The sequence below is a fragment of the Pinus tabuliformis genome, chromosome 6 (genome assembly GCF_031772625.1).
Source record: "Pinus tabuliformis cultivar Carrire ecotype Pingquan chromosome 6, CPIR1, whole genome shotgun sequence".
NCBI classification, from domain to species: domain Eukaryota; kingdom Viridiplantae; phylum Streptophyta; class Pinopsida; order Pinales; family Pinaceae; genus Pinus; species Pinus tabuliformis.
Window position 1 is genome coordinate 1,633,397,355 of NC_142292.1, and position 72,089 is coordinate 1,633,469,443.

General features: G+C 37.6%; 1 pseudogene; it reads left to right on the plus strand.

Annotated features, from left to right (window-relative positions):
- The first annotated feature begins 45,906 nt into the window (after positions 1-45,906).
- LOC149265182 (uncharacterized) lies at positions 45,907-46,399 on the plus strand (annotated as a pseudogene).
- Positions 46,400-72,089: the final 25,690 nt, after the last annotated feature.

Below are 72,089 nucleotides of genomic sequence, written 5' to 3' on the forward strand. Positions count from 1 at the left end.
GAACAGAAATAAGATGGACTATACCTTTCTAGCTACCTTCTTTCTCGAACTAATCTTCTCACAACCGGAGTTTGTGGCTCTTCATTTTCTGATTCCTCTTCTGCTGTAGAGTCTGATTCTTTCTTCTTGCTCAAGCTCTATATTCTTAGGTTCCCTTGGCTGGACTTCATGTTTAATAACATCTTTCACCTGCCTAAACACCACATCTCGATTGTACACAACCTTCCTTGTCACTAGGTTCCAAAGATTATATCCTTTTAAACCATCCGTATACCCAATAAAGATGCACTTTGCATATTTACTATCCAACTTTATTCTTTTCTCCTTTGGAACATGTACATATGCATCACATCCAAATACCCTCAGATGTGAAAGAGAGGGTTTCTTACCAATCCATAACTCTTGTGGAGTCTTATCCTCCAACACTGATGAAGGTGGTCTATTGACCAGGTAACATGCAGTCTCCACTGCCTCTACCCAGAATTCCTATCCTAACCCAACACCATTGAGCATGCTTCTTGCCCTTCCCATCAACGTCTTGTTCATTATTTCTACAACTCCATTTTGCTCAAGTGTGTATGGAGTAGTCTTCTACCATGCCATACCACACTTCTTACAGAATTCTTCAAATTCATTTTTGCAAAACTCTCCACCATTATCTGTCCTCAACACCTTTATCTTCTTCTCTGTCTGGTTTTCCACCAGAACCTTAAATTATTTAAACTTATCAAAGACTTCAGATTTCTTCTTGAGGAAATATATCCATTTATTCCTTGAGAAATCATCTATAATTGATACATAGTACAAAGACTTACTCAGTGATGGAACCTTCATAGGTCCAAACACATCATTGTGCACAAGCTTTAATATTTGTTTCGCCCTCTTACCACCAGAGGGGAAATTCACTTGATTTTGCTTCCCATATACAAAATTTTCATAGAAATCAAAATCCAAAGAGCTATTAGTCATACCTTCTACCATACCTTTATGACGAAGTATTCGAAGGCCCTTCTCTCCAATATATCCAAGCCTTTGATGCCATAGCAAGGTCTTTTCTCGAGAGACCACTAGATTTTCTACTCCACTTTCAGGAACTACAGAACTGTTGCACCCATCAATAACAATGCTACCTTGCAGCTTGTACAGAGTTCCAATCTGAACTCCCCGCATCAATACCAGTGTTCCTTGAACCATCTTGTAGGTATCTTTCTTGAACACTGTTTTTACACCTGCATCATCCAGCTTGCTTACACAAATCAAATTTCTAGCCAATGTGGGAATATGTAGAACACCCCGAAGTGTTCTAATCCTTCCACCTTGCAACTTCAACTTTACTTTTACACGACCAATGATTCTAGACTTCCTATCATCGCCTAAGAAGACATCACCACCATCATATTTCTCATACTCGGAGAACCACTCTCTATGGGGAGTGAAGTGAAAGGATGCACCGAGTCAATCAACCATGCCTCATGATCTACATGTGTACTTGAAGAAGAAGCAAAGTACACATCCCCACCTTCATCTGAGGTGGTTTTCACCTCTACAGAAGGAGCATCATCAGATCCATTTCCTTTCTCAGGAGCTTTAGATTTACAGTCCCTTTTGTAGTGGCCTTCCTTTCCGCATTTCCAGCACACCTTTACAAATTTTCCTGGAGATTTAGATCTCCCTCTAGATTTATATTTCCCACTCGATGACTTATTTTTGTTTCTGTTCTGGGACCGTTCTTTTACAGACAAGGCATCACCATTCTGGCGCTCCATATTTTTCCGTCTCATCTCCTTCATCAGCAAGGATGAGACTATTTCATCAAACTGCAAGGCAATTGCATTGCTACCTATTGCAATAACCAGACTATCCCACAAATCTGGTAGAGAATACAACAAACTAATGCACTTATCTTCATCTAAAATTTTAATATCAATAGACAATAACTGGATTACCATAGTATTAAATGCATTCAGATGCTCTATCACCAAGTCTCCATCTTCCATCATCAGGTTATACAAATTTTTCTGTAGGAACATTTTATTCACCAACGACTTAGATTGGTACAAAGTCCCTAACTTGTCCCAAAATCCTTCGTAGTAGCCTCCCCTGATACATTCAACAATACTTAATCTAAGACACACAATCTTATTGTGATTTTTGCCTTCTAATCCAACTTCTTCCATTCTTCATCGGACACTCCTATTGGTTTAGTAACCGGATCTACTGCAATCCAATGATCTTTATGCACCAACAAATCCTCCATCTTGAGTTTCCACAACTCAAAACTTTGACCAATTTCTTGATCTCTGTCTTTCCACTGCTTGCCATCTTCTTTCACGACCAGAATCAATCCCGTAAATCTCCCACTGAACAAGGTCTACCATAGGCCTGAGTCAAACCCCTCAGCAACAAAGGCGTCCACTTGAAGCCAAAACAACTCTGATTCCAAATGCAGGTATTAACCCCATACATAAATTACCCACATAGGAATTCTAAAATAGAAAATAAACAAAGGTGAGAGCATAACACAATCCAACATTATTGATGTCACATGCATGACATTGTTTTTGCACGGACAGTCATTGTTGCGGCGAATCACTTCACACACATGCATGCTTTTCCATTTTTTGAATCCTGCACTTGATTTTTTCATGTATAATCATTCACTCTTGTTTGCACTCATCTCATCATGCATTCAGACTTCTCATTTTTTCAGTCGCTCGTCGATTGGTCTAGGATGCCTTGGCCAGGACCATGCCTTGCCTAGCTAGCACTGTGCATTTCTGGAAGAGAAGGCTCTGCGTTCCCTACAGAAATTGTGCAAGTCTAGCCCAACACTGTCCTCCAGGCTTGCATTGTGCAATTCTTGGAGGAAGTGTCTTGCTGGCCCTAGAAACTACGCAATGCAGTTCATTGATTGCATGCCACTGCTGACTGAAATTGCGCACTGCACAGTTTCAGTCCTCACCATGCCAAGCTGAACTGTGAATTATGCAGTTCTAGCAGTTAGTTAGCCTCCTGACAACTCGAACTGGGCCTTGCGTAGTTTTGCCAGTCAGTCTCCTGACCTCCGGGCGGAAATTGCGCAACGTTCATGATTAATCACATAGGTATGTTGCAAGTCAGTCCTCAAGTTTTTTTTTTGTTTCTGACTGGCAGATTGCTTTCCATGAGTTTTTCTATGTCTCCAAGAATCACAGGTGTTCATCTATCCCTTAGCAGCGCAAGTACAATGACTTCCAGGAGAGCAGAGTCAAAAGCACTGTTAGGAGCATAACTAAGGATGTAGTCGATCAAGTATTTATGAACTTGCCTATCCACAAAGACATCAAGTTGTTCATGGAAAAGGATATCAAGATCAATGGCAACGACATCACAGCGAGCAGCACCATCAGCATCAACAAAAGGCAGCACACTTGCATGCGATAAAGAAAAGAGGAAGGTTGTTGACAACATAGAGGTAGAGAAAAGCTGCAAGTTCAATGGAGATCCACTCATGAAGAAAGTAGCTTTGGAGATTGAGGTTATGAGGTGAAAACACGAGATGAAGATCATGCAAAGGTAAAGAACGAAACTGAGAAGGAGTTACATGTTTTGAAGCAGCAACTCAAGGAAGAACAGGAGGTGCATAAATGAGAGAATGAGTTGCATCAAGAACAGGTATAGCGAGGGGCGCAACATGCACAAATGGATGAAACTACGCCCATACAAGTTATAGATCCATCCCATCAGCTGGCACGGAGTAGACAAGGTGAGTAGTGTTGTTGATCGCATTCAAGGGAATTCAGCAACACGCATGTCATTATGCACATGCATGAAATCCCACCCATCTGGCACACTCACCGAGGCAAAGACAAGGAGCAAGTTCGGCTAGAGATGAGCATGTATTTTGACAAGTTGATGCGTATGGTCACTAGCACACACTTGGAGATTGACACAGACACTATGCATCAGTATGTTGTTGGTCCAGCTGCACTCAAGAAAACCATGTGCATACTATCAAATGAGTTGGATAGAGGGGCCATATCAGTATACTCGGATGCAAAAGAGGCAAGAGTTCGCTTTCAACAGGATGTCACCATTGAGTGCACAGACACCATCGCAGACGACCAAGCTTGGCATTAGTTTGCCACCATTGACCATCACAAGGATGTCAAAGAGTTGGTCTCACCACAACAGTCTGAGTGTTAGTGATGCCTTGCATGGCTTGCTCAAGCCATCTTGTCTCGCATGGGTACATGTGCAGATTGTATGTACGTCTTGTCAAGTGGAAGTTCAAGTGTCAATAGTTGAATGTAACAGTTATAGAGTAGTTGTAGAGTCATGAGGATAGATGAACGGTCATAAAGGGGAATGTCAAGGGTCACCCCACCCTTTGTTATAAATAGTCCCTCATAACTCATTGTAGAGGCTTTTGGTCGGCCAAGCTTCCAATAGGAGTATCTTAGAGAAAGCTTGGATAGTATTGTAACAAGCCTTGGCTTCTCCACTGTGTAGAGCTAGTATATCTCTTTGGAGGAGAATGCGGCAGTGACTGTAACTTTCCACTGTCAAAACTAGTGGTTGGTCATGGTTGTATTGTATGACTCGAACTTACACTTCTTGTTTACTCTAAATGATATATGTATCTATTTTCTTACGCATGCATGTGTAGCTATTTTCTGTGTATGTATGTGTGAATCTTGCTTAAATGTGTTGTTGGTTTAACCATCACTTTGGACTGCTAGATAACTTGCCTTCCATGTTGTGATGCATCTTTTCTCGTGTGTTCCCTTCTTATCTTCGTGCTATCATAGGTTTCCAACGGGCACACTCACCTCACCCTCCATGTGTTAGAACCTCTCATGCACCTTCCTTGACTTGCTACAATTGTCACACCCTTGCTACCAACAAGGACATCTTACTTGCCTCTGTGTGAAACTGCGATCAAGGCGATACCATATGACCCACTGTTGGGACTCCTACACCAAATGGTCTGAGGTCTAGTTGGGACTTCTTACTAGGGAGATCACCTAATATGTTGGCGGGTCTAGCACCGTCAACATGTAGCCAACCTATTTAGCCGATTGCAATTTCCACATTGGGGTATCTAAATATTTCCATGGAAGCTAAATTGGCATCTAACTGAGTGGATAACATGTTTGTATTCTTCAATCATCCATCTTGGAATGTTTCCTTAGTTGCTCCAAATATAGCAATTAATCTATAGGATATTTATTTCCATTGGCTACCCATGCAAAATATGGATAAGCGTAAACAAAATAGAAGGATTTTGAATAGGAGATGAAGCATAAAAGAGGCTTCATCACGCTTTCTACAATGCCATCCCTAAACCTTGATAAAGAAGGAGTTGATAAGGATTTAAGGGCATCCATAGATAGAATTGTAGTCACATTAATCCTTTTACTAACATTCCAATTCACAAGTGAACTATGAATGTTCTGCAAAGCAGGAATCAACTTAGACCATCTATCCTGATTATTGTATTCCATGAGGATTTCTTTTCCAACATTTATGGAATTAATACTTGTTGCACAATTAGTGTGCTAAAAAACTGTGTTTAACCCACTGATCAACATTTAATATGTTGGAATCAATGATCGAAACCTCCTCATTAGTGACTACAACCACCCTCAAAAATATTTCCTTGGCTTCGTTTTGGATCCTCCCTACCAACCTTTCACAGCAGCATGTCTTGCTTTGTCAAGTACACAAGCTTTAGTGATTTTCTTGCAGAATGACAACCTGTCCATCAGAGCTTGTTGCATCCCCCTCACAAGTTGTTCCTCTAGACTTGGTCTAGCTAAAGGCTAAGCAGCTCTCTCAAGAAATTGCACAATTCTGGAGGGAAAGTAGCCTTCCCTCCAGAAATTGTTAGGCTTCATCCAGAAAATTGCGCAATTCTTCCCAGCATGGCTGCTCAGCCTAGAATTTGTGCAATCATAGGCAACAGTCATCTACTCTACCCAGAAATTGAGCAAATCTTTAGGGTAGCCAACCCAGCTCCCTTCTAGAAATGCGCATTTTCTCCTAGCAGTTGAGGACCCTCTTGCATGTGCAGTTGAGTTGATCGGTTCCCTCTGGGACTGAGAAAAACTGATTTTCATGCATGGGATTCTTCTCCCAAGGGAGCATGCAAAGGCATCCCTTGATTCAGGGATCTACTTTTAGAATATGGAGGTCACATGCAAGGATCATTTCAGAAACCTCCCACCAAGTGTCGCTCTTCCTAGATTTGTGGAATGCGCATCACATCTTTGATTTTATAAAAACTCATGAAATGGACACTTCAGAGCTCATTCCTCACATCGACCTTACAACTCTGACATCCCACATTGCATCTAAGAATCGTCAACGCATTCAACTCAGTGGTTTTTGGGTAAGCCTGCTTTTCATGTCTTGTGTTGCATTTTTGGCACTTTTTTTGTTTGGCTTCGTATGAATGTTGTCTACTTGATTTTAGTGAGCAGTTGCATACTAGCTTATACTAGCACCGTTTCAATTTTCATTAACATCTCAATGTTTTCGCATGCATGAAATTGTTTTTCACGAACAGTCTCTGATTCGGCGACTCGCCTAACCCAAATGCATGTTGTTCCATTTTCTAAATCTTTCATCCACTGTTTGCATGCATGATCATTCACTTATGTTTACACTCAGTATCACCATGCATTCACATTCACATTCACTTTCAATTGCCTGTCGACAGGTCTGGGCAACCTTGGCCTGGACTCTACCTCACCAAGACAACATTGTGCAATACTAAGAGGGAAGCTCTATCTTCTCCACAAGAAATGCACATTTCTGCCTAGTGACTATCTTCCAGTCTTGCATTGTGCAATTCTGAGAGACAGTGACTGCTGGCCCATAAAATTGTGCATTGCAGTCACTGAGCCTACAACCATTGCCAGCTGATATTGCACATTGCGCAATTCCAGCAGTCAGCAGCTAGGCTAGACTAGGCATTGCTCAGTTCTAGTAGTCAGTCAACCTCCTCATAGCCCAGATTGTGCCTTACACATTCTTGGCAGCCAGTCACCTGACCTCCCGGTAGAAATTGTGCAACCTTCATGATCAATCACATAGGTATGTTGCAAGTTAGTTCTCAAGTTCATTTCAGTTTTCGACTGACAGATTTCTTGCCATGAGTGTTTCCAAGTCTCTAGGTATTGCAGGTGTTCATTTGCCTCTCAGCAATATAGATATAATGGTTTCCAGGAGAGCAGAGTCAAATACACCATTCAGAGCACACTTGGGGATGCAGTCGATCAAGTGTCTATGGACTTGCCTACCCATGAAGACATCAAGTTGTTCATAGACAAGGACATCAAGATATGACGACAACAACATCACAACAAGTAGCACCATGAACAACAGCTGAAGGCAACATACCAGATGCAACAAACGCAAGAGGAAGGTTGTTGACAACATAGAGGTGGAACAAAGTTGCAAGCTCAAGCATATCCACTTGTGATGAAAGCAACTTTGGAGACGCAGGCTATGAGGTGACGGTGCAACATGAATATCGCGTGAAGATAGAGAAAGGAACATAGAAGGAGTTTCATGTGCTGAAGCAACAACTCAAGGAAGAACAGGAGCTGTATAAATGAGAGAATGAGTTGCAGTAGGAACAGGTACAACAGTGGGTGTAGCATGCACTCACAGATGAAACTGCGCACGTACAAGTTAAAGATCCATCCCAACAACTGACACGGAGTAGAGATGGTGAGCAGTGTTGTTGATCACATGCAAGGGAATTCAGCAGCATGCATGTCATTGTGCACACGCATGCAATCCCACCCATTCAGCACACTCATCGAGGAAAATACAAGAAGCAAGTCCAACTGGAGCTAAACATGTAGTTGACAGTTGATGCGCATGACCACCAGCACACAATAGAAGATTAACACAAACACTATGCATCAATCTATTTCCGGTTCATCCGCACGCAAGAAGACCATGTGCATGCTAACAGACGAGTTGGATGGAGGAGCCATACTAATGCACCTGGATGCAATGGAGGCAAGAGTTTGCTTCAACAAGATGTCACCATGGAGCGCATGCACACCATCACGAATGACCAAGCTTGGCATCAACTCACCACCTTCACCATCACAAGCATGTCAAAGAGTTGGTCTCACCACAACGAACCGAGTGTCAGTGATGTCTTGCATGGCTTTCTCAAGCCATTTTGTCTCACATGGGCACATGTGCATTGTAATGTAACATCTTTTCAAGTGGAAGTTCAAGTGTTGATAGTTGGATGTAACAGTCATAGAGTAGATGAAGAGTCATGAGGATAGATGAACTATCACAAAGGGGGATGTCAAGGGTCACCCCAACCTTTTCTATAAATAGAACCTCATAACTCATTGTAAAGACTTTTGGTCAGCCAAGCTTCCAATAAGACTATCTTGGAGAGATCTTGGACAATATTGTAACAAGCCTTGGCTTCTCCACTACGCAAAGCTAGTATATCTCTTTAGAGGAGTAGGTGGTTGTGGTTGTAACATTCTGCTGTCAAAACTAGTGGTTAGACATGGATGTATTGTATGACTGGAACTTACACTTCTTAATATAACAAATCCAACACGTTTCATGCATATGTTGTATTGTATTCTATGCTATCTAGTTTACTCTAAATGATATATGTATTTGTTTGCTTACACATGCATGTATGGACTATTTTGTATCAGTATATATGAATATTTCTGAAATGTGCTGTTGATTTAACCATCACTTTGGATTGCTATCTAGCTTGCCTTCCATGTTGTGATGCATCTTTGCTCGTGTGTTCCCTTCTTAACTCCGTTCTATCACAAGTTTGCAAGGGGTGCACTCATCTCAACCCCTGTGTGTTAGAACCTCTCATGCACCTTCCTTGGCTTGCTATAGCTATCACACCCTTGCTACCAACAGAGACATCTTACTTTCCTCTGCACAAAATTGGTCAAGGCATTACCATACAAACCACTGTTGGGACTCCTACACCAAATGGTCTGAGGTCTAATTGAGACTTCCTACTGGGGAGATCACCTTTCATGTTGGCAAGTCCAACACCATCAACACCTTCATAAAATCTAGAAATCCATTAGTGGTGGAAATGGCAATTTCAACCATGTTAGGAGATTCGCGAACCTTCATTTTGAGATTTATTACTCCAATAAATATTCTCACCTAGTTATCCCTTTTCTAAGAAATATGTTGGGCCTTATAATTTAGTGAACACCAGTCAAAATCCATGGCTAATCTATGCGTAATGTGGCCACAACAGATCCATTTAGAAGAGAGGTATGGTCAATGACAAGAGTCGAATAGAAACAAAAACCCCAACACCATTTTTGCACACCATATCAAATTTCATAGATTGAAGCCACAGTTGGGATCTTGTATTTTGCAAGGAGAAAGAATATGTCAGCCTTGTGGTTCATGGGAAATTGAGAGAAAAAATCTATTATTGAGATGTCATGTATACAATAGAATCCAAGAAAAAAAATTAATCCAGACATAAACAAAAAGAAATTTTCCCATAAGATGTTGGTTCGCTAGTGAGAATGACATGGTATTAAGCCATATACCAGGGTTCCACTCTTATGGTGGCTTGGCCTACCCAATTATGGGTTTCAAAGAGATGAAAAATAGTGATTTTGGTGGAATAGATACCCTCAGATCTAACTTCTAAACCATAAGAGATCTAGTCTATGGGAAGGGAAAGAAACCTAGAACATTGAGGCAAGGATTGTTTTTCATAGATCCATTCATATCTCCAGTTAAGGCAAATTTGGTTAGACTTTTATTTAGAATAGGTATGTATTAAAATGGATTATTTTGCATTGTCCTAGAAGCATTGGATGAGACAATATTGTCCAAATCTTGTGGGTTGGTATGTTGTTTCATTAGCTTTTAGTCTTGCTTTATGTATGTTCATAAGTGAATCTCACAGGTCTCAAAATTATTTCATGTGGAAGCTTATATTTATCTTTTTTCTCACATTATCTTCATTGTGGAATTTGACTCTTCTAAGGACAATACAACCCTTCATTGAGGGCCTTGATTTGCAGGACACACAAGCTTATGCATCAAACCTTGGTCCCCACTTTTTTACTCCTCTTCTGACATGTTAACTTCAATGACAATGTGGTTTAGGATCCCCAATCTACCTCTGCATTTTTAGGGATATGAGTTCTTGGCCTCCATTGAAAATACACTAAGGAAGTTCCATTTCTACTCCTCAAAAACCAACAACAGATAGATATGTCCCTATATATGGGATTTGAAATATGGTAAAATATGTTAAGAAAGGGTATTTTCTTAGTTTCATCTTGATGTATTTTTCCCAACACATATATCTTAGTTTCATCCTTCTCTATATTGCCCATTGGGTATAGATTAGTTTTATCTTACTGTAAAAAGTGTTAGGATATTCCGACACATAGGGAATAGTTAAATATAACTTGGTCTAATGTAGAGTTAGGTAAAGTGTGTTTCTTTACTATGTACATTTGTAACTTAGAATCCGATGGTCACGATATGTTCTAGACGTTAAGTGATCCAACGGTTCATTCTCTCATCGGTATTATCAACACTTGATTCATGGCTTAACGCCCGATTGGTCCATGAGCTCTATTTAAAGAGAATGGAGGGTAATTTGTAGGGTGACCATTCATGAGAGAATATTATGTAAATTTTCTTTCTTTTATTAATAAATTGCCTGAAGTGGCCGCATTAGCTCAGGCCGTGGACTGTTTCCCTCTTTGAGGGTTTTAACCACGTCAAGAATACTAGTGTATTGATCTATGATCTGTTTGTGAGCAGTGTACTTTGGTATTTTATCTGAGGAATTCATACATGGAGCATCTGTTCCAGTGAGGAACCCCTTTCGTTTCATGCAAAAAGGTTTCTGGTAGCCCTAGCTACATCTTTTTTAAGATCTTGAGGTATGCAATTTTTTTGCAGTTCTAGTTATTCATCTCTCTGTTTATTTTGGTTTATTTAGCTCTCTGTTTTTTATTACTGGATATATACCTTTCATTTCTGCATATGCTCTTTTCCCTGCGACTCTGTGCGATCTAGGAAAATCAGAAACAAAAAGAAAGGATTTTTCTCATGCGTATTCTCTTTTCCGTCACGCCTTAGTGTGATCTCGGAAAATCAGAAACATTGAGGAAAATATTTAGTTTCCGGTGAAAGCTAACTTCAAGCCATAAGGTTTGGTTTTTTTTGCATGTCCGTGTTGGGTTGTGTGGTTTTTTGTTTTGCAGGAAAAAAGAGCTTTTTCAAGTAAGCATGCACCCCAAAGCTTCAGTGATTAACAAAAAAAAAAAAAAAAATTCCACTTTTCCAAAAATTACTAACTTTTTAAACTAGTTGACTTGGTCCAAAGTTGCTTTATGAGAATAGAGGTCTTGGGCTCAAATCTTTCTTTTTGTTGAGTTACTTTTTCATAAAGCACTTGTAACTTATGTTTTAAAGTTACTTTATGTAAAAATGTTCTCACCCATTATAAAAAGTGAGTCACTTATAATTCTAAAGTCTCTTTATCTTTTATTTAAGTTACAATTTAGTGAGTAGCTTATAAAGTACCATTGTAAAAGTGACTTTCACTTATTTATAAAAGTGGGTCGCATAAAATATTTTTTTAAAGTGCGCTAATTAGATTAAGTTTGGAAAGGTGGGGATTTTTTTAAAATATAACATTATCATTCACTTTGGCACATTCACGCACTTCGTCGGCATCTTCAACAACGTTTCTTCAAAAAGCCATAACTTCTTCATACGCAAGTCGTTTGCCGTTTTTTTTTAAATTAGCCTAATTTTTCGAGTTCTTTCCATTGGAATACTTAGTTTCAGCATCTACAACTTCAATTTCTATTAAAATGGAAATTCCATGCCAAGTTATTCTTGACAGCACCAACTACTTCCAATGGTGGTCCTACATTGTGGATTTACTTAGAAGTAAAGGTATTTATAGAATAGCCTCAGGCCAATAAACTAAACCTAAACATGAAGATAGCGTAGCCAAATGGGAAAATAGGCAAGATCAAGCACGTGGGTTGATATGGATGTCTATTTCTCTAGACCTTAGATTCCATATCGCAGAACTTGATACCCCTAATGAAGCAATGAAACAACTCACTAAAGTTTTTGGAATTAAAAATGAAATTAGAGCCCATCAGCTCGAAAATGAGTTGCTTACATTGGACCTGAATAATTTTTCTTCCATTGAATATTTTTGGTCCAAGTTCAAAACCCTTAGACTTCTCTTGGAAGGTGTTAAGGTTAAGAAAGAAGATGGTAGCCTTATCTATTCCATTCTTACTAAGTTGGGACCAGCCTACTCTGTGTTTGTTTCCACCTTCCATTCTACTGGAGAAGCATTTATTTTTCAAGGACAAGACTACAAGTCCCCCTCTTTTGATTCCTTTTGTGATTCCTTAATAAGAGAACAAGAAAAACTCTTATATCTTGCTATTCTTAATCTTAGAAACTCTTTTAAGAAAGCCTTAGCTGCCCAACAACAACCAAATTCAAAGAATCCTAAGAAGCAGTGTCCTAAAAAGAATGGTCCTAAACCAAACAAGGGTCCTAAGCAATTTCAGCCTCAAAATGATAAGGCAAATAAAAACAAAGGGAAGAAGACTGATAGACATTGCCACTTTTGTAATCGAGATGGCCACTTAGAATCCAAATGCTTTAAGAAGATGGAAGCCTTGGAAGCAGCAATGAAGAAGCATAACATCCATTTGGGGCACTCTTCAACTTCAACTTCATCTTCAGGAATAGCACTTTATGCATGTGGTTATCAAGCATCTCGGTTTGGTTATGCACTAAATGTGTCTTCTTCTTCTCATTCTCATAAGTGGCTCATTGATTTTGGAGCTTCTTATCACATGGCCAAAAACAAAGCCATGTTTTCTTCTTTAAATGATTGTAACACCAAAAATATATATGTTGGTGATGATAGATCTCTTAGTGTTGTAGGGACTGGAACTATTCATCTAGACAATGGTCAATTTAATGATGTATTATGTGTTCTAACCTTATCCTGAAACCTTCTATCTGTATATTAGATAACTCATTCAGGTGAAGGTAAAATCATTGAATTTTCACCTCACGATGTTGTAATTAAGGACCTATGATATCCTAAACAAATTTTAGCTACTGGCATTGCTAATGATTCTACAAGGTTGTATAAGTTTAACAACTTTGGGTCATCAACTCTTCCCTCAGTATTTGTTGCTCATAATGATGAAGTGAGCAAATTTTGGCATGAGCGATTTGGTCACTTAAACTATCGATCCCTTCCAAATCTATGTAAATAAAATATGGTGACAAGTCTTCCTATGGTATCTTGCAGAGATGGTGTTTGTTCCAGATGTGTACTCAGAAAACATCATTGTGATAGTTTTGAAAAACGTGCCTCTTGGTATGCCTCAGCCCCTTTACAGCTTGTGCATAGTGATTTATGCGGTCCACTTCCAGTTGTTTCATTCTCTGGCTACAAGTATTTCTTAACGTTCATTGATGATTTCTCCAGACGCACTTGGGTATACTTCTTAAAACTCAAGAGTGAAGTGTTTAACATGTTCTTGGCCTTTAAGGCTTTTGTTGAAAAACAATCTGAACATCAAATTCTTAAGCTAAGATCTAATAATGGAGGAGAATATGTTAACAACAAATTCATCAACTTTTGCACTGAGAATGGAATTCAAATGCAACATACTATTCCATATACTCCACAACAAAATGGTGTAGCTAAAAGGAAGAATCGCACCTTAAAGGAAATGGCTAATTGTATGCTTCAATCTAAAGGACTCAATCTTAATTTTTGGGCAGAAGCAATTAATTGTGCCAATTACATAGTAAATCACACTCCTACTAAGGTTTTAAAGAATATCACTCCAAAAGAAGCATGGAGCTGAATTAAACCATATGTAAGTCACTTTCATGTTTTTGGAAGTGAAGCATGGGCCCATATTCCAGATGAAAAACATAAAGCTTTAGAACCTAAGAGTGAAAAATGTATTTTTGTTGGATATTCTGAAGATGTCAATGGATATAGACTTATTCCACTTAAGTCCAAAAATGTTATCATTAGAAGATATGTAAAGTTTACTAAAAATATATCAGCCTACGAGCCTAATTTGGCGGATGTGCCACCTCTCTCTATCTCTTCTACTTTTGAAAATATTTCTTCTTTAGATGATGAAAGCAAGGATGACAATCCTCCCCCACCTTCTCAGGATCCTCCTTCAGCTCCTCAGCTTCCAAAATGGGTCCGTGCTACTCGAGATGCAGCAGGTGCTCTTGCAGGTGATCCTACAAATCAACGACATACACGTTCTTAGTTTGATAGAGCCTCTTCTTTACTAGATCAAGCTTCAACGAATTATGATACTGACACCTTTGCAGAAGCTTCAGGCCATCCAGATTAGGATGCAGCTATGAATGAAGAATATCATTCATTATTGGCAAATGATACATGGGACCTTGTTCCTCTTCCAAAGGGACAGAAACTTGTTAGATGCAAATGGGTTTACAGAACCAAGTATGGACCAGATGGAAAAGTTGATAAACATAAAGCTTGTCTTGTTGCTAAGGGTTTTTCACAAGTTGAAGGCATTGACTATACTAGAACCTTCTCCCTTGTTGCCAAAATGAACTCTATCTGCCTTTTTCTTTCCCTTGCTACCTCTTTCAAATGGGAAGTCCATCATATGGATGTTAAATCTACCTTCTTGCATGGGGACTTGCATGAAGAAATCTATATGGAACAACCTACTCGCTTTATACAAACGTAATACAGCCTTGTATGTCGACTTAAGAAATCCCTTTAAGGTCTCAAGCCCCTTCTCTCTTTCAGTCTGGAGCCAAAATTTCAGTCACTTGTACTTCCCCTGAAGTTGATGCTACCTTATACCATCATCTTCTAGGAAAACTTTTGTATCTGACCCATACTCATCCTGACCTTTCCTTTGATGTTGGCCTTATTGCTCGGTTTATGCAAAAACCACATGAAAGTCATTGGAAAGCAGCTAAAATAATACTCCATTATGTTTGAGGTACAGTTTAGTTTGGGATTCACTACAGTGCAGAAGCATCTCCTCTATTGGTTGGTTTCACTGATTCCGATTGGGCTGGTGACCTTGATGATCGGATGTCCACTGCAGGTTATGTGTTCACTCTTGGTTCTGGACCTATTACATGGGCTTGTAAGAAACAAAGTGTCATTTCCCTTTCTTCATCAGAGGTAGAGTATCGTGGTTCTGTAGAAGCTAGTAAGGAAGCCATGTGGCTTCGTTAGATCCTATCAGAGTTTGGCTTTCAGTAGCAGCATCCGACTACACTTTGGTGTGATAATCAAAGTGCCATTCAACTATGAAAAGATCCAGTCCAACATCAGCGCAGCAAACACATTCAACTACACATGAACTTCATCAGAAAGCTCATTCATGACCATGTTCTTGAAGTGCAATATTGTTCAATCGATGATCAAGTTGCAGACATCTTTACAAAGGCTCTCACAGAGGCAAAGTTTACTAAACCTCAATTTGTGGTTGGATTTTAGGAAGTTGTCACTAAGGGGGGATAGGTTCTAATGCCTCCTTCCTTATCCTATTGTGTCATATTTGTACATCCTTCAACCCTATCCCAAGTTGTTCTTAAGGGGGGATGTTAGGATATTTCGACACATAGGAAATAGTTAAGTATAACTTGGTCTAGTGTTGAGTTAGGTAAAGTGTGTTTCTTTACTATGTAAATTTGTAACTTACAATCTGATATGTTCTAGACATGAAGTGATCTAACGGTTCATTCTCTCCTCGGTATTACTGACACTTGATCTGTGGCTTAACACCCGATTGGTCCATAATCTCTATTTAAAGAGCATGGAGGGTCATTTGTAGGGTGACCTTTCATGAGAGAAGTTTATGTAAATTTTCTTTCTTTTATTAATAAATTGCCTGAAGTGACTGCGTTGGCTCAGGCCGTGGACTGTTTTCCTCTTTGAGGGTTTCAACCATGTCAAGAATATTGGTTTATTGATTTGTGATCTGTTTGTGAGAGGTGTCCTTTGGTCTTCTATCTGAGGAACTTACTCTGTAAATTCCTACAAAAAGAACCATTTCTTCTATTTCTAGCTAGAAAAAATAGTCGTTATGGATTTATTTCAAGATTAATTTGTTTACATTTGACCAAATGCCAATAGAACACATTATGATGGACATTGGTTTTATAATTTCAACCCTGGTTTCGATGTTTCACAAGAAAATTTCATTCGTCTTGCAATACCAAAACTATTAATTTAATTCAGAAAAATAAATTCAAGAAAGAAGAATCAACCTAATGGTCTCTAATGGCACATCATCTTTCCCATAGACGAGGATCCTACAACTAAATGTATCCACACCATGGGGCCTCCTAAAATCTAGGATTAGACAATTCACTTGAGAAGACTCGAACCATCAATCTATATCGAAGATCGTTAACCCTAACCTAGACCCCTTTCAACATATTTACACACATCCTTCAACTGCCTAACCAAATCCTGTAGTTGTTCAGTCGTGCAGATAATTTCAAGATTATCCCCCAATGGTGTGGTGGAATTCAAAATTTAAGTTCCAGAAAATAGAGAAATCATTTGCAATCCTTATCTTTCGACGCAAATATGAAGTAATTGAGTCTCCAATTAACAACTATAAGCCACACTAGGGAATAATGGTTAGTAGTCCGAGATAAAAGTTTTCATAGTTCTTGCTTGTTTCCAGGAATAAGTCACCAAGAGGCTTTGATGCAAGGTCCAATAAGGTGCATCGGTGAGATATAAGAGGAATTAGTGGCAAGATAGATATTTGTGAGTGGCCTCCAAATATATATAGACAAGCGCTAAATAGGTTTTGTTAATGAGGTTTACCAAGATTTCATGGGATGGGGGGAAGAAAAAGAAGATTCTTCTGTTTGGGGTTGGATCTAGCAACAACTCTCAAATTTTGGGGAGTTGCTCTCGAATTACCATTGCCATCGCCATTGGAAGAGGAAAAGGATGGTTAGAGAGAATTTGGAACATATTCTTTAATCTCCATGGCTCTCCACCATACATTATCATGCCATTTCTCAATATGGATATATAATGGCAATTTCCATGCCCCTTTTAACCCTTGTCAGTTTTTTTTTAATTTCAAGAGATCATGGATAGAGTTGTTGGCCCCTCGCTTAGAGAGTAGTGATGACGATGTGGGAGTTTGAGTAGTGAACTATATTCATTATATAATGAATTATTTATTGTAACATAGTTTCTTAATTATAAAGTATAAACATATCAATTTACCAAACTTGAATTTGGATAGGTAGGATAAAAACTATCTTACTAAAGTATTTCGATGGGGATAACAATTATTCTACCCATTACTATGATGATGGGGACAATATCATTATAAACATCCATTCAAGTTAGATGTATAAGTTTTTAGATTTTTTTTCTTTTTATATTAAGATGATACTAAGAGTTTTTTTTTCCAATTCTTAAGTGATATGGAAAAATGGAGGGGTGGCAAAGGGCATAGGATATTTTAATGATCTCTATGGAATAATAGTAGCAACATATATATTATCTCTAGAAAAAATAATATATGTATCACATTTTGAGATGGTACACTAAATCTGCTTCACATGTATGGCATGATATTCTAATATGTGCAACATCTAATGTTCGGATAATATCAAAATCCCGATAGGATTCAAACTAGATAAGAGTTTAGTATTGTTATGTCCATAATGCACATTCAAACTAGATAAATAGCTTGATATCAAGTTAAAAAATAGTATCCTAATTTCAATGGATATAATGACCTTGATAATAAAAAATGTACGTAGAATTTTCCTGTAGACTCACAAGCTCATGTAATTTACTAAAGCACAGGGCAAGAATCTACTTCTACTTTCAACCAAAGGAAGCCAAGAGATCGATGAAAAAAATATGGACAAGAAGAAAAAAAAATCAATGGCACATAACACAATACGTTTTCCTGAGGAAAGCCACAACTCAAAATCCCACCTATTTGTATTGCATTAAATCAGAAATATGAGTGAAGATACAAGCCTTGTTCTCACAAGAATAATTCCGCACAAGTATGCTCAACTCTCTACTTCACAAGCCTGATATTAGCCAACATTTAGCCAATTTCCATTGCCTGCCAAGACCTTATTTCCTTGAGCAATTCCTAGGATTAATAGCCCGTATTTAAAGGGAATTCATACTTCCAAAACTGCACAATCCAAACATAGGTCCTTCTCTGATTGCATGCATGATATTTACAAGTCAATAAATCATAAAACTGATAGTACATTGTGCCTACACTCTAGTCTCAACAGGGTCTTTCTCAGAACTAACATGCCTGAGTTTCTGATGAGTGAATCTTCAGTTATCTGGAGTAGCACATGTGGATGCACTAGTGCACTAACTGACTGTTAATCCTCTACTATTTCAACAAATAGTTAGAACTAATTTAACTGACCATAACTTAATAAACTCAGTTATCTAATTACAACTTAATTTAAACTCATACTTGATCCCTAAAATTTAGGATGAACACTTACATCACTTCCAAAAGACTTCCAACTCAAAATTCCTAAGCTAATTAAGTTAATTAAACTTAATTAACTATTTACAAGTTGTTATGAGAATATAATTCGATTTTAATTCAAAGTTTAATTCAAGGACAAATTAAATTAGAATTTCTTGTTTTCATTTCTCAACAATGTAGATATGCATGAAAAGTTAATTCTTCAACTAAAAGAAATGTGTGTGCTACTAATTAGCCAACACTTTTCCTTGCATGTATTGTTCATAATGTATTTGACCTAGTTGTAATCCCACTCCCATTTTGGACAATTCTTCAGTGTTTGAATTTAATTCCCTGTTAACTATATGATCAAAGGATATATAACCCTAAAGATTCTAATCAACTTCATAGTTGTAATCATTGACTGATCCAATAAAGAACTATTTAACGAACTATAGCTTTTTAGCCAATCTATAACAAACTTCGAATCCCTTATCACTTGTAATTTTAGATTTTTGAAGTGACATGATTAAAATGACTAACATAAATGACTGATTTGTATTATCGTAGTAGTTGTTAGGTAGTCGTATATTTGTTCCTGGACTAAATTAGTAATTCACGTTAGTCATTTTTATTTTTATTACTTATTAACTAGTCGTATATTTTAACCTGAGACTAAATTAGTTGTTTATGTTAGTCATTTTTAGTTGGTTCACTTAATATTACTCATTTTTGTTAGTATTTCACTTGGAAAAGCTATGGTGACTAAGTTTTGTAGTCACCTACTCACTAATTTCATATTTTCTACTAGTTCCAAAGCTCAATGAAGAATGAATCCAATCACACCATGGCTATTGAGGAAATGGCAAGGCAAGGCTGAAACCATTGTTAATCTAGGAAAAGCCTATGCCAATGATAGAAAATGAACCAACTAAACAAATGCACGTACCATGCATTCACATCCCAATAAGGAAATTACCCATGCAACATGTTACTTGCAAAATCTTCCTGTTGTAACTGTTGATCCAACTTCCTCCTTGCACTCGTTTGATTTTACTTTCTTGCCCTTTATTTTCTTGCTTTCTCTCTCCTCTTGGAGCTCTGTCTCTCTCTATCTTTCTAGAATTGATACAAATCCAAAACTCACAAAAGTTGTAAACTATTTCTCTGATTCTTTTTTATCATTGATGTCTAGTCTCTTCCTTTCCTTTTCCATTTTTTCTTCATTTTCTCTTTAATTTCCCTTGCATGCATATATGTGTCTCTTCACCTTACTTTTCTTCTAATTTCCTTTATTTCTCATAATTAAATGCCATTTATTGCCTCTTTTCCCTTTCTAATTTCAATATCCATTACTAAACCACAAGCGACGTGCACTATAATGTTTTCCCACCATTCAGGTTGGAATACATGTCCCATGACCTTGGTTTTGTTTTATTTACATGGAAAATAAACCAGAGGCTATTACTCCTCTACTTCTTGGTCATCCAAGATATAATAGTGGAGCCCAAGTTGAAGCATACTATGAAGGTACTTTTCTTATCCTCAACATTTCCAGCCCAATCTACATTGATGTATCCCAAAAGGTGTACATCCCTATTTGCAACATATCTCAAGCCATAATTCATAATACCACGAAGGTATCTCAAAATGTGCTTTTTTGCAATCCAGTGCTCATGGCTTGGTTCAATCTGGAACTGACTCAACGTGTTCACAACAAAGCATATGTTCGGCTTAGTGTTAACCAAATACATCAACAAACTAATTAACTATCGATATATAGATGGATCTACCAATGTAGAGTTAGATCATCTTAACTTCTTCAAGCCAGTTACCATGGGTGTTGTCATGGATTTGTAGTCCATCATACGAAATCTATGAAGGATATCCAACACATACTTTCCTTAACCAAGGAATACTTTGCTAAGTTTCTGCCATACTTCCATTCATAATTAATAGTGCATCAACCCAATATCCTTCATATTGAACTCAGAAGTTAACTACTTCTTGCGTTGTATAATAAGAATCCCAACACCTGTAAGAAACAATTCATCAACATATATTAATTAGATCATAGGTGAGTTCTTCACAACCTTAAAGTATAGTTTCAAATTAACATCACTCTTGGTAAATCCCAGTAAATCCCATTCTCATTAGAAAATTATCAATGCATGCATACGAAGCTCTAAGAGCTTGCTTGAGTCCATACAAGGCCTTTTTCAATCTGCAAACATGAGACTCCTTTCCATGTACCTCAAATCCTTGAGGTTTTCTCTATGTGCACTTATTCCTCAATCACGCCATTGAGGAAAGCCGTATTTACATCTATCTGGTGTAAGTTCCATCTGATTGAAGCAATAAGACAAATGATGGATCTCATGGAGGTGTACTTAGAATCTAGAGCAAGCGTCTCATCATAGTCTTCACCCTCTTTTTGGGAGAACCCTCTAGCTATGAATCATACCTTGTATTTGTCAATACTCCAATCTACAACATACATGATCTTATATATCCGTTTAGAATTCACCATTGACTTCCATTTAGGCCTTGGCACAATCTCCTAGAAATCGTTCTTCATAATCAATTGGTACTCTTCATGCATCGCTTCCTCGCATACCTATTGGTTGGCTTCTTCTTCATATGTGCAAGGTCTTGCATTAATAATATTTTTCATGAGGGTTACATATATTGAAAACTTCTTGGATTTCTTTACTTGTCTATATGTGCCATTAGGAGTTACATGCCCTTCTTCCTCTTCCAATGTATATCTAATCCATGATGGCCTCTTATTGATCTTTGGGATTATGACTAGTCCCACTGGATCTTGAGGCCCTTTTGGCCTTCTATTACATTCTGTAGAACTCGAATGATCCTCTTTTGAGGCTTCCTGCTTCACTTCATCCAAGGAATCCATGGATACTTCCTTAGACTTCTAATATGCCACTTTCATATCAAGGATGACATCTCTAATTACCTGAATCCATCGATGTTATGGAATGTATATTCTATAGGCCTTTTATGATTCGTTGTAACCTACAAATATCCCTTTCTTTCCTAAAGGCTCAAGCATGTTCCTCTTATCCTTAAGAAAATGAATGTATACAAGACAACCAAATATTATCATATGTCTAACCTCTAGCTTCCTTTTAGAGAATTATTCTTCAGGATTCATACCTTCTATAACTTTATGAGAACTTTTATTTTTAATGTACACAGTTGTACGTGATGCTTAACCCCATAAGAACAATGGAAAGTCAAAATCATGCATCATGGCCCTGAAATACTTTTCAGTGGACCTATTATTTCATTTTTCTACACCATTATGTTGTGGATTATAGGGAACAATTAGCTCCCTCTTAATCCCAACCTGCTTGCAGAAAGCGACAAGCTCCATTGAGGTGTATTCTCCTCCATTGTCAGATCTCAATATCTTGATCTTCTTTCCTGTCAAGTTTTCCACTTTAGCTTTGAATTCCTAGAACTTGTCAAATACTTCATATTTAGTATTTAAGATATATATCGATGTCTTATGGGAGAATTCATAAATAAATTTCAAATAGTACAACGAACCACCAAGTGATTTTACCGACATCGGTCCACACACATCAGAGTGAATCAGATCCAAGGTTTCCTTAGATCTATTATCACTATTTGGAAATGGTTTCTTAATTCTATTTCCAAGAACAAAACCTTTACATACACCATCCTTATTCATCTATAATTCAGGAACCCCTGAAACTATTTGACTCAACTCAGGTAATTCTTTATAATGAATATGTCTATGACTTTTGTGCCATATCTCACTTGGATTATTTTCATAATGTACTAGTTCTTGAGTTTTTTGACTTATAGTTATATATAGTCTTCCATCACAAATCCCAATAACTATAGCATCATCAATACTAGAGCCCTTGGACCAAAAAATTACTTTCCCATCCACAAAAGATACTCTATCTCCTTTATCTTCCAAACAACAAATATAGAAAATATTCTTTTTTAAACCTAGTATGTAAAGATAATTTCTAAGATGCACATTGTTACCAGATTCCAACTTATGGATGCTTTTTCAACTCCTTTGACTGCATAGTTATGATTATCTCCGAGCTCAATTCTTTGGGACAACCTCTTTTCCATCATGCTATAAATATTTCTTTGTTCTCCAGTCATGTGTCTTGATGCTCCACTATTTACCAGCCATATTTCATCATCATCTAAAATAGAACCCATTAGAGAAGAGAAATAAAAGAAATCATTGTCGCCTTTGGCCTTCTTTGGTTTCTCATCTTCAACATATGTTTTGGAAGCATGTTTTTTCCTTTTTATCTTCTTATTAGCCATATTAGGACAATCTCTCTTGAAATGACCATATTCCTAACATCCATAACATTGGATATTTGATAATTCCTTCTTCCTTTGGGAGGAATGATGTCATCCTCTTTGAACTTCTCTTTTCCTATTGTATCAGTTTGTTCAACAAAATTTCTTTTCATCACATCTAACCCTTTGTTCTTGGAAATAATAAGATCTATTCTAATTTTCCAAGCTTTGACATTCCATGATCCCTCTAACTTGTTCTCAGATTTCATGGAAGAAGCCATAGATGAAAATCTACAAGAGGGACTTCAATAAAATTCTATCTAGGATTTTTGCAAGTGTGATCTGATTGTTCCTTCCTTCCTTCACCAAATCTCTAATACCATGTTGATTTTCTTAGTGCAATTAGGGTTAGCACAATATTTCTAAAATTCAAATAATTAAAGTTTTGACGTAGATCTTCTTTTATCTTATTCCAATTTATAATTCATCAATTATACTTTATAATTTCAACCATAAATAATAGTAGAACAATAGATATCACAACACGCAAAAGAAGACAATATTTAGCCTAATAAAACCCACAATAGGGAAAAACCCAATAACCTTTTTCTATAGAGAAATTCTTCTTGTTCAATGAGAGACACACCTAGACCTATGGTCAAACCTAGTATTCTCCTCCAAGTAAAGTCACCCAATCAGATCCAACAATTTTTTCTTCCCGTCTAACCCAAAATTTTGGCCCTCTTATAATTTCTAGTTGCCTCAGAAATTTCGACCTTGCAATAGTTGCCCTAGTTACCCAAAAACTTCCGCCCTGTGACTGTTGCTCTAGTTACGTAGAAATTTCAGCCTCTTGCAACAATTTCCCTAGAAAAATACGAACCACAGAGAGATATCCAATCCACATGTGAAAGTTACAAGAGACTAGAGAGAGGCGGGGGGGGGAGAGAATATGTCCTTATTGTCCTTCGATGCTTGCCTGGAAATTATATCGTGTGAGAGAATGTGAATGCCCCAAATGGAGGAGGATGAGTTTCCTTTATATAGTAGTATTTCTTGGTTGAATGGACAAGTCTCTTGACTAGGGCTGACTTGACTTGGAGAGAAGTCAACTTGTCACTTTTTAAGCCAAAAATTACATTTCAAAAATTCAAATTTTCATCTTTAAAAAGTCGCAATGGGACTTTGACTCAAAATAAATTTTCCTTTGACTCTAGCATTTATAAATATGCTTTACAATAATAAATACAAGTACATCAAGTGATCAAATATACATTATGAAGATTGGCCATAGTTACAAATTCAACATATACAAGAAGGGAATCTCCTAAATAAAACAAGGAAAAATACATTTTTAGGAGGCATAGAGTAGAATATACAAAGGTGTGGAAAAGGAAGCAAGAACAACAGAAGAAGGAAGAATGTGGACTTGCACTATACGTTCTATAGGAATTTACAAGATAAGTTCCTCAAACAGAACACCAAAGGACACCACTCACACACAGATCACAGATCAATACACCACTGTTTTGATGTGGTTAAAACCCTCAAAGAGGGAAACAGTCTACGGCCTGAGCCAACGCGGCCACTTCAAGCAATTTATTAATAAAAGAATGAAAATTTACATAAGCTTCTCTCATGGACGGTTACCCTACAAATGACCCTCCATGCTCTTTAAATAGAGATCATGGACCAATTGGGTGTTAAGCCACGGATCAAGTGTCGGTAATACCGAGCAGAGAATGAACCGTCAAATCACTACATATCGCGACCGTTGGATTGTAAGTTACAAAATGTACATAGTAAAGAAACACACTTTACCTAACTCTACACTAGACCAAGTTATACTTAACTATTTCCTATGTGTCGGAATATCCTAACATCCCCCTTAAGAACAACTTGGGATAGGATTGAAGGATTTACAAATATGACACAATAGGAGAAGGAAGGAGGCACTAGAGCCTATCCCCCCTTAGTGACAACTTCCTGAACTCCAACCATAAATCTAAGTTTAGTAAACTTCGCCTCTGTGAGAGCCTTTGTAAAGATGTCTGCAACTTGATCATCTGTTGAACAATATTGCACTTCAAGAACATGGTCGTGAATGAGCTTTTTGATGAAGTACATGTGCAGTTCAATGTGTTTGTTGCGCTGATGTTGGACTGGATCTTTGCATAGTTGAATGGCACTTTGATTATCACACCAAAGTGTAGTCGGATGTTGCTACTAAAAGCCAAACTCTGACAGGATCTGACGAAGCCACAAGGCTTCCTTACTGGCTTCTATAGCACCACGATACTCTGCTTTTGCTGAAGAAAGAGAAATGGCACCTTGTTTCTTGCAAGCCCATGTAATAGGTCCTGAACCAAGGGTGAACACATAACCTGTAGTAGACTTCTGATCATCAGGGTCACCAGCCCAATCGGAATCAGTGAAACCAACCAATAGAGGAGATGCTTCGGCACTGTAATGAATTCCAAACTAAACTGTACCTTGAACATAACGAAGTTTTCTTTTAGCTGCTTTCCAATAACTTTCACGTGGGTTTTGTATAAACCGAGCAACAAGGCCAACAGCAAAGGAAAGGTTAGGACGAGTATGGGTTAGATACAAAAGTTTTCCTAGAAGTTGATGGTATAAGGTAGCATCAACTTCAGGAGAAGTACAAGTGACTGAAAGTTTGTCTCCAGACTGAAAGGGAGAAGGGGCTGGCTTACAGTCTTCCATGTGAAAATGGCGTAGAATATGACAGGCATACTTGGACTGGGAAGGGGAAATACCTTCCTTGGATTGCAAGACTTGAAGACCAAGAAAATAATGTAAGTGTCCTAAGTCTGTGATTTCAAACTTCCTTTTAAGGCTAGACTTCACATGGTTTATAAGGTTGGGATCACTACCAGTTAGGATAAGATCATCAACATAAAGAACAAGAATGATAAGAGACTTGCCCACTTTCTTGGTGTAGACAGTATTGTCAGAATGACACCTAGAAAAGCCATTTTCTAAAAGAAAGTTATCCATTTTGGCATACCAAGCTCGAGGAGCTTGCTTGAGACCATAAATGGATTTCTTAAGCCGACATACAAGGCTGGAGTCTGTTTGTATAAATCCAATAGGTTGTTCCATATAGATTTCTTCATGCAAGTCCCCATGCAAGAAGGCAGATTTAACATCCATCTGATGTACTTCCCATTTGAAAGAGGGAGCAAGGGAAAGAACAAGGTGGATAGAGTTCATTTTGGCAACAGGGGAGAAGGTTTCAGTGCAGTCAATGCCTTCAACTTGTGAAAAACCCTTAGCAACAAGACGAGCTTTATGTTTATCAACTTTCCCATCTGGTCCATACTTGGTTCTGTAAACCCATTTGCATCTAACAAGTTTTCGTCCCTTTGGTAGAGGAACAAGATCCCATGTATCGTTTGCCAATAATGAATGATATTCTTCATTCATAGCTGCTTCCCAATCTGGATGGCCTGAAGCTTCTGCAAAGGTGTCAGGATCATAATTCACTGAAGCTTGAGCCAGTAAAGAAGAGGCTCTATCAAACTGAGAACGTGTACGTCGCTGATCTGTAGGATCACTGGCAAGATCACCTGCTGCATCCCGAGTAGCACGGACCCATTTTGGAAGCTGAGGAGCTGAAGGAGGATCCTGAGAAGGTGGGGGAGGATTTTCATCCTCGCTTTCATCATCTGAAGAAGAAATATTTTCAAAAGTAGAAGAGATAGGGAGAGGTGGCACATCCGCCAAACTAGGCTCGTAGGCCGATATATTTTTAGCAAAATTTACATCTCTTCTAATGATAACATTTTTGGACTTCAGTGGAATAAGTCTATATCCTTTGACATCTTCAGAATATCCAACAAAAATACATTTTTCACTCTTAGGTTCTAAAGCTTTATGTTTGTCATCTGGAATATGGGCCCATGCTTCACTTCCAAAAACACGAAAGTGACTTACATCTGGTTTAATTGAGCTCCATGCTTCTTCTGGAGTGATATTCTTTAAAACCTTAGTAGGAGTGCGATTTATTATGTAATTGGCACAGTTAATTTCTTTTGCCCAATAATTAAGACTAAGTCCTTTAGATTGAAGCATACAATTAGCCATTTCCTTTAAGGTGCGATTCTTCCTTTCAGCTACGCCATTTTGTTGTGGAGTATATGGAACAGTATGTTGCATTTGAATTCCATTCTCAGTGCAAAAGTTGATGAATTTGTTGTTAACATATTCTCCGCCATTATCATATCTTAGCTTAAGAATTTGATGTCCAGATTGTTTTTCAACAAAGGCCTCAAAGGCCAAGAACATGTTAAATACTTCACTCTTGAGTTTTAAGAAGTATACCCAAGTGCGTATGGAGAAATCATCAATGAAAGTTAAGAAATACTTGTAGCCAGAGAATGAAACAATTGGAAGTGGACCACATAAATCACTATGCACAAGCTGTAAAGGGGCTAAGGCGTGCCAAGAGGCACGTTTTTCAAAACTGTCCCGATGATGTTTTCCGAGTACACATCCGGAACAAACACCATCTCTGCAAGATACCATTGGAAGACTTGTCACCATATTTTCTTTACATAGATTCTGAAGAGAGCGATAGTTTAAGTGACCAAATCACTCATGCCAAAGTTTGCTCACTTCATCATTATGAGCAACAAATACCGAGGGAAGATTTGATGACCCAAAGTTGTGAAACTTATACAACCTTGTAGAATCATCAGCAATGCTAGTAGCTAAAATCTGTCTAAGATCTCTTAGGTCCTTAATGACAACATCGTGAGGTGAAAATTCAACGATTTTACCTTCACCTGAATGAGTTATCTGATATACAGATAGAAGGTTGCAGGATAAGGTTGGAACACATAATACATCATGAAATTGACCATTGTCTATATGAACAGTTCCAGTCCCTACAACAGAAGATCTATCATCACCAACATATATATTTTTGGTGTTACAATCATTTAAAGAAGAAAACATGGCTTTGTTTTTGGCCATGTGATAAGAAGCTCCAGAATCAATGAGCCACTCATGAGAATGAGAGGAAGAAGATACATTTAGTGCATAGCCAGACCGAGATGCATGACAACCACATGCAGAAAGTGCCATTCCTGAATATGAAGTTGAAGTTGAAGAGTGCTCCAAATGGATGTTATGCTTCTTCATTGCTGCTTCCAAGGCTTCCATCTTCTTAAAGCATTTGGATTCTAAGTGGCCATCTCGATTACAAAAGTTGCAATGTCTATCAGTCTTATTCCCTTTGTTTTTATTTGTCTTATCATTTTGTTGAAATGATTTTTCATTTTGAGGCTGAAATTGCTTAGGACCCTTATTTGATTTAGGACCATTCCTTTTAGGATACAACTTCTTAGGATTCTTTGAATTTGGTTGCTACTGGGTGGCTAACGCTTTCTTAGAAGAGTTTCCAAGATTAAGAAGACCAAGGTGTAAGAGTTTTTCTTGTTCTCTTATTAAAGAATCACAAAAAGAATCAAAGGAAGGGGACTTGTAGTCTTGTCCTTGAGAAATGAAGGCTTCTCTTGTAGAATGGAAGGTGGAAACAAACACAGAGTAGGCTGGTCCCAACTTAGTAAGAATGGAATAGATAAGTTTACTATCTTCTTTCTTAACCTTAACACCTTCCAAGAGAAGTCTAAGGGTCTTGAACTTGGACAAAAAATCTTCAATGCAAGAAAAATTATTGGGGTCCAATGTAAGCAACTCATTTTCAAGTTGATGGGCTCTAAGTTCATTTTTTATTCCAAAAACTTTAGTAATCTGTTTCAATGCTTCATTAGGAGTATCAAGTTCTGCAATATGGAATCTAAGATTTGGAGAAATAGACATCCCTATCAACCCACGTGCTTGATCTTTCCTATTTTCCCATTTACCTGCCTTATCTTCATCTTTCGGTTTGGTTTCTTGGCCCGAGGCTATTCTGTAGAGACCTTTACTTCTAAGTAAATCCACAATGTAGGACCACCATTGGAAGTAGTTGGTGCTGTCAAGAATAACTTGGCATGGACTTTCCATTTTAACAGAAACTGAAGCTATAGATGCTGAAACTAAGTGTTCCAATGGAAAGATCTCGAAAAATTAGGTTGGTTAAAAAAAAACGGCTCTGAAAACGATTTCCGGATGAAGAAGTTATGGCTTTTTGAAGAAACGTTGATGAAGATGCCGACGAAGTGCGGGAATGTGCGGAAATGAAAAATCCGCCCCCACAAAAGGGAGACTTGAACTCAAGACCTCTACTCTCATAAATTAGCTTTGGACCAAGTAAGCTAAACTAAAAGTTTGAGAGAGAGAGAGAGAGAGAGAGAGAGCGGGGGGGGGGGGGGGGGGGGGTGTTTTTTTTTAGTGCTTGATTGAGAAAGCTCTTTTTCCCTACAAAACAAAAAACACAAAACCCAACACGGACATACAAAAAAAAAATGAACCTTACGACTCGAAGTTAGCTTTAGCCAGAAACTAAATATTTTCCTCAATGTTTCTGATTTTCCGAAATCACACTAAGGCACAGCGGAAAAGAGCATACGCATGAGAAAAATCCTTCCTCTCTATTTCTGATTTTCCCAGATCGCACAGAGTCATAGGGCAAAGAGCATACGCAGAAATGAAAGTTATAGATCCGGTAATAAAAAAAATCTAAATAAACCGAAATAATAAACAGAGAGAAAATAACTAGAAACTGCAAATAAACACTGTATACCTCCAGATCTTAAAAATGACATAGCTAGGGCTACCAGAAACCTTTTCGCGTGAAACGAAAGGGGTTCCTCACTGAAACAGATGCTCCTAACACAACAGAGTAGTCCTCTCGGCCCGAAAGCAGTCAGAAACAGTAGATCTAGGAAACGGTAGTCGGATGCAGTTCTACTGGCTTCAGATTTGGATCACCAACGGACGTGGCCCTCGAATAGCTCTGATACCATGTAGGAATTTACAGGGTAATTTCCTCAGACAGAACACCAAAGGACACCGCTCACACACAAATCATAGATCAATACACCAGTATTTTGACGTGGTTAAAACCCTCAAAGAGGGAAACAGTCCACGGCCTGAGCCAACGCGGCCACTTCAGGAAATTTATTAATAAAAGAATGAAAATTTACATAAGCTTCTCTCATGGACGGTTACCCTACAAATGACCCTCCATGCTCTTTAAATAGAGATCATGGACCAATCGGGTGTTAAGCCACGGATCAAGTGTCAGTAATACCGAGGAGAGAATGAACCGTCGGATCACTACATATCGTGACCGTCGGATTGTAAGTTACAAAATGTACATAGTAAAGAAACACACTTTACCTAACTCTACACTAGACCAAGTTATACTTAACTATTTCCTATGTGTCGGAATATCCTAACACGTTCAAAAGAAAGGAATCCAATGGCACATTAATAGTGGATGTTCAAAATATATGGCAGGGGATTAGAACAAATTTCTCACCCTAATTAAAGCAAAGGGAGCATTGTTACCTTTTGGGTAATGCTTCTACAAGGATAGTTGGAACAAGTATGGTTAGTATTGATGATGGAAATACTAAAACACAAAATGTATTGTATGTTGACGGTTAAAACACAATATTCTAAGTTTCGTTCAAATGTGTGATCAAGGTTACAACCTCACATTTCATTCTAAAGGATGTGAGATAAGGAAATATCTTTAGGAAGATTAGTGGAAAATGCAAATAGTACCCTGAGCAATGTATACATCCTCAATAAAGCCAAAGGAGAAAAATGTTATATGAGATAAGAAAATGAAAGCTAGTTATGGCATATAAGGATGATTCATTTAAACTTTCACAATCTCCTAAAACTCACCAAGGCATAAGCAGTATGAGATATGCCAAAGATCTCAAAATATATGGACATTATTTGCAAGTAATGTTAGCTTAGGAAGTAGATGGGAGTTAGCTTCAAAACAAAAGAGTACTCAACATCAACCATTGGAACTTGTACACGCCTTTGTGGGCTAGTAAGAACAAAAACTTTAAAAGGTGTAGTGCCCCAATCTAGTTGACTAGCTATTACATTATCTTAACCCTGATTTAGCCTTATGAAATATATATTATTCATTGAGGACCTTAGGTCGAGTGTCCCATTATTTTTACTATTATTATTAGTGGATGTGATAATGATTATGATGTCATATTGATGTTATTATTGGTTGTTATGATGAGTGTGATGTATATATTTGATGATTATGTGTAATCATGATCATGATTTCATTATATGCTTCCACATTTATATATTTTTATGACTATCTAATTGATTTCAATTAGTGTTATATATGTTGAATATTATGTTATGCATAGTCATGATGATTTTGATGTTATTCTTATAGCATGTATAAATATATCAATGACTAATCTTATGAGTAGATGTTACTAATGTCTATTTAATTGTGTTAGGAGGCCAACAAGATGCAAATGCATGTGATAAGTCAACGACCTACGATTTGATCGATTGCATATTATTGATACTGGAGTTTAATTTTTAAATAATATTATGCTATGATTTCTAATGTCATGTTTGTGGTTGCAGATGCAGTTTAATTAGCTTAATAAATCACACATGGGTGATAGGGTTGTATACTATAGATGTAATTTCATGGGATGGGTGGGACAACATCCTTGATTCCACCCACTAGCACTCCTTCCACGACCTGGGGGATGAGGTGATTATCAAGCACTTGCATTGTTTGACTTTCTGTTTCATCAAAGAGAACATCCCAACTAGTAATAAATTCCCCATTAGATAACAAAGCGTATCCCTAATTTTGATCTAAATAGGAAAAAAAATGCATTTCATGTTGTTATTTTCTAGATTATTATTGTTTTCCTTAGGAACTAAAGAATACCAAGTGGAGTCAAAAATTTGAACATGATTCATTGAAGGCTTATTACTATACCAAGCTTCATATGGGGATTCCATATAAGGTTGATGTGGGGATCAATTATTTAGATAAAATATTGTATGAGCTACATATACCTAATTATTTGTGCTTAACTCCTTTAAGTGCCTCATAGATATAGTTATTCCTATTAGTCTATGATTCATTCTTTCTGTGACTCTATTATGTTGTGGAGTATAAGAATTAGAAAATTATATTCTTATTCCATTTCCTTGGAAATTATCATTAAATAAATCTAAAGTGAATTCACCCCCATTATCTATTCTCAAAGTAGAAATCTTCTCCTTAGTGGAATTTCAACAAATCATTGAAATTGTATGAATTTTTCAAATTTATCCTTGAGAAAATACAACCAAGTCATCCTAGAAAAATCATCTATGAAAATAATAAGGTATCTTTATCCACCAATATAGGTTTCAATAGGACCACATAGTCACTATGGATTAGTTGCAAACATTGTTTTTCTCTCCATTTAATTGTGGGGAGAGGTTCCCTCTTTTTTTCTAGTGATCTAGTATTCACATTTAGCATTCTCCTTTTTAAAATGATGCACTCCTTTAACCATTTCATCTGCCTTAACTTTACTAAGGATATCAAAATTCAAGTGGAAAAAATTATAATGCCATAATATTATAGAGTTATATGATAAATATACTAATTATACCAATTCTTCTTTATTAGGAATAGTTGTTCCCTCTAGCCTTAAAAGTTTTTCTATATTCATATCCTTTCATTATTGTTTTGAAGTTTTTCTTCACTAAATTTATTTTCATCCATCCATCCTTCATAATGATTTGATGAAATCCTTTTCTAATGTGTACGAAGGATAACAATTTTTGCTTAAATGTTGGAACATACCATACACTTGAAAGTAACACTTTCCAATTCCTAGAAGAGAAAATCAGACTGGTCCTTTTCCTTGAGGTGTATAAGTTGTATTATCTACCAATTAGAAATAATATTTTATATAGCACATACATTGAGTATCTCCTATATCAAGTATCGAATCATCTTCAAATTACTTTCTTGGAAATCTATTGGTAGTCACTAAATCTACAAATTCATTCTCATGAGGGGTTGTGAATACATAACCATATTCTTGATTTTTATTTCTTTAGTTCTTATGTGAAAGGATTAGACTTAAAATGTTGTTGGAAAATTTGTTTATTCCTTGGTAGATTCTCTTTTCTTGTCCTACAATCTTCGACCACATGTCCAATGCAAATTTATGTTGACTATTTTCTTCACTTTGTTGATATCTCTTACAATATTGCTAAATTTCATCATTTCTTCCTCAATATTCCTTGGATTCTTCCATGATCATGACCATAGTGTTGACTTCTTCCTCTTCCTCTCTAATTATCATTGAACTAGGCTCTTCCTCTTGAATGTTCATTATAATTGCTTCTTCTTCTTGCATTGTATGAGCTTTTTCCTATGGTCCTTCCATTTTAAGTACCACATCCTCTTTCATTTTCATTAAGTAAGTTTCTCCCTTTTGATCTTTCTCCTTTCCTTGAGTTGGTAAAGAGAAGATATATATTGAGTTCATCTTTTTACCAAAGGTCCTTTCATGTTGAACCATCAGGTCACTAAGGGAAAAAAAATGTTGATTTGCCAATTTACCATAAATTTGTAATGCTTCTAGAAAATGATTATATGATGATAGCAAACCTTTCATAAAATTGTTGGCCATTAAAATTTCTTTCACGTCTTTAACACTTAATTTTGAAATTTCTTATGAAATATTCTTCAAATCATATATGTATTCTATAACATCTCCCCCTTCAACCATTTTTTTATTGAGCATCGTATTATGAAGCTTAGCCATTTTCTCTTTGGATTGAGTATCAAACATATTCTTAAAAATACTCTATGTAGTCCATATCTTAGATATATTTTCAATATGAATATATAGCTCATAAATGACATAAGACCTCAACAATGCATGTGCCTTTTCATCCTGTGCTTCCTATTTTGGTAATTCTCTAACACCATTGGGCTTAGTTGGAGCTTTGTCTCTATTACAAGTATCTTTCCACAAGTCGTTAAAGACTATTGCATTATGAATATGACAAAGCCAAGTCATGTAACTCTTGGGTCCTTCCAAATTTTCTTCTTCAACAAATAAATTGACTATCTTTGACATGCTTAATTATGTATCAAATTCCCACAAACAAGTGAAGATAATAATGCACAAGGGACATTGCACACACACTACAAATGAGTGTTATAGGGGCATGGCCTCAACCCTCAAATAGACTTAGTAAAAATTGTCGATAGAGTATTTTACTTTACTCTTATCAATGTTTCAATTACAATTTACAATATTTTTTTGTGTATGTTTGGTAGTTCTCCCTTTTATATTAATATTTCATAAACATATAGTCAATGGTTTTCAAAATTCTACAAGTGGTCTCAACCTGCCCACAGGAAACTAGGTCTATTGGCCACCTATCTGCATCATAAGCTGTCCAAAATTTAAACAGAGTAATTCTTATCATCCAGGCTACATTGGCTACCTTATCTTCTATATGCTTCATACTTAAAAAGTAAATTCTAATCAACATAATAACAAAATTTGACTAACTAGACTTCTACTTCATTCATCTGAGGAATCGACTGGGGTCGGGGCTTTCGCACTCGACCCAGGTGCTTCACTTTGCATCATTTTCTGGAGTTGCTGTTCAATTCTCTTCAGGCAGAGGTTGTTATGATACTGTTGCATTTGAACTGACTGAATCTCCTTCTGGAGATCTTTTAGGCTTGGTTCTGCTTGTCTGTCCTCTTCTAGTTCTTCTCTTTCCTTGTAAGTGGTCATTTCTTTAGCCAGGATGTTTTTCATAACCCAATATTGTTGGATGGTTTGCCTAAACAATGTTTGGCAACCTCAGGTATGGCCTGGATCCTTAATTATTGTCTCCCATTCTTTTGCTTGAATTTCTTCATTCTCGATGTTGGCATTTAACTCTCTTTCCCATTCAGAAATGACTGCTTTCACTTCAGTCGGGGTTCCTACATAGTAGGCATTGATAAGATTCTGCATACTTTCCTGTCCTATTTTCCTTCCTCTTTTCCTCGGAGGTTTGCTTGCGGATGCCTCCAGGTCATTCATTTTTTTCTTCGTCTTTCCTATTTGTCTATTCCCTTTCCTTCCCTGTTGTCTTCCTTCCTTAACCATCGTTTTCTGCTCTCTGCTCTTACAGTTCCTGCACTCCTGGACTAGGGCCTGATGAACACTAGCTTGATGCAAATTCTGTTGCGTCAGGGCCTTTTGAACACTGGCGTTTATGCTACATGTAATGTAAACCATAATTAAGGCATCATAAATCCTAATAAGGTTATCCTTAGTATACTTATAATGTTTTATGATTTGAGTTTTGGCCCTTGATTTGTCAAATTTTCCCATATTCTTCCCCTCACTATCTGTTTGAAACCTTTCTGCGACAATGTCTATCCTCGACGTTATGCCTCCTCTATTTCACATTCCCCACAAGGAACCAAGATAACCCCCGTCATGCTCATGATCGAGCTTCCTATAGATTTTACTGAAATCAGGGTAGCTTGACTTTATCAGCAATTCCACCACCAAGATAGACTGCCCTTGGTTGTATTTCCAGTTATAATATCTATCCTTCTCCCCTACTTGAGCCAAGGGGCAACATCTCCCTCGACACCTCACATAGGCCTCCAGGCCTTTCGTCTTCACAATTCTGTGTCAGTTCCTACAAGCAGGAAATCTATAGTTTTTCCCAGGCTTAGATTTCCACCCATACCTCTTACACTGCCCTATTTTCCCCACCCATCCCCACAGAGTAGCCCTCCCTTGATGCCGAGAGATTTTCCTCAGATAATTACAAGGGGAGACACATATAGTATCGCTTATGTCAGCGTTTATAGGTCCCGATAATCTTGTTCTCCCCCTTGGCCGGTCGGCCTTCCTACAGGGTTCAAATTTCCTTCCCCCCTTCCCAGAGAGCTATAAGGATGAGCCCGTGTAGGTTTACTAAGTAATTATCCAGTAACATAGAACCAGTAACAAAGAACTAGAATTGTCTAAAATTTTCATGGCATTTCTCTTCAAATTCCCTCTTCATCTCCATTGTCCATAGCATTGTGACCCTAGCAACATAGGGGTAGGCTGAGAGGACATACCAATATTTCCTTACGAAGGTCATCCATTGATCTTTGCACCCTGGTTCACGGATTTCACCAGCTCCATCTAGTCATTCATCCTCTTTAGCCTGCATCCCTTTACCCTTCATCCTTTCCACCTTTTGCCTTAACTTGCTTTCACACCTAACTAACCTCAATTCCGAGGTACCTTCCACATGCGGTGCTTTGTTGTATGCATCCATTGCCTTCATGGGTAGGTCTTGGGTTAAGTTCCCACTTACCTGCCGTTTATTACCCTTCATCATAGCCTTACCATTTTTGGATGCTCCTGTCGGCTTCCATTTTCGTTTCCCTTCGACACCTTACCTGTAGGTTTTAACCCCGTATAGAAATTATCTGCATACGAATTATAACAATAGAAAATAAATAATGTGAGATCATAACACATAAAATACACAAAGATTTAACCCTATATCCCAAAACCGAGACTACCAGATTGATTTTTCATTATGTTCCTTTCAATGTTACAATACATATTTATACATGCCGAAGAATCCAATACCAAGGACCAAAAATCATTGTGTCCAAAACCATGTGCGAAAACCATGCACAAAACCATAGGTAGGTTCACCCAACCTAATATAGAGTCCAAAAAAAAATTCCCTGGGGTGTTTCCCTAGACCCCGTAGAGGGGGGCGAACCTGCCCCCTCTAACCCCCACGTAAACTACGTAGGCTAGTCATGGAAAGGTTATAACACAGCCCAACATTCTCACACTTTTTGTTTTCTTTCCATAGGGGGCCACAGCAGAGATTAGTAATTTATCTAGCCCTGAAACGCCCATTGTTTCTCTACACCAAGAGAACTTCTCAGAGCTCATAAATTTTGTCAATGCATCTACAGTATTCTTCAAAGTGTCCACCTTTACCAGCAACACCTTTTTGTCTTCTATCATATCCCTCACAAAGTGATACTGAACATCAATGTACTTTGTCTTTGAATGATAAGCAGGGTTCTTTGCTAAGAAAATTGCACTTTGGCTATCACAGTCTATCCTTATAGATCCTTGTACTAACCCCATACTTGAACACAATCTCTGCAACCAAACTGCTTCCTTGCTTGCATGAGTGGCTTCCATGTATTCTGCCTCTGTAGTTGATAATGCCACTACAGATTGTTTCTTACCCATCCAGCTGACTGCACCTCCAAATAGGTTAAACACATACCCACTTGTAGATCTTTTCTAATCCAGATCTCTAGCCCAGTCTACATCAACAAAGCCACGAATATCCAAAAATATGTCCAATCCTGGTCTTCCTTGGTAGCACAAACCATAATCACTAGTGCCACGCAAATACCTGAAAACCCGCTTCACTGTTGTCTAGTGCTCCTTCCCTAGTTTTGATATAAACCTGCTTAATACTCCCACTGCATGTGAAATGTCTAGTCTAGTATAGACTGTTGAACCTCAGAATTTCCTTCTCCTTAACAACTTTTCTCACTTCTTTCCCTTGCTATTCCATAAGAATACATGTCCTCATCAATGATAAATGATAGATTTTGTCTTAAAGGGGACATTAAATGATTAACATGTTATGCTTTTATGTTTTTGCTATTTGAATAAGTTTTTGCAAATTAGCAACAAAACGCAGCCTATTCTGTAGCTAACTTTGTGTTCCGTAGCTACTTCCGTGGCCTGGCAGGTTCCAGGTGTCAAACGAAGAAACCAGCCACATGGGCATCTCTGGAATCATCTCGACATGGATCCTATCCTAGTCACCCAACCCAGATCAACAAAAAAGCCAGCTCAAGACCACAGTCAAAGGAGGAGTCAAATGAAGAAACCCGAGAGAAATAGGACTCTTTGTCCACTCTTCATGGTTAATTAATAAAACCTGATAGTTTTGTTGCAACAATAACTCGAACTGGCCACCGGTGATAATTGTTTCATGCAACCATCTTGGTTGACTTAAAGTCACCTGTAGCTAATCAACCATTTATGCATATCTGCTGTAAAATGTGTAGACCACCTGTTGCTAAATTCTCTCAAAAGATAGTTATGAATGTTTTCTTTAAATATCAGTTATACAAAACTGAGAACAAGTTCGAATTTTTGGATGTATTAAGCTTAGAATTGCAACTCTGTAATTTTGAACTTTTTCCTATTAATAATATGAAGCCATGTTTTGTCCAAGTGATCATTTGAAAGAGTATCTTCAGCTAGTTAGCAGCTCAACTCAGTCAGTTGCAGAGGGCCCCTGCACTGAAGGAGGTTTTTCTTTTTATTTATTTACTATTCAGTTTAGTTTCATTATTTACTTTCAGCAATATTTGTAGCTTAGGTTGATTCCCTGTAGTTTGTTTTCTTTTAGTTCTGATTAATAGCACAATGTTAGAATTCGATGGTGCAGCCTTGTTTCTTGTTTTTAAACAGGGTAAGGTCGAAAAGTAATAAGGATGCATTGTTGATTAGTTTACTCACTGTTTTGTTTCCTCTGTTATTTATTTCCTAGTTCAGATTGCCAATGCACTATGTGAATAAATGTTGTTGGCCACCATTTCACGCTGATATCCATCCTAAACTAAATGGTTAAACATTCACTTCACAAAAGGATTGAAATCAATCAGTTACTTTCTGCATATTTGATTTAGTTCTTTGGACTATAAAGTACAGTAAGTTGCTTGTATGCCATCTCAAGAAAGTTATCTTTCAAAATTGAAGGCTTGAGAAAACTAAAAGTACTTTAGTCAGTTTCATTCTCTGTAATTATTTCAATTTGCCTTACAAATTTCACCTTTTAATTCTTGACTTAGGATCAATGAAAAAATCAAATAGACACTCTGTTTTTCCTTCTCTTAACTTAGATTTTGATTAGTTTTAAGCTCTTGGTTCACTTTTAGGAAACTTAGGCTCAGTTTCTCATAAGATTTAGACTGTACATCATTAGGAATCAAAGAACAGAAACCCCCAACCAAACAATATAAAAATACAAAACAACGAAGTAAGAAGGGTTAACTAAGAACATATAGTGCACTACACTTCATCAGCTTACAAGCCTCGATTGATAATTCATGCAAACAATTTAGGAAACTAAATTGACTAAACATTTTGGCGCCATTGCTGGGGAAGTGTAAATTAGGTAACCATATCTCTTACATTAGAAAAAAAATTATATGCATAGATAAAGAGACTCTAGAGGTAGATTTATAGCTAGAGGCAGGAGTTCAATTCCTACAACACCACCTACTCCAATAAGAACAAGAAGAGATACCCCTCCATCTCAAGCTCATACTCCTATTTCATCTACTGAGGCAGTCCTAGAAGGGAAAAATCTTGAGTCTCCAACAGAAGGAGTAGCCTTTTTCACCTCCACAGGGGAGCACATCTTAGTTGAAGAATTAGGAATACCTGGTGAAGAAGGAGTAGAACCTCTCTCCCACATACCTTTGTTAGAACAACCAGAGGAAGAGAAAGTAACCTTGAAGGTTGAACCTTATACTGACTCTGAAGAAACTATAATGGCAGAAGAAGGAGAGGATGGAGAATTCACACTATTTGGAGGAGGAGGTAGAGGAAATAATGGAAGAGGTAGAGGAGATAATGGAGGAGGCAGAGGAAATAGATAATTCTTTCGGATTCCCAGTAGTGGATGAAGAAACAAATTCCACCATGAAAAACATCTCACCTTCTGTCCTCCCAAATTTCCATGGGCTAAAAAGTGAGGATCCTGAAACATTTTTATTTGAGTTTGAAGTCTTGTGCAAAACCTATGATTACTTAGAAGACTCTCAAAAACTTAAATTGTTTCCTTCAATATTGAAAGGAGCTTCTTTGAAGTGGTTTATGGGGTTGGTCACTCAGTCTATTAGAACATGGAATGACATGAAGAAAGTTTTTTTGGATAGGTATTTTGATTATTGCATGCCTACCAATCATAAGGATGAAGTGTTCAAAATGATGCAAAGAGAGGATGAAAATTTAGAGGATTTAATTGAGAGATTCAATTATAACTTGAAAAGAGAAAAGATGGATAATTTAGATGAAGATACCTTGAAAGCCCTCCTGTTAAAATCCATTAGAGATGAGTGGATAGATATCCTTAACATGATGGGGAAGGGAGATATCTCTCAACTCCCATTAAGTGACATAGTAGAATTATGTGTTCATCTCTCAAGAGGGAAGTCCAAAACAGGGAAAGGTCAAAGAGATCCTTCTCTTTCCAAAGTAAATAAATCTGCAACCAGATTAGTGAGTAGGGCAGAAATTGGGAATATGCTTGATGAATTCAAAACAGATATACTAGGGAGCCTTAGTGAGAAAATAGACACCCTTAAGTTGCAAAACAAGCAAGAAACTCAGGCTGATGCTTTAGCTATTTTCTGTCCCAAATGCAGAGAAAAAACATGCTTTAAGAGAATGTCCTTTGGATGCAAAAATCATAGAGACATGTGTGATTTGTTCAAAAAACCATGAGACCAAGGGGTGCCCTTCAATTCCAAGCCTTAAGGCTATTTTTCAGGAAGAAATAAGCCCAAATCCAACAGAATCTCTTTGCTTTGTCTCTAGAAGACCTTGGCAAGGGCCACAAAATCAAGGATTTAATAACCAAATGTATCTTCAACCCCCACCAAACTGGAATTCTTGGCAGCAACCTTGGCCTTAATCTCAATCTCAAACTCAACCTTGGACTCAAGGAATACAAAATCCTTATGGAAGATTCTCTCAATATTATCAATATCCTCCATCACATCAGAATTATCCTCCCCCACAATTTCCACAACAAAATCAGCAACTTCAACTCCAAAATTAGAACCTTCAAATTTCACTACCATTTCCACAACAATACCAAAATCCTCAACTCTTACTACCATTTTAGCAGAGACCAAATCAGCGACCTGCCCAATCATTACCAAACCCCAACAATAAAAATCCTCAGAATACTTACATGGTGGAAGGAAAACAATTTCCAACTTATATGATTACTCCTTTGGATCTCAATGATGTTCAACTGAGATCTGGGAGGATATTAGAAAAGGAAAGGCCTTCTGTGATTATTCAGGAACAAGATAATTATGAGGAAAATTTTGTACAGTCGAATAATTTTTTTGAAGGAAAATTTCTTCAAAACCAAAATACAAGAAAAATAGAAAGAACCAATGAACTCAACTCCTGACATTGAGGAACCAATATCTATTTTACACCTCTTTTTCCTGAAAGATTACAAGTTGATAGAGGAGTAAAAAAACAGGTTATGTTGTCTAATTATGACTTTCTAGATGAATTGAAAAATGTCTGTATCAAAATCCCCCTTTTACAAGCCATTAAGGAAATTCCAATCTTAGCAAAAACAATCAAGGAGTTGAGTATAAAAAAACTAGGAAGAAAAACAAAGGAGACAAAAAGAATTCACCTGGTAGGAAAAATAGTAGATATAATGATGGGAAAAATTTCCATACAAAAATATGTAGATCCAGGAAGTCCAATTGTGAAAACACATATCAATGGAGTTGAAATTCCAAATACATTGATTGATTTAGGAGCAGCTATCAACATCATGAGCAGAAAAACCATGGAACAACTCAAACTTCCTAATCTTCTTTACACACCTACATTACTGCAATTAGCAGATAGATCTGTAATCAAACCAGATGGTGTGTTAGAAGATATTTCAGTATGCTTAGATTCTTGGGAATATCCTGTTGATTTTATGATTTTAACCCCCAAGAACAATCTAGGAGGACATCCACTTATATTAGGAAGACCTTGGCTGGCCACAACTGATGCTTTCATTAGCTATAGATCTGGTGATATGTATATTTCTGATGGAAATTCAACAAATAAATTCACTCTATATCCTCCAGCAAGAACAATCACATAAATAGATGACAAAGAATGGATTGATGATGAAAATGACATTCAGCCTCTCTTTACTATTTCAGACATTAGTGAAGATAGTCAAATTTTGAATACAATGGAAAATTTTGAATCATCTCCGGAATATGAACATGATCAATTCCAAGAAAAATCCAATATTGAATATTTGTCATCTAGGCAGATGTCTCTTTATTCTATGGAAGAATTTGGTAGCTCTACAATTGAAATCTTTTCAGGAAAAACATTGAACATAAACAAAAATTTGGAGAAATTACAACAAGAAAAGCTAATTCAAACATTACAACAGCATTCTGCTGCATATGCATGGGAATATACTGATATGAAAGGAATTAGTCCTATGACTTGTATGCATCACATCTATATTGAGGAAAATTGTAAGCCTATCAGACAACCTCAAAGAAGGATGAATCCAAATCTTAGAGAAATTGTGAAAGAAGAGTTGCAGAAATTACTGAATGTAAACTTCATCTACCCAATTTCAGACAACCAATAGGTTTCCCCCTTGGTGATTGTACCTAAAAATAATGGTAAATGGAGGGTATGCATTGATTATCAGGAATTGAATAAAGCTACCCTTAAAGATCATTTTCTTTTGCCCTTTATAGATTTAGATACATTAGCATGTAAGAAGTATTTCTCATTCTTGGATGGTTTTAGTGGTTATAATCAGATTCAGGTGGCACCTGAAGATCAAGACAACCACATTTACTTGTCCATGGGGAACCTATGCCTACCAAGTACTTCCTTTTGGATTATGTAATGCACCTGCAACATTCCAAAACACAGTACTAGGATTTTTTTCTGATCTAATACATGATAGTGTAGAGGTATATATGGATGACTTTACAGTCTATGGGAATACATTTGAAGAAGCTTTGGAGAATTTGGAAAAAGTTCTTAAAATATGTAAGGAAGCAAACCTTTCACTAAGCCATGAAAAATGTTTTATGATGTTTACAGAAAGGATTATTTTAGGACATCACATTTCAGGGGATAGAATTAAAGTTGATAAATCTAAAGTTGAAGACATCTCTAAATTATCAATTCCAAATTGCCAAAGGGATGTTAGAAGTTTTCTAGGATTTACAGGATACTATACATGATTTATAGAAAATTTCACTAAAATAACATCCCCACTCTTCAAATTACTCACCAAGGATTGTGAATTCAATTGGAATCCTAATTGCGAGTTAGCATTTGAGACTTAAAAAAAAAAAAAATCTGAAGCACCCATCTTAAGAGGTCCAAATTGGAAACTACCTTTTCACATTTTAACAGATGCTTCAGACACAGCTCTAGGAGTTGTATTAGGACAAAAATATTTGATTCCCTATGCCATCTACTATACAAGTAAAAATTTGACTCCCACTGAGTTAAATTATACTGTAACTGAAAAGGAATTCTTAGCTGTTGTTCATGCAATCAACAAGTTCAGACATTATATAACATGCTATGAAACCTTTGTTCATACAAATCACTATGCAATTAGATACTTAATGAATAAACCTATTACTAATGGCAGAGTTACAAGGTGGCTATTACTCTTGCAAGAATTCAATATTATTGTGCTAGACAGACTCGGAAAACAAAACACAGTTGCTGATTTCTTGTCCAGAATTCAAAATATCAAAGATGAAACTTTGGTTGAAGATAAGTTTCCTGATGAATATCTTTTTTCAATAACTACTCAAACCCCTTGGTTTGCAAATATTGCCAATTACTTAGTCACAGGGAAATTGCCTTCACATTTGTTTCCTAGAGAGAAAAGAAAAATCATTCAAATAAGTGCAAGATACTCATGGATCACTAATGAATTGTATAAAACAGGTCCAGATCTCATGATCAGAAGATGTGTTAGAGAAGATGAAATGCCTGAGATTCTTAAGGCATGTCATGATGAACCGTGTGGTGGACACTTTGCTGACAAGAGGACAACCTATAAAATCCTTTCCTTAGGATATTATTAGCCATCCATCTTCAAAGATGCCAAAGAATATGTCAGGAGATGTGACAGCTGCCAAAGGGTAGGAAAACCTGCTTCTTCAAATGAAATGCCACTACAAGTTCAGGTACTCATTGAACCTTTTGAAAAATGGGCCTTGGATTTTGTTGGACCAATTAATCCCCCATCTAAGCAAAAAAGGTATATATTGGTATGCACTGATTATGTCACTAAATGGGTAGAGGCCAAAGCATTAACTTTTGCCAATGAAAAATCTGTAGTTAATTTTCTTTTTGAGGACATCTTCACTCGTTTTGGTGTTCCAAGGGAAATTGTGATAGATCAGGGGTCTCAATTTACATCTAAAATGGTGAAGAGTCTTGTGGAAGATTACAAGATCAAACATAGGAAATCAACCCCCTATCATCCACAAGCAAATGGTCAGGTTGAATCTACAAATAAGGTGATTGAAGGAATTCTCACTAAGACTGTGCATCTACATAGAAGAGATTGGGCAGAAAGGCTCCCTGAAGCCTTATGGGCTTATAGAACTACATGGAGGAACACAACGAGACATACAACCTATTAACTTGTTTATGGGAAACAAGTCCTGTTCCCTATAGAGTTTCAGATTAAAACCTTCAAGATGGCAGTTCAATTGGGATTGGATTTATAAAAGGTGCACTCCCATTGGTTTAGTACCCTGATCTACCATGATCCACTGATCTTTATCCACCAACAAATCCTCCATCTTGAGTTTCCACAACTCAAAAATCTAACCATTAAATTTCTCTATCTCTATCTTTCCATTGCTCGCCATCTTCTTTCACCACCAAAATCAATCCTGCAGATCTCCCTCTGAACAGGGTCTACCACAGGCCCGAGTGAAACCCCTCATCGACAAAGGTGTCCCCATGAAGCCAAAATAGCTCTGATACCAAATGTAGGTTTTAACCCAGTACAGAAATTACCTTCATATGAATTCTAACAATAGAAAATAAACAATGTGAGAGCATAACACATATACATAGAGATTTTACCCTAGATCCCAAAACCGAGACTACCAAATTGATTTTTCATTATGTTCCTTTCAATTTTACAATATATATTTATACATGTCGAAGCATCCAATACCATGGACCGAAAATCATTGCGTCCAAAACCATGTGTCAAAACCATGCACAAAACCATATGTAGGTTTGCCCAACCTAATATAGGGGCCAAAAAAAACAATTCCTTGGGGCACTGCCCCGGACCCTGTAGAGGGGGTCTAACCACCCCCCTCAAACCCCTTGTGACCCCCTCGCTGTGCAATCAATGCAACAAAGGGGGGGCTCTGCCCCCCCTCTAACCCCCCCATAAACTACGTAGGCTAGTCATGGAAAGAATATAACACAACCCAACATTTTCCTCCCTCCTGCCATCTGTCCTGACCTGCTTCCCTCTTCCTTCTATTGCTCTCCACATCCCGATCGGGGGTAGTTACAATTTACAATTGAATTAGTGAAACTTTCAAAATTTAATCCAATAATCATCAAAACAAGCCCTCTTGGTTTACAATGATGATTCCTCAACACATAATAAATCCCATTTTTTGAATTTTTTTATATTTCAATTACAAAACAATAATTACCCCCCCCCCTTAAAAAAAAATTAAATATTTCATGCCTCCCCTTATTAAGCTATGAAAACATATTACAATCCTCACAATTAAACTCAAGTAGATCCCTTAATTAGCTAAATAAAATCATAGATGCTTGATAACCATACACTACTAATTGATTTCTTCCTAGATTGTAGGTTTGAGCCTTTGGTATAGAAAATAATAATAGCCTACCATTGGATGGATGTATCATTTTTTTAGGTTCCACCAATGTTTTCCATATACCTTCCCATGGGCACTACAAATGATAATCTTTATCATCAATACCTCTACCTTTTTTTCACACAAAGAACAAAAATTAGCACTACCTTCAGAAATGGAGATATCCAACTACAAAGAAACAACATTTTTGCATCTACATGATAGTTTCATTCAATGTTGGTCAGATAGCTTTGTAGCGAAGAAGGGTAGTAGATATTATCATAAAATTAGGCTAGCCTATTGATTGCTAGACCATCCTCCATGTATAGTTTTAACCATGTTATGTTCTAATCTCTCAATTTGAAGCTTAGGGCACATGGAAGAAAGGTATATCCTACAAACACAACAACAAGGCTCTCTCCAACATAAATTTCACAGTAATTATCCTCTTTTGGTGGAGTGATGTCATGGCTCTAGAGAAACAAATATAAATCTTCTCCTCCCCTAGAGTTTTCCCTATCAGGCGTAAATCCACCACCTACACTTCCAAATTATAGGACCAATGAAAACCATTTTCACGACCATTTCCAATGGCATCAAAGCCACAGTTGAAACCTCTTCGAAAAAAAATGGAAGGGGCTGGTTCTTTCTCTGTTGGTGGCACTAATCATAGGAAGGAACTCTCCATTATATCTTCAAGTTTTGAATGAATATCAACCATTGCAATCATTTTTTTTCTTTCAATAATGTGCACAACAATAATGGCATTTTTGGCATTCATGCAACTATGATGATTTCAAATTCAAGTGAGTGACATGTGGAAGAATCATCTGGGATCAATATATAATGAATTCATTCACACTTGTCATGGATTCTAGCTCTTCCAAGTGAAAAACAAATAAATTCAAATAGAGCCCTAAGAATGTGAATTTGGTGGTGGCTCTTGTTTAACGAATGTGTGTGGAAGATGATTTGTTGTGAAGCATCATGTTAAGATTGTATATAAGGTTATACATTTATCTCATGCAAATGTTGAGCATAATCATGGTTTAGATGGTGATTGTCTAATTATTAATGAAGCCTTTGTCAGTAAAGGCCTCTTTCACATTGTCTTATATAATATGTATCAAATCTATTTCTTTGAAAACTTAGATGAAGCGTGTAAATTTTAACAACATGTCGAACATTCTCATAAATTTTGCGAGTAGAGTATCAATGATTTTCACAAGGTTTACAAGGAACAATCAAGGTAGTGGTGAGAAATGATTTTTATTCCTTCTTCTTTTTTTATTTAAAGAAAAAAATTATATTATGGATGTGCAAATTTACATATCTACAAATTTACTTGAAAAAAATATTGAACATTATTCATAAAGTAGTAGATCTAGTAGATCTAAATGATATCATAACAAATTTGATAATAATTTCATTGAAGCAAAGTACCTCCCTAATGCAAAATTATTTTTTTGAGGAAGAAACCAGGTTGAAGCATTGGAATCTTCTTCCTCATGAATCCACCATTACCTCCTAACTACCACAATACTCTCATTATACAAAACTATGATCTCACTCTAATACCATGAAAAAAATAGCAATAATGTCCTCAAACACGTAATTTTATTATTTAGAAAACAAAACTTACTTAAGGGGCGAGAGACAACATATATATAACCTCTCTAACCAAATCTCAGCATGCCATCTATCCATGATCATCAAATCAAGGATAATCATTATGACAAGGTTGTGAGAAGGCTTATCTATCACCTAGGAAATACAACACTTATAGAATTCAGTTTATTATTCTAGAACTAATACATTCTAGAATAAATTTATTATCTAGAAAAACTAATCAACTAACTATCTAAATAAACTTTAGGATTAGGTGGTTAACAACTAGTGAGTTTGAATTTGGTTTATTTACATAGCATAACACATTCTATTATCTTAAATTAAGAAGTTGATCCATGCTACTAATTTACATCAACTCTAATACCACATCTTACATATATTTATTTTTCCTAGGCTCAATTTTCTTTTGATAGGATGACTAGTTGTGTACAATAAACTTTGTGGCACTTAAATCCTATGATTCCTAATCTATATTACATGCTAGTCATTCAACCAAGATCAGTTCTACCAATAAGGTTTGCTTCCATATTTTTGGTTTTATAATGTAGGCTAATGCAATGTAGCATGAATTTTGTCGTACACATAACAGTAATAACAAATATTTTCCAAAATTACTTCTTTTTTAGCCTGGAAATTTGTTCCCATTTCTAATACTGCCATTGTCTTCATCTCATAAAGAGTCTTCCATTGATATGGATTTCGTTGTATTATAAGTTCCATATAATAAGTTAGAGACCTTTGAAGATTCAACAATTTGTGCTGAGTAACATCAATGTACTTCTAGCATGTGGTATATGGAAAGGCATTTTAGGTCCAATTATCAACTTGATGATAGTGCCTTATTAGCACTAAGACATCGCCCTACCATGTCATTCCCTAATGTATACATAATTTCATTATAATAATAATGCTTACAAACATATATTAAGCTAATATCGATGTAATTATTTTCATGTCATTATTCCATTGATGATTTTCAATATTATTATTATTTAGAATTACTACACTAACCCCTTTTTATCAAAGGAGATTCTTTGCATTTTCCCTTCAAACATTTTTAGGTCCTTACAAAAAATATTTATCATTTATCAATTATGCCAAGTCAAATCATTGGACGAATTTTCTACAAAAATATTATATTATTACCTTCATTTTAGGCTCCATCTATTGAAACACCAAGGGACCAAATGCAATTGGGATGTAAAGAAATATTTGTGTGAATCCCATTCATGCATGGTCTCCTCCTTCCACACCATATTCCTACATTATTTATCCCAACAAGTGTTGTAATTGGATTAGATATGGTTATCCTTGGATGTGTATGTGGGTGTATACCACTTGATTCATCACCCCACACTCGATATCATGCATTGATTATCATTATGAGCTTTAGAATTAACTTATATACCATTGTCCTTGGATACCCATGTAGAGGTATAGATATTGATTCATCAGCCCCCACTCTACATCCAACATTGATTATCCATATGAGTTTTTGGTTTGGATTATATTCCATTATCCTTGGATTTTCATTCAGAGGTATAACAGTTGACAATACCTCATTGACTATGGTCACTATTTCTGAACAAAGTGTATTTTATGAAGCAAAGAACACTCATCCAAGGCATTGAGCTAAAGTTCTTTGAAAATTCAACATTTAGTGTCACATTAGCATGATTTTGTTTCCAATATGTGGTATATGACATGCCATCCTATGTCCAATTTCCACTCCCATTGGTAGTGCCTTTTCAACATCAGGGCACAAACCTGCCTTGTCATTTCTCAGTTTCTACAAATATTTGTTGAAATAATAATGCATGTAAAAAATTATCAAGACACTAATTATAGTAGTGAATTTTACAATCACTATTACATTAATGTTTATTAACACTATTATTATTTAAGAATTATTCGAGTAACCCCTTTTTATTTTATTTCAATTTTTCCTCAAATTATTTTCAAGCTCTTGCACAATTTTTTTATTGTTTACCAATTCTGTCCAAATTAAATCATCAGACCATATGTTAACATAAATATTATTATATAAACTTTATTTGGGGCCCCATCTATGTAGAATACGACAAAATAAAATCCAATGGAGGTGTGGAGAAATATTTCCACAAAGCTTACTCTTGCATGGTCTCCTTTTTGCATAACCACATTCTCACATTGTTTATTCCCATGAGTTCTCAACTTGTCTTATATTACATTATTCTTGGATGCATATGAGGATATATACCACTTGTTCCATCACCCTGAACTCTACTTCCCTCACATTATCCCTATGAGTTTTGGACTTAGCTTATATTGCATTATCATTCGATGCCCATGTGGAGTTGTAGCACTTTATTCATCATCTCACAGATTATATACACAAGTTTTGGAATTGGTTTATATTCCATTATTCTTGGTTTCCCATGAGAAGTTATAGCATTTGATTAATTGTCCCACACCTTGCATCTTGCAATGATTATACTCACCATTTCTAGACATTAAAGTATTTTCCAAGCCAAAGAACACATTGTTGGGTGTGGAGCCTGATTATCTTCTGTATTCAAAGGTTTCAGCCGGATGTATACCCCAGGAAGATTGTACACCCCTCCACACGGGGGGGGACTTGTCCCCCCCGCGGGGGTCTGGTGGGGTAAATCCCCCCCGGCTGGGGTTCGGGGAAAGTGCCCCCGAAGCTAAAAATAGATGTAAAATTGCCTTGTAAAAGTCTAGTAATTTCTAGTCAATCTGGGCCGTTCATTAGGCGGATGATCTGACAGTAGAAGTTATGTTTAATTTAGGGTTTTTTTCCCTAGAAGGCAACCCCTCACTATATATGAGGGAATTGTATTATGTCTATGCAGATCTGTATTCTGAGTGAGGAAGAGAGAGGAGATTGAGAGCAAAGAGGGTGTTACAGCGGATCTGTTGTAGGTTGTATCTCTTCAGTTTGTTGGATAATATAATAAAAGAAGGACTGGTTGTTTCTCCGAGGATGTAGCCCAAATTGGGTGAACCACGTATATCTGTGTCTCTCTTGTTTTTATGTGTTTTCTGTGTTTATATTTTTGCAATATTTTATGTGTTCCATTGCTCTAAGATATATAATTTTCTAACAACTGGTATCAGAGCCGAAGTTCTATTTGGATGATAAACTTGCAGGAGAGAAGGGTTCCTGGTTCGAGTGGGAGCTAGGTTTAGGGTCGAAAAATTCAATGGCAAAAACTACCAGCTATGGAAGATGCAGATGGAATATTATCTGTATCAGAGAGATCTGTACCTACCATTGAGTGGAAAGACAAAGAAGCCAACAAGCATGACAGACACAGAATGGGATATTCTCGACATAAAGGCACTTGGAACAATATGGCTATGCCTAGCGGCGTCAGTAGCGTTTAATATTTCAAAGGAAATGAAAACACAGGGTTTAATGTTGGCACTGGCCAAACTATATGAAAAACCCTCGGCCTCAAATAAGGTATTTCTTATGAAGCGTTTATTTAATATGAAGATGTCAGAAGGTAGATCTGTTGCAGACCATTTAAATGATTTTAATATAGTTACAAGTCAGTTAAGTTCTGTAGGGGTAAATTTTGATGATGAAGTTAGGGCTCTGTTATTTCTGTGCTCATTGCCAGAAAGTTGGAATGGTTTAGTTATCGCCATTAGTAACTTTGTCTCTGGATCTAGTACTTTAAAGTTTGATGATGTTGTTGGTGCAATCCTTAGCGAGGAAATGCGATGGAAAAGCTCCAGTGAGACATCAAGCAATGCTTTGACTACAGAGACTAGGGGAAGAAAAATGGAAAGAGGAAAGAGCCCAGGATATCATGGTAAGTCAAGAAAAAGCAGTTCCAAGTCTAGATCGGGGATAGTGTGTTGGAAATGCAGGAAGAAAGGACACCTGAAAGAAAGATTACAAGTCTCGGAAGGGAAAAGAAGGAGATGCGCAGCAAGAAACTAATCATGAAGCGAATGTAACAAGTGATGTGTTGCAAGATGCTTTGATTCTTTCTTTAGAAAATATTATTGATGCCTGGGTGTTAGATTCAGGGGCCTCATTCCATGCCACACCTGATAAGAAACATTTTCATGATTATGTTCAAGGAGATTTTGGACAGGTTCGATTGGGTGATGATAAACCCTGTAAAATCGTTGGAATGGGTACAATTTTCATAAAACAGCAAAATGGAAATCAGTGGCTATTGAAGGAGGTAAGGCATGTTCCAAATCTGAAGAAAAATCTAATTTCAACAGGGCGGTTGGGAGGTGAAGGCTACGTAACTACTTTCACAGATAAAACCTGGAAGGTCACTAAAGGATCCCTGGTAATAGAGAAAGGAGAAAAGGTTGGTACATTGTACTTATGCAATGGTATTTCTAATTCTGTTAATGCTTTAACCTTTACAGGAGAAGATACAGCATTGTGGCATCATAGGCTCGGGCACATGAGTGAGAAGGGGATGCAGATTCTTCACTCAAGAAATTTGTTGCCAGGTTTGAAGCATGTTGATTTAAAATTTTGTGAGAATTGTGTTTATGGAAAACAGAAGAGAGTCAGATTCCTTAGAGTTGGGAAAGAAAATAAGAATGAAAAATTAGAGCTTGTGCATACAGATGTATGGGGACCTGCTCAGGTATCATCTCTTGGTGGCTCTCATTATTATGTTACTTTTATTGATGATGCAACTAGAAAAACCTGGATTTATTGTATTCGAAATAAATCTGATGTATTTGATACTTTCAAGAAATGGAAAGCTTTGGTTGAAAATGAGACAGGGAAAAGGTTGAAGTGTCTAAGATCAGATAATGGAGGTGAATATTGCAGCAAATATTTTGATAGGTACTGTTTAGAGAATGGAATTCGTAGAGAGAAGACAGTTCTAGGAACACCACAAGAAAATGGGATGTCAGAAAGGATGAACAGGACAATCATGGAGTGTGAAAGGTGCATGAGATTACATGCAGGATTGCCTTCACAATTTTGGGCAGATGTTGTAGATACTATTGTTTATCTAATAAATAGAGGGCCTTCAAGTTTCTTGGATGGTGGTATTCCAGAGGAGGCATGGATAGGTAAAAAGGTAAACTACTCATTTTTAAAGACTTTTGGTTATGAAGCCTTTGTCCACGTTAACAAAGAAAATAGAACGAAGCTTGAGGCAAAATCAAAGAAATGTACCTTTATTGGATATGGTGTTAATGATTTTGGTTATCGCTTATATGATTATGAAAATCACAAAATCATTAGGAGCAGAGATGTAATATTCAATGAAAAGGTCTTGTATAAGAATCAGTTGCAGGAAAAGAAACAGGAAAAAGAAAACAAAGAATACACAGTGCTTGATGATATCACAGGAAAAGTGATGGTGCCTGAAAATCATAATGATCAACAGCTAGAACAACAACCACAATAGCAACAAGCACCTCAAACACCTGAAAGTGGTGTTAGAAGATCTACCAGGATAAGTAGACCCCCTGAACGATACTCTCCTTCATTATATTATGTATTGTTGACTAATTCTGGTGAACCAGAATGTTATGAAGAAGCAGTGCAAGTAGAAACCAGGAAGAAGTGGGAGCAAGCCATGAAAGAAGAGATGGACTCCTTAGCACATAACCAGACTTGGGACTTAGTCAGGTTTCCTGCAAGTAAAACAACATTGCAGAATAAATGGGTTTATAGGCTAAAGGAAGAAGATGGAGGTAGAAAAAGGCACAAAGCTAGACATGTGGTGAAAGGGTTTGCACAGAAAAAGGGTATAGACTTTGATGAGATATTTTCTCCTGTTGTGAAAATGACTTCAATCAGAACTATTTTAAGTCTAGTAGCAGCTAAAGATTTGCATCTTGAGCAGTTAGATGTAAAGAGAGCCTTTCTCCATGGGTATTTGGAGGAAGAGATATATATGCAGTAGCCACAAGGATATGAGGTAAAAGGGAAGGAGAAACTAGTGTGCAGGTTGAAGAAGAGCTTGTATGGCTAAAACAGGCTCCAAGGCAGTGGTATCTAAAATTTGACAGGTTTATGTCTGAACAAGGTTATACCAGATGTCACTTTGACCATTGTGTTTATCTCAAAAGGCAAAATGATGGCAGCTATATTATATTGTTATTGTATGTAGATGACATGCTTGTTGCAGGTTCTAACATGCAGGAAATAAATGTGTTCAAAAGGAAATTGGCAAACTCATTTGCAATGAAGGATTTGGGTGCTGCAAAACAAATCCTTGGTATGAGAATAACTAGAGACAGGAAGAATCGCAAATTAACATTGTCTCAAAGTGAGTACATAGAAAAGGTGTTGAAAAGGTTTAATATGCAGAATGCGAAACCAATTAGTATACCTTTGGTTAGACATTTCAAATTAAGTAAGGAGGCATGTCCCAAGACTCAGGAAGAAATGGCTCATATGCCTAAAGTTCCATATGCATCAGCAGTTGGAAGCTTAATGTATGCAATGGTCTGCACAAGGCCTGATATTGCACATGCAGTAGGAGTTGTAAGTAGGTACATGAAAAATCCAAGAAAAGAACATTGGATGGCGGTGAAGTGGATTCTCAGGTATTTGAGAGTTACCACAAATTAAGCATTATGCTTTGGTGGTTCAAACATTGCTCTACAAGGATATGTTGATGCAGATATGGCAGGTGTCAGAGATAACAGGAGGAGCACTACAGGATATGTATTTACTGTAGGTGGAACAACTGTCAGTTGGGTTTCAAAAATCCAAAGTGTTGTTGCACTCTCAATAACAGAAGCAGAGTATGTTGCTGCTACAGAGGCTAGTACAGAAATGATTTGGTTACAAAGGTTTCTGGATGAATTGGGTAAGAAGCAGGAGTTGGGCAGGTTATACAGTGACAGCCAGAGTGCCATACATCTTGCAAAGAACTCTGCATTTCATTCCAAGACTAAACATATACAGCTCAAGTACCATTTCATACAGTCAGCATTGGAAGATGGATAGTTGAAGCTGGAAATGATACACACTAGCTAGAATCCTGCAGATATGATAACAAAAGCTGTAACCAGGGAGAAGATGAGAATCTGCTCAGTTTCAATTGGTCTTCAACTATGATGAAGAAGATGAGAAACAGCCAGGTCCAAAGAGGAGTCATTGTCTAGCAAATGAAGCAATGGCGGAGTTGCTACAATTAGTCTCCAAGTGGAAGATTGTTGGGTGTGGAGCCTGATTATCTTTTGTATTCAAAGGTTTCAGCCGAATGTATACCCCAAGAAGACTATACACCCCTCCATGCAGGGGGGGGACTTGTCCCCCCCCGCAGGGATCCAGGGGTTAGCAGTCCCCCGGTGGGGGTTCGGGGGCAGCACCCCCGAAGCTAAAAATAGATGTAAAATTGCCTTTTAAAAGTCTAATAATTTCTAGTCAATCTAGGCCGTTCATTAAGCGGATTATCTGACGGTAGAAGTTATTTTTAATTTAGGGTTTTTGCCCTCGAAGGCAACCCCTCACTATATATGAGGGAATTGTATTGTGTCTATGCAGATCTGTATTCTGAGTGAGGAAGAGAGAGGAGATTGAGAGCGAAGAGGGTGTTACAGCGAATCTGCTGTAGGTTGTATCTCTTCAGTTTGCTGGATAATATAATAAAAGAAGGACTGGCTATTTCTCCATGGATGTAGCCCAAACTGGGTGAACCACGTATATCTGTGTCTCTCTTGTTTTTATGTGTTTTCTGTGTTTATATTTCTGCAATATTTTATGTGTTCCATTACTCTGAGATATATAATTTTCTAACAACATAAATGAAATTATTTGAGTCCAAGGCACCAATCTAGTGCTTTGAAGATTTAGAATTTTGTGCCATGTTAACATGGACATATGTACAACATGTGGTAGATGACATACTTTCATAGATCCAGATGTCATTTCCAAGGTTTGTTCCTTGTGAACATTGGTACACCACCCTACCACGCCATTACTGATTGTCTACATAAATTCATCATAATAATAATGCATGAAAACATATATTAAGCTAGTAATTGAAGTAGTGATTTTCATGTCATTATCACATTAATTATTATTATTATTATTATTATTATTATTTCTTCTGTAAGAACTTTTATTAAAGGATATTCTCTCAATTTTTCCCAAAAACATTTCATGCCCTTCCACTTTTTTTTTTTTTAATTTACTAATTACGTCCACTCAAATCATCACTCCATTTGGCAACATAGATATTATTTTATTAACTTTACTTTTCACCCCATATATGTGGAATACCAAAAAACTAAATGTAATGGGGATACACACAAAGGTTTCTACAAGGCTTATTCCTACATGGCATCATCCTTCAGTAGCTACATTCCTACAATGTTTATTACAGATAAAGGTTTTTGCAAGGCTTATTCCTTCATGGTATCACGCTTCATAAGATGCATTCTTGTACAGTTTATTCCTATGTGTCTTGGAGTTGGTTTATATTATATTATATATGGATTCATATGCAGACATATACCATTTAATCCATCATCTTGAGCTCCACATTTTGCATTGATTTTTCCCTATGAATTTTTTACTTTGCCTATAATTCATTATCATTTGAAGACCATGTGAAAGTATAGCAATTGATTTATCATCCCACACTTCACATCCTACATTGATTTTCCTACTTAGCTATATTCCATTATCTTTGGATGTCATTGCAAAGGTATAACACTTAATCCATCCTCATGCACTCTGGATCCTTCATTGATTATGCTTACTATTTGTGGAATTCATGTATTTTCCAAAGTTATTGCAGGCCATTTTCTCACATTCAAACAAATGGCCCTGAACCTGAATCTATCGTCATCCATTTACAGCTTGCAATCATCCCCTACAAAGCCAAAAGCATTTTATTTCCAAAATTTACAAGAATCATGGGTTACATTGGCTTAAAACCCTAATATGTGAGGTCATTTCAATTACCCTTAAGACAACATGGAATGGCACACATGAAAATTGCATTGGTCATCGTAGGTTGCCTTCACAAAAAGTGTGATGACACCTAGAAATGAGTAAAAAAATAAAAAATCAAAGTTTCTCTCTCTAAAAGCTTCGTGAGTGGATTTAACCATTACTATTGGATCTTATCTTGAACTTCTACTAAAAATGTCTTATCTCTTATCTCATAAAAACTTGCTTCATTCTAAAGTGGATCTAATCCCTAGTATGGCAAATCCAAAACTACCTCATTTACCATATAAATGCAGCACCCACCATAGAGTCTGGGTTGGTTTTTGGAGACTTTGATTATGCCCTTATGCTGATCATTTGTGTCTAGAGCTCCATAATCCATCCATGCGCTTTAGGTGTGATTGAAGGCTTACCATTGTGGCAAAGGAAGGACAAGATAGCTACGAGAGATTCACAAGGTCATGGCCAACAAGAGTGGTAATATTTTCCTACCATTATTAATACGAAAATGAATTGTTTCTCTTATACATTATGTCTATTTTATGCATATGTAGAACATGAATCCTTGACTTCTTGTTTAGAGTTTTTTGTATATGTTATCGTGTATCTTTTGTTCTCTTACTTGTTTTGGATCATTTGCATGCTCTAGTTTTAGAAATTGGAATTGGAGTCGGAGATAAAAAATAAGGAGAAGAAGGAAGCTTGCGTTGGATTCCAAGTAGGTTTTCCTTTCATGTTTAAAACATATTTAAGGAAAAACATTGGATTTTTTTCCTGCTTGTTTCTAGGTTAAGACAATAGGTCTAGGGAGATTACTTAAGTCCACAAAAGGAATTTATCCACAAAACAACTTGGCGACTCCACTAGGGAACGAGATGTTATTTAGTGGTTTTATTTTCCATGGCCTTTAGGACCTTTGTAGTCAAATATATTTGTCTTGTTCAGACTATCATTAGATTTAGGAAAGTTTAATTTCAAGCTTAGTTAGGGTTTTTCTTTCATATTTTGATAAAAAAATTCCTGATCACACTTTTTCTTCTAAGACAATGTGACCTAACACACTTGTACAATTCAATAAGTGTGACCCATCACACTGGTTCCTATACTGTACCTATGATTATCCCTAAAAGATAAAAAATTTACATTTCCCCTATCTTGCTCTAAATTTTGTTTTGTTTTCAGTGTCTTCCTCAGTCTCTAGTCTGTCCAAGGTCTCTGTAAAACCAACATCTTGTGTGAAATTGAGTGTGATTTCCTTTTTTCTAAGGGATTACTTCTTCTTATCAATTAGGGTTTCTATTATTTGACTTCGTTATTGATCTATTAAATAAATTTTCATATTACAGTTCCAATTTGATTGAATTCTTTCTGATTCGATAATCTAGACATGTTTTCATTTTTCTTTGTATTAAAAATTGAAATAAAAGAAAGGAAAGTTTCAGTTTCTCATGCATTATGGCTTTGAACTTTTGAATTGGAATGGTAAATTTTAAGATCTTGTTAGGAAGTTGTTGTTTTATACATCATTGTTTGAAACTCCTTCCCTTCTTTAATTAGATCTTCATCAAATGAAGAGAGTTTTTTCTCATGCTAGTTGCATTTTAGGATTTCAAGTGAATTCATTTCAATTCTTCAAAATGAAACCCTAATCAACATAAACATTAAAATTTATCAATGAATCTAAGGAGAATTTGTAATAGTAAAGACACATTTTGTTGGTCTAGGCTAGAAGACGTGTTCCAGTGTCTCTAAATGCCAGATCTATCGTTAATTGTATGTGTTACATCCCAAGGATGGGTGGTTTTCTACATACATCAGAGCATATCAAATATTTCTTCCACATACCCTTTGATATTTTTGAAGGCGCTCCACATACAACAAGTATATTGAAATACCCCGATCATAAGGTTACGTATTAGTCAACACTACTACAAATTGTGATTCCACGTACCTTCAAGTATATTTTGTAAGTCCCTATTAGGTTGTAAACCAACATTAGGTAACTGAGTTAGCCACCTTGTTAACTGTAATAAACTGAACACAACATTCGAGAATATTGCTTGCATGTACTTAACTATATATTGCAGTTCATAATGGCTTGGTAAGCCTTTTATGCCTAATTACCCATTTTTATTTTTATGTGTGTTTTTACTTTTAAAAATTAATTAATTAACCATGGAAGAACCTCTTCGTCATTCACATAAAAAGAAAATATTTCCTCTATTACCTCCATAGGAAACACCTGGTAGAACAAGAAGTCATAAACATAAGAAAACACAAACTACCGAACCTGGTACATCAAAAGCTACCCCATCTGGAACTACATCTGAAATTACTCAATCAGAATCATCACCTCCTAATGGTATCAAACTTGAAGTTACATCTTTGGAAACTGGTGAGTTTGAAGCAGTTGAATCCTCTTAATCGAAAGTTGTTAAGACAGTAAAATCTAAAGTTATAGAACCTAAAATTGTAGACTCATAAATCTTACAACCTAAGGTAATTCAACCTGAGGAACCAAAAGTTACCAAATGATTCTCTTTAGGAATTTATTCTTCCATTTCTTTGCCTTTATCTCATCCATAACCTTTGTCCTTGGGTGTTGAAGTAGAATCACTTCCACTTGGCTTACTGAGCATAGATGATATTCCTAAGGAAGAGCCTTATTGGCCTCAAACTCTTGTTCAATTAATAGGAACTTATCTTCATTAATTTTTTCCTATTGTTACCCCTGATACTCGACTAGAAGCTCCTTTACATCAAACTCCGTGATATAATTTTCTCATGAACACCCCTCAGAAAACTCATCCACAAGCTCTTTTGGGAAGTATAATCATGATAGAGGTAGCGACAATTACCCAACCTATATTTTCCAATATCAGTGAATTGACTAAAGTTGTGGTGACTTCTATGTTCACCACTTCATCAGAAACTAATTTATACAGTGGTCTATCAGTACCACTTGGATACTAGTCATTTGTCAAGAACTTTTTTTGGTGGGTAGACTTGTCCTTGGACTTCTCATTTTCTTTTATTATCTAGAATACCATTTGTTTCATATTTATCAATCATCCCACAACCCATTCACCCTGTTTCACCCTAAACTCATATGGAACAATAATATAGTTTATTAGGATGTCCATAACAACCCACTTCATCTTATATTGGGTATCCTACCCTTGGGGGGAAATTCCCTCCTTTTACTCCTTATCCTCCAGCTCGGGGGAAACCTATTGTTGGTATGTTCCCATTCGTTGAGAAGATCTCACGATTTGGTGCTTAGCCTATTTCAAGTCCTCTTCCTACTAGTGCTCTGTTTCTAGGAATGGCTAATACCCCTTGGAATATTTCCCATGTTGCTTCTCTTTAACTTGGTCAGGTTTCAACTCAAGCGCCTTCTAGTCAACCTGTCCAGACCATACCTCAAATAAAAGCTAGTCAACCGATACAAGGGATAAATAAAATCCCACATGTCTAGGGTATACCACATATCCCATATGGTCAACCTAGTAAGGCCATGCCCTAGGTACCCATTAGTCAACCTATCTAGGGTATATCGTAAATTCCATCTAGTCAACTTGGCCAAACCATGCCTCAAATGCAAGTTTGTCAACTTGTTCAAGGTATACTACAAATTCCATTTGGACAACCTGTTCAACCAACTATTAGGCAGTCGAACATACATCAAACACCTTATCAAGGTCAATATATCCAATGCCAACCTTTTCAAAATCTAGCTTATCAAGGCTTTCCTGGAATAAGACAACTTAGTCTGGGCTATCTTTCTTTTCAAACTACTCCTTACCCTACTGGAATGGAAATTCTAATGGATCAACCCATTCCATCTTATCCAAGATATCTCTACCAGCGGTTAACCTTTACTCACAAGGTTACCAACCTCCTCAAACAAAATTCAATAGGAAGTTTCCATTTATTACAACAGTAGATTTACCAAACCTCTCCTGGCTTACCAACGATCCAATTTATCATTCTCCTTGGTGGTTGGTTATTCTAGCCAAATTACCGAGTGATATTCCTAAGTTTCATGAAAACCCTTGAGAAGCCCCATCAAACCATGTTATGAACTATAATTTATGGTGTTCTTCAAACTCCTTAAATGATTATTTTATTTGTTTTCACCTTTTCCAATGAACTCTTACAGGTATGGAAGAAAAATGGTATGTTGAATTTTCGAAAGTTTCGTTTAACAAACTTAATGCATTGGACCTATCGATCCGTTACGAAACCAGGACCTAAATTTTTATCTCCCTAAAGCAATCTAAGTCTATTCAGATATTTGATCACATACATGAGTGGAGGTGTCATTGTCATTTGGTCAAATCCTACATTCTAGATAAGTTGTTGGAAAGATTGTTCATTAAATCATTGTTTCCTTCTATAATTGAGGATGTTTCCTAAGGCGAGATTTTATCGAAGAGCATGTCATTTCTTGTGCCCAGTATTTGGACTTAATTTACTCTCAATCTGGCATGTTCTACGAGAAAATACCCAATGCTCCATGACCATATCATATTGTTACATCTCCTTCTTGAACAGAATCATCTTTTGTTGATGGTGTGGTTAGTTCTACTGGTCAACAGTTAGAAAACAAGTCCTCTAGTCAATCCAACCTGCAGTCTTCTCCTATTGTGACCGCTCAAAGCCCCTATCCTACTACACCTATGAATATTTTTGTGACTAATGATGTTCAAGCTACCAAAGAAAAATCTTAGCAACCAAGAAGTAAAAATAAGGGTAAAGGCAAAGCTAAACAACAAAACACTCCACAGGACAAACATAAAACATTGTTTCCTAATGAGAAACACAAGCCATGTTATCCTTGTCTCATCTGCAATGAAGAGAATTTCACCAAGGAATGTCTGCATCGAGTAGAAATCAACCGATTCTTGAAAGTTCCATCTGATGTGTTGATAGACCCTTTCTTGAATCATGAGACAAAAATGGTTGCATAAAATCCACCTTCCTCTTCCCAAAATACTTCTAACATACTAATGTGTCAGTAAGATGTCTTGGTGGCTACCCAGAATAAGGACTATTACACCTCAAATAATTCAAATGGAAAGGATACATATCAACCTTCTAGTTCTACTCCACCTACTTCTGGTCCTCTACAGAGTGAAAAACCAGTTGATGAAATGATGATTAAACCTCCTCCCAAGGAAATTATTCATAATTCATCGTTTAACCCTCATGTGAGAGCTCCACTGAATTATAACATAGTTGAAGATCTGGCTCAAGCTCCTTCAACTATGTCAGCTCTCAAAGTTTTTCATAATTGTCCTGTGTAGAGGAAATCATTATTAGCAACAACTGGAGTGAATCCTTGAGATTCGGGCCTTAGGGTGTTTAATCTCGAAAACCACACACCCAAACTTCCACCTTAACTTGCATTCATGATCCAAGTTCTTGTTAGGGGTAAAAACATCTTCTGAATGATAGTGGATGAAGGTGCCTCTACTTGTATCATGTTTCTATCATGTTGGAAAGCCTTAGGTTCTCCACCACTCAACCAGTCACCAATGACCCTTAAAGCATTTGACAGAAGAGGATTCAAACCTTATGGAATCCTAAACTCATTACCAGTGGAATTAGCAGGTAAGACAGTCTCATTAGAGGTAGAATTCATTGATGGACCATTAGATTATAACCTCTTACTGGGCCATACCTAGATTTTATATGACAATTATGGTCTCATCATATTTTCAGATGACTGCTTTCCCTCGTCAAGGAGGGATTGTGGCCATTCATCAACTCACCTTTTATGCCATTGATTCCCACACTACTGGAAACATACCACCTATGGGTAAAACCCCACTTCTTTATGATAATTTTAGGATAGGATTGTTAAAAGACTCATCTTTAATGGGAACTTTCACACTCCCTCCTCCCGACGTTTCCACCACAGTCGCTCTGATTAATATGGTATTGTCTAGTACTTCTCTGCAACCATATGAACCTTGTATAATGCCTGACAATTCCAATATTGAGTTTTTTTGCGACCGCGTGTCACTCAGTCCTATTGAGTTTGCTATTGAGGCTATTCACCTGGCCTCTCTGGAAGATACTAAAACAAATAACTTAGTGAGCTTGGTTGACAGTTATTCTCAAGATTCAGGATTAATTTCACATTTTGATGCTTTCAATGATATCTTTCCTACCGACAAAAGCATCATGGAGATTATGTCATCAGATGAGAACCCATGGGACGATAACCATCATAATTCCTCTTTTCTAGCCCAACCAAAATCCTTGAGAATAATTTCAAAGACTTACTTTCACCCAAGATTAATAAAAATCCTCACAATCCCATTTCCATTTATGAAGTTAATTCTGAAAAAAAATATGGAGAATATCGAGGAAATTATTTCCTTTGATATCTCAATCAAATACAGAATTGTTTAAAATGTTCATATAGGTGCCTCTTGTTCTCTAGATGATATTAAAATACACAGGGCCCTATTTCACAAATTTCATGATGTATTTTCTTGGACCTATGAGGAAATATCAAGAATCGATGCAAGTATACTAGTGCATGGAATCAAGACATACCCAAATGCCAAACTTGTTAGACAATGTTTACATCCAGTTCACCCAAAGAAAGTAGTCATAATTAAAGTAGAAGTTGGCAAGTTGGTTTCATTTATCCTTGTTGAAAACGACACCAAGAAAGATTCTAATTTAATTTTCCCTTGAATTAAATTAGAAGAAAATTGTAATTCCATATCACATGAAAACTTGTACGAGTTAAATAAGTTAGTTTGACTTAGTTGGTTCAATTAATTTGAGTTGAGGGTTTAACTTGAGTCATGCAGAGTGTCTCCTACTCTGTAGGAGCCCTGGTTGAGTTTATTTTGAGTTGTAATTAATTAATTCAGTTTAACTGAGTTAAAGTCAGTTAAACTAGTTCCAACTATTGGAGGAACTAGTAAGAGGTCTAGCAGTGGAGAGAAACTTTAGTGTTCAACCAATTAACTAATAAATCAACCGTAAATAACTAATGCATGTGTGATCTATGAGTTACCCAGTTGAGATTAGATTTCAAGGGTAGTGTACTATCAGCTGTATAATCATCCGAATGGTACAGGTGGTGCATGGAGTCAGAGGAAGGCCTATGATGGATTGCACAATTATGGATGAAGAATTTCCCTAATTAATAGGGGCTAACTCCCAAGGAAATAGTGCAAGAAAATAGGGACTTGGTATTGGTTTTATGGGCCCTGACCCAGGTTTAGCATTAATTAGCCAAGCAAATCCCTACACTACTGGCCCTTTTAGCATCAATCTGCAGAGTGCGGACTGAAGTCTCACCCGAAGTAGTATGGGGGGATGCAGGAACCAAGTTTCCACACCCTGAGATGGTTGTGACTTCGTTTTATACCCTAAATCTGCCGTTGCGCAGATCGATAAGCCCTTTAGGGCTTATCAATATACTTCCCTTAGTCGTCCCTTGGACCTCTACGAAGGTCTACAATCATCCTTCATGTATCCTAAATAGGTAGATCAGGCACTTACGTGCCTTTGTAATTATTCTTACTTATGTATTCACCCAGATTAGCTTAAGTATTGGATAGCCTTAACATGTATTTATGATTATCCTCGTGTAAACAGATATTCCTACTGGCATTCATACAATAAAGAGAAACATATAGATTCGCGCATCAATACAACATTTAAAGCATAAACCCAGTATTCATCACAGCATAATCTCGTACCTTTATAACGGAAGTAAAATAGGTCATACACATGTAATTCCAGAATACTTTCTTTATTGATAATTCAGATCTTTAGTACAGACTCTAACTACCCTGCGCACATAGCTGTAGGGGTCCACACACTTAGTTGTGGACTTCTACCCTAGCCTTTGTGCACTCAGCTGCAGATCCTCTTTCCTACGTTAAGACTCTCACTCTTAGTTCTCATAGACCCATTACAAACTCTATGATCAACTTCGCTACCAAAAGACTCTTCTAACACTTCTTTTTATACAATTCCATGGTACGCAGACCATGGGTAGATATTATAAATCCGACATGAATTAAATAAACAGAGGGAGGAAACACTTAAGGACCCTTTACAACTGCGTGCTTTGTGACCACAAAATGCATATACTTTACATTCTTTTATACAAAAGTTGGGATTTCTGCCCTAAAACTTGGGCTTTTGACCCCAAAAGTGACTCTAGGGGAACCCGTTCCCAATAGGCCCCAAACACAAACATGGTGACTCGCCCTCGAGCCACTTTGCTGGCACTGAGATCTTGTCACGAAGACCTCCCATCTCCACCTATACCATTGCAACTTCGGCGGTGCACTGTGTTGCCGCCTACTTTACTTGCTCGACCAGCTGCTCCATCATTGGTCCTGCATTATCTGCTTGTATTTTCTGCTATGTTTCCTATAGACTAGCCAGTTTTCCTTGAATGGTGGTCGTGAGCACATACTCTTCGTCTAGCCAAGGCTTTAATCGGGCCTTCAGTACCGCCTCCTTGTGATGTGTTGCATCCACATGTTCTTTAAGCGCCTTTGCTTCCTGCAGCTTCACTAACCTTTATGTAATGGTGACGGTGCGCATCTTTTCTTTAACCTCATCATATCTCTGTTGTAGTTCACATGCCTCTATTTCTGGCCTCTGTACATTGGGATCCTCCTGTAGGTTGGTGACTACTTCAAGCGACTACTCAAAGAGCATAGTGCAATCCTTTACTATGGCATCGACAACTGAAGCGACATCTTTGATAGTGGCCTTGTGCCAGTCTTTAACCTCTGGTGGAGTCAAAGGCTGGGCCTTCAACTCGAGTTCTATGATCTTAAGGTTCAACTCAAACTGAACCTTAGCCAGCTCGGTCCTTGCTTCATGCACACCTGCAGCGAGCTTCCAAATTCTAACATCGACTGGCGCATCTTTAGGGATATCCAGCTCTAGAACAGTCCTGCATGCCTCAGCTACTACGGCTGTTGTGTGCTCATTCTTCTTCGTGATCTTCTTAAGGAGATCAATTTCAAACGTCTTCTATACATCCATCTGGGCATTATTCACCTTTTTCTCGCTGATAACATTCAGTGTGTGTTGTTCCCAAGCCCGAAGTTCTATGATTAGACCATCTTGCAGGGTGTGAAGGGCTTCACTTGGAAGCGCAGCCAAGTTTAGCCCAGCCTTCTTGATGGCACTGATAGTGGCCCTGTCATCTTCTTCTTCTGCGATCAACGTTCCATCCGGCAATGTGATGGCTAGGGGATCCATTGGTCGAACCATTTCTATCGCCTCCAAGGTTCCAGGTGCCAAACTAGTTGACGTCGCGTTGCTCCGCCCCACATTGGTCTGCACTTGTGAAGCCTAGATCTACAGCTTGCACAGACCCATTTGAATGGCGACCAAGGCCTGTTTCTACTGGTGCTTGAACTTTTGCAGCAGTTCCGCAGTCACATCCCTCATTATATCATCAATGTCATTCAAATCACCCTCTACCAAGGTGATTGGGTCAAGGGATGACTTGCTAGCCTTGGAATTCTTCCGCAGACCTACTTTCTCCTGCTCCCTTTTGCGCTTAACTCGGAATAGAGTAGTCTCCGATTCCGCTCCTCCTTATTCTGACCAATGCTCTTCCTCCTTTTTCTGTGGCGAAGGAGACTTCTGACTCTTTTCAGAGTCGCTCTCTTCCTCTTTTTCCTCCCCTTATGTCTGCTTGTTGGCAGCGTGCTCTGATTTGGCTTTTTCCTCAGCCTCCTTCTTCCTCCTTTTGGCCAACTACTCCATATTTAACCTGGCCCCTTCCTTCTTTCACTTAATGGCATACTTACTAGACCCGAATGACAAGTTTGAGGCCATGCACCAATCTGCTGGCCAACACTTAAGGACCACGAAAATTGCATCATCCGTTACCAGGTATGGAAGATCATACCATTTTTTCTCAGGGTCCTTCTGCACTCTGATGGAAACACAGTGGAATTTTGCCTTGAACTCCACATATTTTGACAACTGCTCAAAAAAAGTCAATGAGAGCCTCGGTTTGCGGTTGATTGTAGAGCGAATGCTTGCCTCCATCAGCACCCAAAAAATCTTGCTATATTTAACTCCTTGGGGGTCCTTTGTATCCCAGAGCAAAGTGAACTTGGTTGCTTCTAGTAGATCTGATGCAATTGGAGAAAATTTATTGTCCTCCAGTAAGTCCCATGCGACTAGTACTATTGACAACAGCAACCATGCAGAATGAAAGGTTTTTCTTTGATCTTGCACTTCTCTGTAGTTCACAAGGAACTCACTGCAGAGGTAGCGTGCCCAATTAAATTGTATGCCCTCCATGCATTGCGCCACTAATGATACAATCGGTGCTGGCACTTCATTTGCGCGAAACTTCCTCGTGATTTTCCCAGCCAAGATTTGGGTGGCTACCTTAACTGCAGGGTCAATTATGCTAGAAATGGAGTAGCCGCGTGGCTTCTTATTGAGCTTGAACTTGTCCTTCATTCACTTTGCGAGGTCATGCTTACCCATCTTTCTGCCAAATGCCATGGCTGGATCCAATCTTGAAAGCGGTAGCAAAGTGATCCTCTGGATCAGCATGTCAGTGATCAGTATTGGTTCTCCTAACCATAGGCACCCATCGTGCACCAAGCATAACATTTGTTTGATCACTATCAAATTTATGGGCGCATGGTTGTAACATGGCACCCATAGTAGGTTCAACAGTCCTGCCTTGTCCACCCCTTTTATCCACTGTCTCGGTTCCAACACACTCACACCAGAGTCTTTATAGAAGATGTGGTGCATGAATGTATTGGTCACCAAGTGGGGAAAGGCCTCTGTATCGGCCAAATCCCAATCCTCTAGCTTTAAATGGGGGACGCGTGCTAGGCATGGTCTTTCAAATGTGATCTTGTCTAGTAGCAACGGTGTGTGAAGTGCGATTTTTCTCTCATCGATGTCGTTTGGGACCTTTGCCTTATCTTAGCGCAGAGGAACGTATTCTGGTAACTTGGAGATGGAGTCTACCCCCTCAACGTCAATGTCTTCTACTCCCATGTCAACATCTTCCATGCCCATACTAATTTCTTCTTTGTCCTCGTCGAGTTCCAAGTCTACTACCTTGCCCTTCTCCTGTGCGGTGGGTTTTTCTTTCTGCGGATGTCTCCTGGGCGAGAGGCACACCGGCTATGCTGCTTTCTATTTATCCTTCTTTGCTTTAGGGCCCCTTTGTAGTTAGCGTAGGCCTCAACTTGGGTGACCTTAGCGATTTGGATACTTCTACAGGTACTTCTACACTTGCTACCTCCGAGGCAGCTCCCTCAGCTGCCATCGCTTCTCCAACACTTGTAGTCACGACGGGTGCCGACATGATGCTAGTCAAGAGCTCCTAAGTTTCCTTGGGTAGCTTCTCAAATATTGAACTCACACCAAAGCCTCGAAATAGTCAAGGTTCATTCGCACCTGACAGCTCAACACTTCAACTCTCAAAATGCTAAGTGTTTTTCATTGGGTAGCCATCTATAATTTATAGGAAAATTCAAATTCAAATGCGACCGTTTCCCCAAAATCTGTTCATAAATGCGAGATTGGAAACAGATTTTGAAAGATCTTTCTCTTAAATTACAACTTAAATTTTGCCCCCCCCACTCCATTTAGCCGTTTTCACACTGTCAAATCATGAACAGTGACCATAATGGTCACTTTTTGGCTACCTTGTGTGGTTTTTCTTTCAACAGCGTAGCTCTCCATGCGCTTTTGCTGACACTGTGACGTTCCTCCATTCCACGTAGTTCTCCGATCACGTAGCTCCAGAACCCAGGAAATGTAGTTTATAGTCTCACACCTCCATTCAGCTACCTGGAGCATTAAGACTATGCTTACATTATGTATTTATCTATCTGGATCGTCGGTGTATGGCTTCAATCAGCTGTCATTCACCTTTCCTAGGAAGGGTTCTCCATTCAACTTTACTAACTGAACTACTCCAACATCGGTAATTTCCTTGATGACATTTTGCCCCAGCCAATGCATCCTAAATTTGCCTAAAAATTTATCAAACTTTTTGTCATACAATAAAACTAATTCATTTACCTTGAAGGTGTGTAGTTTGATGTGTCGATCGTGCCATGTGTTTTCGTGCTCCTTTTGAACTTCTTGATGGAATCCATCCAGAAATCTATCCTCTTCAAGCTTTGTTAGTTGCGCGAGCCTCTCCTCCAGGGCTCTGCGATCCACCATTCCTATGAATTCCACTATGTGCAAACTAGGTACAATGTACTCCATTGGCATCACAACTTCTACGCCGTAAGCCAGCCTAAAAGGCATTTGTCTAGTCAACTTCTTACAAGTCGTTCTGTAAGCCCATAGCACTATGGGTACGCACACATCCCAGTCATTTCTTTGTGCATTTCAAACCTTCGTCAACGCGTTCTCCAATATATTATTAAACACTTCAACTATCCCATTATCTTGTGGGTGATATGGCATATTTTTCTGATGGTAAACCTGAAATTCCTCCATCAATGTGCTAATCGTTTCATTAAGAAAATGCGTAATGTGATTGCTCATCAAAATCTTCAGACACCCAAACCTCATCAGTACATACTCAAAGATGAATTTTTTTGTTGTTGCACCTGTACAGTCCTTCAGAGGTTGTGCCTCTGCCCATCTAGTTAAATACTTAGTCGCGGTGATGATGTACTGCGCACCCATCTTCTTCCCTGGAGGCTAAATCGGTCCCACAAAGTCAATCGCCCACTTCTCGAATGGCTGTAATGACATATGTGGATTCAAAGGCAGCTCATCCCTCTGCGATGGTCTGCCGGTCCTTTGACATGCATTGCATGCCCTACAATACGTTTTCGAATCCTTATGCACGGTCAACCACCGTAACCCAACGCGTAGAATCTTCTGTGTTGTTGCTTTTCCCGCATAATGTCCTCCCGTGGCTCCTCCATGAACCTCAGTGAGGATGTTGTTTCATTCAAACTCTGGCACATATTATTGCAGTATTTCATCTGATCCCATTTTGTACAAGTTCCTTGTAATGACAAAAAATTCTGTCGTGCACACCACCAATTCCTTCTTTTGTTGGCTAGTATATCCTTCTGCATCCATTCCCGTCATGAGGAAGTGTATAATATCTTCAAAGTGACTATCCGCAACATGTACTGCAAAGAGCTATGTGTCAGGCAGTCCTTCCTCCAAATTAGTACGCTCTTCTCTAGTTTCAATGCATGACAGATGATCCGGTCCTACATTCAATCATCTTCGTTTCACAATGACTTCAAAATCATACTCCTAGAACAACAACAGCCACCTACATATCTTCCCCCCTGTTATAGACATTTTTGTGCCTTACAACATTGAGCATGAAATGTCCATAATCCAAGGGATCCAAAGTCCCTAAAAGTGTTGTTCCCGCCCCTAAAGGAACAAGGTCAACCAATGACAGCTTCTCCCAGAAGTTCTCCACCAAAAATTGCTCAAAACTAGTCAAATCAGGATCAATTCAGAGGCTCCACTAGTTGCCTGCGTTGCAAAGCACCCAAATACACTCGCTAGGTGCGTTGCAACGCAGGTGAATGCACTACCAAGGTGCGTTGAGCGGGAAATGACAAATGGCAAGCTCATTCAACGAGGTGGAAAGACAATGGAAACTTCCAGAATCTTCTCCAATGACACTTGCCTCACTGAATTCGACTAATGATGAGTAAGAGGCTCTCAGTCTCCAAGTGGAAGCAAGAACTGACAGAGAGAAGCCACAAGTCAAAACATAAGCTGACTCATCCTCTCTGCTTACATCTATATATGGATCCCTCATCCCAGAGATTCAGAGGCTGGAATTTTGTACTTTGCAGAGAATTGTTGTTGGTTTGAGATTGAGATTAGTGCATTGGGTGATTTATGCTTTGTTGGAGGAGAGGAAGGGATTCCTTTGCTGGGAGGTAGATGCTGGATCGGGACTCACTTGGTTGTATCTCCTCTTGGACTTTCTTATCATATCAATAAAACTATTTGAGTTTCTCCTATATGCTTGTATATCAATGATGTTTTGTTATATTTGCATGTTTAGCTTAATCTGATCCTAAGCTATTTATGAATGTAAATCTATGTCTTTTGTGTAGTTTCCTCTTCTGTGATCTTGCAGGAACTTGGTGAAGCTGGGCCAGTAAGGGAGCAGGCAGCAGGAAGCAAACAAAGAGGAGAGCGATTGGATCAATAAACTAGCGAAAGACACAGGTTAGTTACATCCTTCCTCTTCGTTTACATTTCATAAAGAAGAATACGAAAATAGTTTTCCTTGTTTGTTGCTAAGGCACTGTCACACCTTAGAGTGGGATAGGGGTGTTCTGAATAGATACTTTTCCCAACAACAAATTGACGACTCTGCTGGGGAGCGTATCTAGTTAGTTTATTTGTGTTCCTATTGTTGTTCTTCTCATAAACTTAGGAGTGGCGAATCGAACTGCATTTGCCATTTACGAATGCAAAGTAGAGATCTGCTACTCTAGTCCATTTACTGGGCCTGTTTATGATCTGAACACTTGACTCACAAATGATCTGACAGCCCTTTGTGATAGCTCTTAGTCCTCCTTTAAATCATCCCACTGATTGTACCTTATTGATAACTTTTATCCGGCCAAAAACCGTAGATTAAACTGCAAACCGTGACCCAGAACCCAGAGACAATTCTCATTTCTGCTTCAGCGCAGGTTCTGTGAAGAGGTTCTGCATTTCAACACAGGTCCCGAGAGGGCTACCTACGCTGCAATTCAGTTTCTCTGTGCAACAGGTGCGTTGATCAGCCTTTGTCCTATGCAGCTGTGGTTCTCTGCTTCATTTTGTTCAGTTTTATCTCTGATTTTTGCAGCCTGTTATCAGTGTGTGTACCTATCTGAAAACCCCTTTTCTTTGCCTTAATTCCGCCTTAGTTGTATAAAAGAAACTATATTTGTTTTTGTGTATTTGTTACATCATTTGCAGTTTCCCATTACAAAAGTAAACTAGTCATACTGTCGCCCTTAGATCTAGACCTGTCGTAAGTGTCGTTTTGATCTTAGGAGTGAGTTTGTTTGCTGTTGACAGTTGATTACGCTTTTACTTTTGTCTTTTGGTTTGAATTTATGAATTTCTAGTGTCGAAACAAGTGTTTATTTCAAAATCATAAAGTGTCGTAATCGTCTCTACTTTGTTGATTTCGAAAAAGAAGCTTGTTTGTGTTTTTCACTTGAAATCGAATTCAAATTTGTACAACAACTTTCTTTTTAGGCATCAATATTAAGAAAGTGAAAACAAATACATGCATATGTGCATTTGCATTTTGACAGTTTTCATGATTTGATTTAGGAAAAATGAATTTACAGTGTGCTCTATGCTCTTTGAGAAAATATTGTGTCTTTCTTTTCCCCTTGTAGCTAGGATTTTCATTGTTGAAAAGAGATAAAAGCTTGCTTATCATCTTTAGACTGCATTTAGGAATTGTATCTACATCTCGTGGTGATCCAAAAAGGCAAACTTCTAAGAAATATCAACCTAAAATAAATTGAATGAACTTAACAACGCTTTGTAACTTAACGCACAACATAGAGGTCTAGGCTAGAGACGTGTTCCGGCGTCGTAAAACCTGGTAACTATTGGCCTCACTGATGGTTGGGTGATTCCTCCTGAGAGACAATAAGTGCCAGTACGGATTGTGCTCCCACGTACCATCGAGTATATATTGGGAGACCCCTATAGGCATAAAACCTTTATCCATAGGAAGCCGTGTCGGCTGCCCTACTGATCGCAATGCACTGAACACAGCATGCGGGAAGATTGACCGCCCGTACCCTAAAAAGTATTCTACGGTTTTGCGATTGGTTTGGCACACCCTCTTTTCCTAGAACTCCAGAGCAGTCCCTTTCGTTCCTTTTCAGACTCCTTAACGGAAAAGGTCCATCTGAGCACTTGTCACTTCAGGCTCATTAAAAATCGAAGGAGACTAGAGTCATCTTTTGCTTTTTCTCGA